Source organism: Ascidia mentula, chromosome 3 (assembly GCF_947561715.1).
Source record: "Ascidia mentula chromosome 3, kaAscMent1.1, whole genome shotgun sequence".
Lineage (NCBI taxonomy): Eukaryota > Metazoa > Chordata > Ascidiacea > Phlebobranchia > Ascidiidae > Ascidia > Ascidia mentula.
This window is the reverse complement of record NC_138568.1, coordinates 21,926,331-21,995,785: the sequence shown is the minus strand read 5'-3', so window position 1 is coordinate 21,995,785 and position 69,455 is coordinate 21,926,331. Positions and strand designations below refer to the sequence as shown.

Sequence of the window (69,455 nt, the reverse complement as noted above, 5' to 3'; positions counted from 1 at the left end):
GCATTTGGTTCGCAAAGTATACTCTGGAACAATGCCCTTTTTTCCACTCTTACCCATGTAGTAGTAACACTTAATATTACAAATTAAATCCTAAATAGTCTGCGCGATCTATACCAAAGACAAAAATGTACGCATTGTACTCCCTTCTTTCAAACTTGAAACAAATCAGAAATGAGTTAAATAATTGGAAAAACTGACTCTCTGGCATCACCATGTGGGTAGATGCAGTTATATAAAAGTCCCATGTGTGGTTTGCCTGCGGGGTTTAGAGCTTAGGATATATTCGACCTGCTTTGCGAAAGCATTGGCATACAAGTTTCAGTTGGGAAATAGCCAATACAAACATTTTGCCTAACTTTAGCTAAATGCGATTTATTTCTAAGTAACTCATGCAATGTTAATGTATTCATATATTCGTTATAAATAGTGTTATAATAAACAAAAAAGTCTCAAGCTGATATGCTGTTAAGCATTACGTGCAGAAATCTCGTTTGTTTCATCAGTGTGTTATATAAATGAGCTTGTGACCAAGAGACCAGAGGAAAAAACAAATGTTTTTTGGTGACAATACTTCGTAGAGAGGCAAGGTTGCAACATGTCCAAAAAATAACAACATATTAAAACCTTGATTTTTAGACAAACGTCATTGGTGGAAAAACATGTGGAAACCTACTCACATGTCACGTGATGTTCAACCCCTACGCGTTGTTTTTATGTTTTGTGAATTATGTCATAATTTTCTAACGATAAATATCAAAGTGATTACTTAAAATAATGTTTGATTATGCTCCTATGAAGTGCAACGACTCTTTTCTTTCTTTCTTAATGTTATTGGAGATTTTCCGTCACGCGTGTTTTCCAGAAGGTTAAATGCGACAATTTACATGCAGAGAGACAGAAAACTCTCAAATAATTAAAAGTTTTTAAATTGTGTAGAGTAGAATTTCGAAACAAAAGTATTATATATCGTAAAGTTGATTATTGTTTTACAAAATCCTCATAATTTACTTGGTTAGTTCTGTGCGAAGTTTTAACTGTTTACAATGAATTATTGTGCACAATAAACCGAATTTTGAGCACTATATGTTCCGCTGCGGAATAATCAAAGTTAGTTGCAAAACATACGGTTGCTGGTGGTTTGGTTACCGAAACTTTCTGTTCTGTCATCGCAGAAATTCAAATCGTACGAAGACAAAATGTTTCAGAGGTTGTGCTTTCTGTTCGAGTGACTCACGAACCATTACTGGTTCGCTCCTCTGTGATGGTTTGGATCAAGGGAGCCCAAACTTGTTTTGGCTTTACGTCAGTCATGACATCATAACTTAAAAAGTAAAAAGTAACAGCAAAACAATCAATGCAAAAACCCTTCTATGGTTTTAAAATTTATTGCGGCGTAAACACCAGAAATATGTTTGAATGCGGTTTATTTTCCTGGCTTTAATGCAAGTGTTCGACAGAAACGAGCATCATAAGACAAGCGTTTCGAGCAAAGCGCTCGCGGGACCCATGCGGCCCTTCGGCTGTTTCCTGAGTGGTGGAATTAGTTTGGGTCAAGAACATTTCCAAAAATACACCAAATATTTTGTTATACGCCAATTATCTACAAACTTGAAGCCAAACGCTTGAAAATATACCATTGAAATATAATACATAGAAGTTAATATTATTCCGTGGTGCATATAGTGATCGATTAAAACCTTATTTTGTTAATTTTTACTTCACAAATTAGTTTTTTTTGAAACCCTGTGTACGGTATTTTCAAAAAAAAAACTAAAAACGATTATGTGGAACATAAGATGAAAATGTGAATTTAATATCACGTTGCCAAGAGCGCGTGCTTTGCTACTCTGGAAAATAAGGTCGAGTGTCGTGTAATCAGGATTTAAAATTGTACAAAAAAACAGTTGGTTTAGTGTTCACGTGATGTTTTGTTCCACAAATCGCCTTTGAAACTTTTGGCGTTGCTGAGTAACACGGTTTGGTAACATAGTAAAAATGTGTGTCTGTTCAGTCTGAGAGATTGGGTTACAGCAGCATTTTATACATTTGATATCATAATTAGTAACTGTTTTAATTTCTTTTCATGTGTCAATTGTTGGAACAGTTATTACAAAGCTGAGGAAGGCGGTAAAGAGTCAGCGAAGACGAAGGAACAAAGTAGGGAAAAACTGCAAAAGAAGATGAAGCATCTCTTCAATCCTTTTTATGAAGAGGAGCAAAGTTCCAGAGAGGAAAGTAAAGGGCACGAAGACATTCCTCAAAATTTTCGTCCTAACCAAAGTATAGATTCGAAGCAGTCAGCAAGTATCGGTCAAAGCCTAAAATCAACCCTACGGAAAATCTTCCCAACCACACGAAACGTCAATAATCTTAACAACAAAATGCAGCTTGTCAGCAAAAGTTGCGATACTAAAGCGACGAGCAGCAAAACACAAAAATTAGGCGACACAAATTCTCCGAAAACACGTGATGTGTTTTACTAAAGTAAATGTCCAGAATGACTACAGAAATCAGCCTGTGCACCCTCTCAAGCAATGCCTGGGTTTAAACGAAATTTATCTTTTTATCGTTTTGTTGTCGTTGAACATGTACACGAGTAGTTGACTCGTATCCGAGTTTTTAGTCTTTGTAAATCCTGTAAATTACAATATTTCAGCTTGTATATATTTTTAGTGCAGAGAAAAATAACGACCACTGTTTCAAAAACTTTTGGTTGTGGTAAAATCTCGCTAAATTCTAAAGACAAGAAATGATTTTTGAAACACGGAAAGGTGTCGCTTTAATTTCAAGACCGTAATTTGCCTGCAGCATTGGCATCGTCTCCCATGAGTTGCTGAGGAAAGTTTGCTGTCGAACCACTATCCAAAATAGCATGAAGTTTTAGTCGTGTAAGCATGCAAGAAATCGGTTGATTATTTCTTTAGTTTTCGGTTGTTTTTTTGCGTTCTTGGACCCAGTACTTTTCACAAACTAAAGACTAAAATGTAACTACTTTATTTTCGTGTTTCGTGTTTTATTTCAAATTTGAGAAATTGTTTGTCGTTTTTTTCTGTGTTAAATTATTTCTTGAGTTTTTGAATTATTTAATAAATTTTTGACGGCACATCCACGTTAATTTTTTTTGGTCGTGGTGTTGCTGATTTTCTCTTTTAGAATTTAGGCAACTATGGATTGTTACGTTAATATTACCACCTAAAAAACACAGGCCCCAGGGTGCGCTACGGAGCTATAAAAATCTGATCTTGCCAACACCTCTTTATTAGCTCCAAGTTGCAATAGATGGCCTGTTACGGCAAACTGCAACTGGATAGACTTCATTTTTAGATGTTGACAAGATTTACAGGCTTGTTGACGGCGTTAGTGCTATCAAATTGTATTTGGTTTTAATGTTGTAATTATAAAGTTAAGGGTGCGTTAACACAGGGGTTGGCAGATACAATTGCATTAATCTTCAGTATAAAAGTTTTTTCGGACAGTACTAATGTACGCTGAGCCCTAAGAGGGTTTTTATTTTGCGTTGTACATTTGGTGATATTTTACTTGATCACATTGCATAATAAACAATAATGAGTTCCAATACATTATAGCACCTGTATGTGGCAGCAATTAACGCAGTATTCAACAAAAAAAGAACATAAAATAACATAAGTACTGTTTCCCAATAATTACTGGTCTGTTGCCAGAAACAGTGAAACAAAGGCAAGTTTGAGCTTGCAGCAGAATATTACATTGATATTTCATCCTGGGGCTGAGCCGTTGAGTCTTCGTAAATATTAACCTATGGTTTAAATAACAGGGCTTGTTCTTTACCAAAGTCGGCGAGTTGGGACTGGCACAGACGCGCCTGTTCGCCTCAAACAAATCCCGATAATCAAAAAATGAACGAGTATATTTGAATTGTTTTAACTTCTGTTTGAGTGATTCTCACATCATAGTAGTTTGAGTGACTGCACGATGTTGAAGTAAATTTACTCAGAGGCATCAAATGTCAGAGTGGGCGCAGTGGTAACGCAAATATCAAGGTTTGTACCTTGAACTACGCCTGTGTTGGCTTGAAAGTGAGGGTAATGGCATGTATTCGCGATGGATTGATTAATTGAACTTGATAGCTCTGTGCAAACTTCAGACAGGCATTTGTAGAAAAACATGCCGCTGTTTAACGCGATTTTGGGTGGAGGAGTAATAACGTTGGTTGAATTGCATAATCGTCTGGTTGAAACACTTACGAGAGAAGAAGACGGAGAAAAAGAAGAAGAGAAAGAGGAAGAGGGAAATAAAAGGAGAGGGGAGGAGCTGATGGGTCAGAAAAAGATAAAAGAAAACGAAGAAGAAAAGAAAAAGCAAGATGGTACCAGTGGGAAAGGGAAAAAGAAAGATGATAAAGATGACGAGGAAGAGGAAACAGGAGAAAAAGAAGAGGAAGAAGAAAACGATGACCTCATGAAAAAGCTCCAAAAAATATTGGAGAATTACCTTAGAGATATGGGCATCCAGTGTCTTCCACAATGGCTTATGGGAAGTTTCAGAGCGTGGAAAGGCCAGGATTTACTAAAAAATTTCATTGAAATTGTCCTCAACAGAGAAAAGTTTCAAACAGGAAATTACTTCTTCTTTCGCTGCGGATCTAATGCTGGGGATCGAGGTATCATTTTGCTTGCCAACCCAACTCATGATCAGCCTGGAAACGGAATAATCATTACCTCAGCTCTTACAAACCAACCCAACAGTTACAGATACTTTCTTGGCAATTATGCCTACAGATTGCGTGGGTTCTGTAATTACTTTAAGAAGTTTATGACAGAATCAGTGGATACCCCTGACTGCAGAAGCAACGAGGGTCGTTATTTCGAGTTGTCAGTTCTTTTGTTATTCGAGATTGCCAGACGACTTGCCGGTGGTGATGTCTACCAGTCTATTCCTGTGTCATCCTGCATTGCCGCTTGTATTTTGAGCGCGGCACAGGAACTCCTACGGAGTGAGGAAGAATTGATAAAAGAAAAAATGCTGCAAACAGAATGTTGAATAGGTACAATTGCTTTCTTTATCGTTGTTTTTAATTTCCTTAACTAAGTTACAATTCATGTGTTGATATGTAACATTAAGTGTTGGAATTAGGGACTTGATTAACGCAAAACTAAACGCATTTCATTGATAATCTTGATTGATTACAATAGTCACCTGGAAACCGGAGGAGGTGAAAATGAAGCGCTGAAACAAAAGAAGAAAGATCTTTTCAACAGGGATGAAGAAGAGGAACTAGATGATAGTTGGGGGAGCGAAATTGATGAACTCTCCAAAGATTTCGACAAGAAAATGTAAAACATGCTAAGATTTTGAGTGCTGGCATTTGGAAAATCTGAGAATTTATTATTTTATATCACAAACGCAATCAGCCTAATTGCAAATTTCTGGTTAGCATTGTGTTGCTTAGCTACCGAATACTACGCCCGGAGTTAAATTGTTGTATATTTCTGTTGGTTTACAAGTGTGTTAGTTTGGTTTGCTATTATAATTTGAGTTTTGAGTTGCTTTGGAAGAAAACGCTTTCAAATCAATTACTTTTTCTCAAATTTTGCGTTGTATTCATTGAGTTGCAGACAGCAGTACACAATTTTTCCATCTGCAGTTGCAATTTAACATCTAGTCCACACCTATACGGTCACCACCCGCACTGATGAAATCTTTAAGGCTGGCGTACTGCTTTAATGTCTGCAGCGCAATGATTGCATTGTGGTATTTTTGCTTCCATATAATTATAAATGTTGTCAAACGTTCTTTACGTCTTATTAAACACTCTGGGCTTTAACCCTGAAAATAATGTGCTTTGACGTGCTTTGATTTTGCTTGGTTAAGACTGTGTGTCAAATTACAAACTGCATTGTCGCTAATGTTTGAGTCGAGCGTTCGCAAATATTAGCCTGGTATTCCTGGTTAGGTTTTCTGTTTACAGACCTGGGCTTGCAGAGACTGGCACGACAAACGTGACGACTGCGGCTACAGGGGGCGGAACCAATACCAACGTTAGCTGTAGATTAACCGTACGAAGGTTTGGGAAGGTTAAAGGGGTGTAAATTTGCCCAAAACCAACTCAGATAAACAACATCATATACTGGGTCGTCATTAGTTTGTTTTGGTTTGTGGGTTGTTTGCTTACAAACTCGAATCACGTGGTTAAATCACTTGACAATATTCGGGGGGTACCATCAGGACGGTCCAGAGAAGTTAACGCAAATAATTCTGGCCACAAGCTCGTGATCACCGTTATGAGAATTTCGTTGCACTTTGATCAAGTTTACGTGTTTTGCGGAGAGTTTAATCCTTGGCCTACCACCAATATTAAGCCTACTTGTTTGCATTGCATTATGGTTGGCGTTTTCTATTACATTCCATAATAAATCGAATTAGAGCCCGAAGCTCGTGCTAGAAAAAAACAAAGCTACTTTTTTCCGACAAGCCAGTGCAAGATTTTGTACTTGTTGCTGCACAAAAATATCATTACGTTATTTTGTTGCAAGTTTTAGTTGAAGTCATGGTTAACATGCGCACGGATTAAGCCTGACCGAATATTATTGCGTTAGGAAACTGGCATTGGTGCCTTAATATGTTGAATGTTGGTGCATCTTGTAAGTAATGAATTTACAAAAAGTTGTGACGCCAGAATTCCCAGAAGGTGATCAACGACAAATGAAAAGCATAAGCCTGATCAAGAATATTTATATGGCATTAATGTACAGTGTTTTCCTATGAGAAAATCAAAACATCACAGAATCCGAAGCTCGTTAAAACAAGGAGTTATTTTGGGTAGAAACATAAGAATGAGTAAATTGGAACTGATTTTCCCAAAATTGAGATTCTGTTGGCTGTGTACTAGTTTTCCCTATAGTAGGTTTTTGTATGGTTTTTGTATGGTTAGAGTATGTGTATTGTTAGCAATGTATGTTCTCCAGTAGACTTAATTGTTCACGTGGTTATTCCTTGTGCTTTACGCCATTGCAGCAGCTATTCTCCTTTCCAGCGCCATTACCCCTATCACATACTCCTTCGCTTTGGATAAATCGCGCAAGAATGTGGTGCATTACGTCAGATCCACGTTGTCCAGGTAACGGAGGACACAAATTATGGATTTTCATCAGTTAGTTCGTTAGTTGGTTGTTTATTTTTGACATGCAACACGACTGTTTTCATTTTGCTATATGTGACATCACCTCTAAAACCGGTCGCACAATTTGTCTAAATGAAATCCGGTGTTAAACATTTGAATGAATAAAATTATCACAAACTTTAGCAGAGGGATCGCAATCGTAAAAGTACAATGGCATAAAAATCACTGATATTAATACCAAAGGGAGAAGACCTGAGAATGCAGAGTTAACAGGAAGTTAACCAAGGCGGAAGCAACTCAACAATAGATTGATGGGCAGTGATTACCATATAATGGCGTGCAATGGAGGCATAAGGCTGAAGCATATGAAAATATTTACAGTCCGCTCAGGTCAGTGGTATAGAAACGTTGTCGCATATATATGAGCAAATGGAGCTAATGATATGATTTCTGTGAGCTGCATACAGATGGCCACTGCTTCGACCTATAAGCTCTTTGTTTTGGTGACAATAGGCGACAACACTATCGGTTTTCAAGCGGTTACTTGCCCATTGTGTGCTCTGTGGTTCGTTCCCGGTATGTCGTACCTGTAGTTTGGTTCCTAACGACGGCGAATGTAAATTCACCACAGTGGAATAGCTTCTGTCTAGTTAGTTAGTCGGCATGACCAACTTCATTCACCAGCTGCACTGATGAGACCTGGCAGGTCGAAACTCCGTTTAATGTCAGCAGCTCAATGAATGTTGTTCCAAACGTTAAAATTAAAACGTTGATCTACGACAGTTTGCGAATATGTCATGGCCTGAAAATTGGCGCATCTACCTGATGTTAATATCGATGGGAATATAAGTGTTTTCTCACTAAAAAAGCAAAATTTTCACGTGAAGTAAAGACCACATGTTCAAATTTCGAACTCCTATTAATATGCATGATGTAGTAGTGGTGTAATATGGAGCGCCTGCTAGTTCGTGGTGAACAATTTACCAAATTTTATGAGAATACTAGTGTTGATATTTGAGTTTACAAACTCCTGTGAAGGAGTAAGTAGTTTCCTGGTGTTTACATTAGCGGGTTTTTGTTTAAACTTCTGTGGCTTCGTTGAGGTAACGTGGTTGTTGTTTGTCACAACAAAACACAATGATTTTATTGTAGCAGCAACCGGGCAAGTTCGGACAACAGGGTCGATAGGACAAGTTTGTGTGTTTTCCACAATATATATTGCAAGCGAAAGATAAGATAACACAAAATATCGGTAAAGAGTTCTTAAACTGAACTACAAGATTGAGAGACAAATGTACGCACTGTTTCTACCTGAAAGGTCTCATCAGTGCAGCTGGTGACTGTGGCACTGGGCTGGCTGGTAGACGACCGATCGGTTGGGTTCCCAACTGGGTAGACTTGGTACGAAATATTAACTTTATTTTAACCACAGAATTTTTTTAGCCCAAAGATTTGTTGCTAGTTGGTTAAAAGGAATTGGATGGCCAGAGTAATTAAATGTTACGGCGTTTTGGAGTCTTGTAAAATATGGAGTGGACAAGTCTCGTGGAAACGAAACATTTGGATCAAGACAGAAAGTTATGATGAGTTTAGAAAGTACGACAAAATATTTCGAAGCAATTTTCCACAAGTTGTCATGCCAACCAACCATCACCTCTTGACAAATTTGGAAAAATATTGCGATGAAAAGAAGATCCTGGTTCCCGGTAAACGAGTGGCAAGTTACAACTTTGAGGTGGTCAGGGGTCAAAAGTTGCTGTACAAGTTCATTGATATTGTTCAACACAGAGAAATGTATGAAGCAGGAAATTACTTCTTCTTCCGTTGTGGACCCGGTGAGAATCGAGATATTATCTTGCTCGCAAACCCAACTTCCAATCAACCTGGGAATGGTTTAATAATGACCTCTTCCCTCACAAACCAACCAAACACATTTAAATACTTGCTTCAACCGCCAAAAACATACGAGTTTCAAGGTTTTCCGCATTACTTTGAAAAGTTTATGACAAAATCAGTTTACATCAAAAACCAAAGAAATTTTAGTGGCAGATTTTTCGAGATCTCTGTTTTCTTGTTGTTTGAGCTAGATGAGCTAGATGTATTTAGGCAGCTGGAAAAAGTGTTTCAAGGGGATTTGGATATGAGGAAAAATGCCGCAAGAAACATCCTGAAGAGGTTGGTTTTGTCCGGAAACTCGAAAGGGGGTGATAGACGATAAGCGCCAATATAAGGTCTTTATTTTTAATAGAAATAACGATTGTGCCTATTGGCATTCCCGGTTTCTGTCTAAAGGAATAGCAAAAAAAATAAAAATTGCAACAAAACTCAACAGTAAGAACACTTACTCCCTTTCGAGTTTCCGGCAAATAGTGATGCGAAAAAAGACAAATCCGTCGGTCAATCAGATTGCTTCCTGTAGTCATTCGTGACATGTTTTCTAAGGTTGGTGTAAAAAATATTTTTGCCTGTGCAAATGGTCGTGTGGAAGGGATCATATATCTCCTGAAAAACTGAAACTAACTCCTATTTATCAGAGCGCATATAGAAAATAAAATGCTGGACCCCAATTACCTTGAAGTTTCTTCTGCAGATCCCTAAATCGTTTTACACAAGTAAAAGCAAAGAACGTCACAAGTAAAAATGTTTTCAGGATTTGCTTTCAAATCGATCGTTTCTACAAAATGCACATCGTAGTGTAACTGAGTCTACGCTGCCCATTATAATTTGAGACATTGGACTGGATATACAAATATATTTAAAACGCGTTATATTTATAACTTTTTGGTTGGGTTAAAATAGGTTTTACGAGGAAGGAGGTACGAAGGAAGAAAAAGTAAAACTAATGAAACGACTCTTCAATCCAGCTGCCTGCAACCGATATTAAACAATTATGTACATAACTGAACAACAAAACAGTTTGTAAATGTCCACAAACCATTTGTTAACATAAGTTTAAACCTTGGCAAATGAATGAATGATACTTATTTACTTTCATCGCATACTGTTATTTCAATGTGCAATATGTTATTTTTTCTAATTTTACAATCCGTAAATGTCCATGTGTTAGCTTTTTCGATGTAAACTGTGTTTCGTTTTGCACCAAGTTCAATGCATTAATAAAGGGCACTTAGATACTTGTACTTTATAATTGCGCTTTTAACAGTGTCGATTTTCACTGTGATTTCTTGTTGTTTCACGCAGGTATTATACAAAGAATTATTGTGTACTAATTGCACAATAAGCACCGCGTTTCTGTTTGTTTTCTTTGCGTCAAAAACTGGCGCAAGATGGAGGTATAGAGCCACAAAACATACTACGTACAGTGGAGAATTGTCCCTTCCAGCTGCAAATGACACTGGGACAGGTCACGACAAAACGGAACCGAACAGACGTTTTCAGAAAGTCGACAGGACTTTGTTTTCCTGGAAAACTTTTGTGTTGCGATCGTGCATAGAACTTTGTTTAAAAGTTTTCCGTTTTAATGTGAGAAATCTATGGATTAATTTCTCCAGCCGTGCTAGCAAACATGCATTTATCTTCGTTAGGTAAAAAAAGGCAACAAAAGTAAGACAGGCTTTGTTTGTTTCTGCAAAGGTTTGCGTTGACCATTTGCAATATACCGCGAAATGTACAACTAGCAATCATTTAAAAAAATTCACACTTGCCTCAACAATTCGTTTTATGGTTTTGCACCTTACACAATAGGCCACATTTATCCACACTAAAGTGCAGTTAGGGTACAAAATAAATTACGTTTGGCAGCAGTGAAAGCTGCAGTAGGTCATAGAGATAGTGTAAGGGATTACAAAAACAAGTGTAGTTGTGCCTGCTGGACATAGGTCAACATGTAAGGGCATGTGATAGTTCATCGAAATACAGTTTTTCAGCTATAATAAATTATTAACCAGTAAACATGTGAAGCAAATACAAATGTTTTTTCCGCTTGTATACATATTGCATAGTTGTATGAGCATTGTTACATGACAGGTCGCCCGGGGTTTTACTTTTTAATAAAAAAAAATAGTGTTTACTTAAAAATGCAATTTCCTTAGTTGCTTTTGGTTTAAGCATTATGCCTTTTTTAGACAATTGTTCTGACTCGGTCTGTTGGTAACCGAACATGGTTGGTTGAGACTGCTGTATGTGACCAAACAAATGCAGTTGATTCAACCTATCGTTTGTAGCCTGGTTTGCTCTTTACCGGTGCCGAGTAATTTCGACTGGTATACACGTGGCACTACCTGTCTCGGGGAAAGTAGTCATTTTTCTGCGTTATAAGGGACGAATTTGCTCTTAAAAATCCCGTTAAACAATGAAAAGTGTTCCAACTCCGCTTTGGTTCGTAGGTTATTCTCACGATGTGACGAAATGAATTTACAAATTCGATGGCATTACTGGCGGGAATTGGCGGTCTCGATACGCAATGTTTATTGCTCCATAATACGTATCATTGAGTATGTCTTGCAGGCAATGCAAACATAACATCTGTTGAGAGACTAACTTTGCTGTCACTCGGTGGCAATTTTGTGTAGGTTTGAACAGTCGGAGTTTGTGTGACGCAATAGAAGAACATGCCGTTTCTTAACGTGCGTTATGTAGTACTTATAAGATTGGTTCAAATGATTAATCGTATCACAAATGAAATCAATGAAGTGAAAGATCTTGTGAAGACGCTTACAACATACCAACTGGCGTATCCTGGAAACAGAGCAAATCAGTGCGTTCCACGACAACTTGTGAAGATATATAATTGTGAAGGGCTGAAAGGGAAAGAATTACTCAAAATCTTCTTTGATATTGTCAAAAACATAACCTCAGAACGTTTCAAAAGTGGAAACTACTTCTTCTTTTGCTGCGGATCCGATGGGAAACGAAATGTTATTTTGCTTGCCAATCCATCTGTAGACCAACCTGGTAATGGTGTAATCATTACGTCCGCTCTTACAGACCAACCCAACAGTTACGGCTACTTTCTTCATAAAGATCATAGAGTGAAATTGCCTGGATTTTGTGAATATTTTGAGAAGTTTATGACAAAATCAATAAATACCAGAAGTGACAACGAGGATCGGTTTTTCGAGTTTTCAGTTCTTTTGTTGTTCGAGATTGCCAGACGACTACCTGATAATGATATCTACCGAACCATCCCTGTTCCATCCTGCATCACCGCTTGTATTTTGAGAGTAAACACAAATAAGAAAACCAAAGAACAGAAACAAAACGAAGAAGATATCATAGAAGACCTCATTAAAGTGTTTCGTGGGAAGAGTTTTAATGAAAGAGAAAAAGCAGCGAAGGAAATGTTAAAAAGGTAAAATTTAATAATCACTTCCCACGCTAAGTCCTTGAACTTAACTATATTTCTTGAAAAAAAATAATTTGTGTATTTTAATCGTGTAAATTAAAACTAGTTACACAGTCTGTGAGCTGCAGACAGCTGCTCACTGTTTAAAAGACTTTGTAGTGAATATATAGCCAAGGCCATCCGTTTAGCACCAAACTAGGTGCATCCTTACAGAGAAAATAGGGGGAAACCGAGCAAAGGCAAAATCTATAGTGCAATAATTTTGTTGAACATACTTGAAACTAATTTTTTTAATAAAAGTTTTTTGTAGTTCAGTTTTCCTAATTATTAATTGGTCGTCGTTTTCATGCATTTCATCCAAGAATGATTGCACAAACAACCTTTTTTCCACGATTTCGTTTTGTTACAACAGTTACCTGGAACCTGATGGAGGTGAAAATAAAGCGCTGAAAAAAAAGAAGAAAGAACTCTTCCATGAAATCGAAAGTCCAGACTGAAGCGAGGACGAGGAAGTTAGACAACTCTCTCCGGACTTCTCTGGAAAACTTTAAAACCAGAACAAGATCTGAACCAAACACACTATTGTCTCCATACTTATATCTAGTAATGCTCCATTGAATGGATCGTATATCCATTGTTTTATTGCCTTTTGTAAACGCAATTTGCTCGTATATCCATTATTTTATTGCCTACTGTAAACGCAAAAAATAGAGTTGTGTTGCTTTACAATCGATCCTTAGGCTTGGTGTAAAACTGTTATGTGTAGCTAACTGTTTGTTTAAAGCGCAGAAGAACTAACACTGAGTACATAGTTAGTATAGTTCGATGTGGTATATTTTGTTTGTAGATATTTGTGAATGAAACTAATTTAAATCAAATCATTTTACAAATGTTCATGTTTCGAAAGATTACTAAGAGGTGGAATCTCTATAAAACTGGGTAGTAAAAGCTCACTGCTGGCAAATGAATAACTTCATCTTTCCTCTTTAGTGCTGCTGTTAGGCCGTAAATAACATTCCTTTGTTCATAGCGTGGCCAGGTGAATGAAGAACTGGGCGTGTAAACTGATGCCTCCGAGGTACGGGCACAATCAGAACTTGTTGTTGGTTATCATGTCACAGTTGTTATGTAGAAATATTATCTCTCTGTTCGCTTAAGGATTCCAAACTGTTGTTCGCACTTCACTTTTGATATTACGAGGCGATAAAGACAAAAAATCAAATTTACCGATCCTCAACAAAGAATTTTTGTCTTCGTGCAACTTTTTCAAATGTGTTGGAGGTCTGAAAAACCATGGTGGTTTTTATAGGGGTTGCTGCCAACACTTTTTGATAAAGCCTAGATATCGCCTTAACTAACAAGAGTGTAAATGTCGACGATTAAATTTCCTCTTTCGAAGAAAGCAAAAACTTATATGTGGACCTAGTCTTTACGATAAAAATCCCTTACTTTTGAGAAAAACAATGGTGTTCGTGGCACCCAGGGATCTGAAAACATCACGTGATGTTCCGCCTCGTCGCGCAAGGGTGTTCACGTAAAATGCTTCAACAATTTAAAATCTGGTGACCATTTACCCGGCGACAAGAATGTACCCAACTTCAAAATTAAAATTAAAATTGGTATCTTTGCGCAATATGTATTGGAGTGCAAAACACCATGACTGTTGGCACACCCAGGAAATTGGAGACGGAGACTCGAACGCTGGATGAAGTTCCGGACAGGAACAAAGAAAACTATTTAAAGTACTCTGTATTTCACAAAACAATAAACACATGAGGTTAACTCAGGTTTCTGCATTTTATCGACCTCCACAAGCGAGAAGGAGTTTTCGCCGCAAACCATAAACAACTCGTACGTTGAAACCGAGTACGTTTGTGAAATCACGTGATGTTATTCACTCATTTCAAAACACCATGAGATGTTTCGCCTCAACTAACAACAGTGGAAATTTCAACGGGTTGCTTAGCTCAAAGTTCATTGACAACAATTGGTGCTTTACAACATTGGTGACGTTTCCGAATGCATCGAGAGCCCTTGTTTAAACATTGCAAACAGAAGCTGTTATTATCTTGTGCCGTGAACAGCGAAAGAGTAAACAGAACAAACACCTAAAATTAATTTCATATCAGAGAAAATTGTGCCCTATACCATCAGACAAATTGTTGTGATCGTTGTAGTTGCCAGTGAATGTCAAATATTGCTGTTTGATATCAAGTAGTTCGGAAGTCTCGTAAAGCTATAACGGTTTGGTTCACATCAACGTACGGTGAAGTTCATTGTAAACATTTCTTTTTAACGTTGTAAGTGAATTACATTTGCCAGTAAAAAGCAATTAAATCCGATGTTGCGTCGTGAGTTAGCTCTGGCATTTAAACCACAGACCGATGTAAGGCGAATGTTTTGGAAAAACAGGAAATTTCTGTCATAGACATTTCCGCGTACTTCAAAACGGGGGGGGGGCGCAAACCGTTGCCATGAAACTGAGTAGTTCTGAGGTCACGTGATGTTTTGCACAAGAATTTTAGAACATCGCGCGATGATTCGCCTCGGAAATTTCAACGGTTGGTTTAACTTTAATGATCGATTAAGTTCAAATATGCATCGTTGTGACGTAACCGTTTCCTTGACAACAGCAAATATTAATATAGCAATGAAAAGAATTAAACCTGATTTTGTGCGGGCGTGTGATTAGATTAGCTCGACATTTAATTGCCAAATCCGAAGCTTGCTGAATATTATCCATCTCAACTCAACAGATTTCATTCAAACACGAACTTTACAAGCATATCTTGTGAGTAAATAACTTGGATGACAGATGATGTTTTTTTTTTCAAACTTGGTGAAAATCTATGGTCGGATAAACACCTGCTTTTCCAAACACCTTTAACTGCGCAATGTGGCCCAAATGACATGAAACACGTTTGCGTGGCCATTGGCACCATCGGTCATGCACCCCGATACCCCAAGTATAAAATGTGGCTTGGATGCACTTTGTATCCAGTTTTGGTAAAATTATAATGTGTAACCGCGGTCCAAACTTGCTATCGGGGTAGAAAACATGATATTAAGCAACTTTGAGGAACACAAAACTTTTTTCGTTTTTTCGGTTGCTGAAAACCAAAATTTCAAATGTTCAGTGCATTTTTAGTTTATAAGTAATCAGAACATGACAACACAAGTTGTAATCTATCGGCGCTTCGACATTGACTGCCACTTTCTATTGCATGTGCTCAGCTATTTTCACATTAGTGAGCAAAACTTTTGGCTGTGGTGGTGACATCAATACTAAAAAAAAATATGCAGGCGCTAGATGGCGGTATACAGCTAGTTATGATTGTCTCTTTATCAGTTGTAAGTGACACCAGTGGGTATGTCAGAAAACAGAGAACCGAGTGAACTTGAATAGTGTACAGAGTTGACAGGGTTTAACAGGCTTGTGGAAGCCTTTTGTGTTGTGATCGTGTATTTACAGCTTCATATTTTTATTTTAAAGATGCATTAATCATTTGAAGCTAAACTAGAAATTACAACTTATTATTCCAAGGTTCTGTTGCTTTTGTAGTGTGGGCTAAGCATACCTTTTCCGATGTCTTGTATTTTAAATAGCATGGTTTGCGTGGTATGCATGGAAATATATGCTATCTGATTAATCCTATAATTGAGAAACAATTTTTCAGCAATAAATATAAACCAGAGGAAACGTTTATTTCAGCTTTTCTTAAATTGGTCGTTTTTTTTTCACAATAAGAAATCACAATATACGCACTAGGACAAATATTTGACAGTAAATAATTTTTGCACATGGTATTATTTAGGGTTTTGCCAAGGTACAGTTTTTGGCATATCACAGACATGTATCAGCTTAATTGAAATTTGAATACTGCAAAACACTGCCAGTGAACACGGCAAATTGTTTGCATATGACAGGTAATGTTTACTTAAATCGAATAATCTCCGCAGTTTTTCCCCTGCTGGCATATGTGTTGCTGGGAAGTTGAGTTTACGTAAATATTAGCCTGTTATTGGTTTACTGATTACCGAAATGGATAAGCTGAGGCTGGTACGGCCGCTCCGGTTTCTGCTTCGTCGTAGGCAGCCAATCCAATGCTTGATGTTTAGTAACAAGTCGCAGATTTTATTAAGGTTAAAAGGGTCGGGAATTTTCTCATACAGATCCCGATAAACAATGGAAAGTACTTAGTTACGAAGTTAAACACAATTGTGTCTAACACGCTTCCATAATATTTCCAGCATCTTAGCATAAAGTTTTTATTATTTTGAAAGTTAAATACATGTTCGTCTCAAGAGTGTCCTCCACGTTTTAATTTGTTTATATCGAACATCAACTTTAACATTACACGTTGCTAAAATGGATTCCCCACACTAGAGGGACATCGACTCTCGGAATTGACGCAGCAGTAACTCAAACATCAGAGATTCTCGTGATTGATCAAACATTAATACGGGTTTTGCGTGTGCTTTGACGTAGTGTCAAGTGTTTAAACCTTACAACAATTCCATTTCCTTTTAAATTATTATCACGATGTTACAACCTTGCGATTGGGGATCATATTTGTTTTTTACACCGTGTCATATAGCACTCAACCGCGATATTGTTGACTTAATTTGTCAACACGGTTGCGCCACGCAACCTACAGGCTGTCCCATCTGTTTAACGAGAACAAAACAGATGGGGGCAGCCGGCAGGTTAAGGTTTTGGTCGTGAACCGAAAGGGAGTTGATATGAATTAGGGATTATTATGAATGGATGTAGTTAACAGATAGATGTATGTTCTGTAAATGTTCTTTAGGCATGTATTTCCAGTATTTAGAGGGCATTATGTTATTTCAAGTGTAGTGTAAACAATATTGGACCACTTTTTACTCGCATGGACCAAAATTTTTGACCCTAAGCCGAATACTGATGATAACATGTAAAAAAGCTATTTTACTTGTCGAAAATTAGCAACGATCCGAATCAATTATTGCGGTCCTTCCAAAGTTTTTTGTAGAGAAAGATTTTACCAAAGAATTTTACTCTCATGTGACAGAATGATGCTGTTACCTGTATCCATTGTACCTCTTCAAAATAACGCACGTTTGGCAGCAAAATACTGCATTAGATCATGAGATAGAATAATGAATCATAAACAAATATAGCTGTGATTATCGGACATAGGACATTTAGAGGGTGCAATGTGACGTTGTATCAAGACAAATACAACAACATATTAACAATAATAACAATATTAACATAAATATAATGTATTGATAATAAGCATTGTTATATGACAGGTCGCCAGGGCTTTTACTTTTATGTTCACTTCACCTGGTTTATGCTTGGCAATTGAAACTTGTGTGCGGTACGCGGCCAATCCAGTTCCCGTAGTTGAATAAACGTATAATTTCTAACTGGACTTTCTCTTTACCGGTACGGGACAAGTTAGGACTGGTCCGGGGGTGACATTTCCTGTTTCGGGTACACGGTCTTTTGTCGACTTTAAAAGGGCCGACAATTGATTACCGCATGGGAGGAGTGAGTAATTGCAAATTTCTAGTTAGCATTCTGTTGCTTAGGTAGCGAATATTTCGCGCGGTATTAAATTGTTGTATATTTCTGTTTGTTTGCGAGTGTGTTAGTTTAGTTTGCTATTGTAGTTTTAGTTTTTAGTTACTGGAATAAAATAAAATCGATGTCAAATTTTACCTTGTATTCATTGATTCTGTACCTCTTAAACACTTTGGAAATTAAAACTTTCCTGAAAACAGTGTGTTTTGTCGTGCTTTGATTTTGCGTGGTGAAGGTTAAGAGCAAAGTACAAATGTTGCTATAGTTTGATTCGAGCGTTCGCAAATATTAGCCTGGTATTCTTGGTTAGGTTTACTGTTTACAGACCTGGGCTTGCATGGTACGACAAACGTGACGACTGCGGCTACAGGGGGCGGAACCAATACCAATGTTAGCTGTGCGAAACCGTACGAAGGTTTGGGAAGGTTAAAGGGGCGGGCAATTGTCCGACACCAACTCAGATAAACAGCATCGTATACTGAGTCGTTGAGGTAACGTGGTTTGTGTCTGTCACAACAAAACACAATGATGATATTGTAGCAGCAACAGGGCAAGTTCAGACAACAGGCTCGATACCAGGACAAGTTTGTGTGTTTTCCACAATATATTGCCAGCAGAAACGAGGTTTAACAAAATAATGACAAAAACGTAAAAAAATCGTTGTATCAATAAAGTAACAAGCTTTGGTTCAATGTCAGCTGATGTATTATTAATTGCAAAATCGATAACCCTACTATTAGCATTACCAGTTTCCGCAAATAAAAAACACGCGTATTATAGAGGTAATATAATGTCGCTGAGATAAGATTATGCCTTAGCGAAGTACGGGTTCTTCACAGGTTTATTGAGATAATCTAATTAGAAGATTAAATATTATGTGAAAGGCGTGCAGTTCATCTGATGACTCTCAATTCATAACTTAGTACGAAAGTATAACCTTTATTTTTAACACAGAAATTCTTACACACCGAAGATTTGTTGCTAGTTGGTTAAATAGAATTGGATGGCCAGAGTAATTAAATGTTACGGCATTTTGGGGTCTCGTAATCTATGGAGTGGACAAGTCTCGTGGAAACGAAACATTGGGACCAAGACAGAAAGTTATGATGAGTTTAGAAAGTACGACAAAATATTTAGAAGCAATTTTCCACAAGTTGTCATACCAACCAACCATCACCTCTTGACAAATTTGAAAAAATATTGCAAAAAAAAGAAGATCCGGGCTCCCGACAAACGAGTGGCAAGTTACAACTATAAGGAGGTCAAGGGTCAAAAGTTGCTCTACACTCTCATTGATATTGTTCAACACAGAGAAATGTATGAAGAAGAAAATTACTTCTTCTTCCATTGTGGACCCGGTGAGAATCGAGATATTATCTTGCTCGCAAACCCAACTAAAGATCAACCTGGGAATGGTTTAATGATGACCTCTTCCCTCACAAAACAACCAAACACATTTGAATACTTGCTTCCACCACCAAAAATACACGAGTTTCAAGGTTTTCCGCAATACTTTGAGATGTTTATGACAAAATCAGTCAGCACCAAAGGCGACAGCACGGGAGACGAGGGTCGGTTTTTCGAGATCTCTGTTTTCTTGTTGTTCGAGATTGCCAGACGACTTGTTGATGGTGATGTCCACCAATCCATCCCTGTGTCATCCTGCATCTCCGTTTCTATGTTGAGAGTTTCCATGTCAGAGAGAAATGAAAATGAGTTAGATGTATTGAGCCAGCTGAAAATAGTTTTTCAAGGGGATTTGGATATGAGGGAAGATAAGGCAAGAAAAATCCTGAAGAGGTTAGTATTGTCCGGAAACTCGAAAGGGGGTGATAGACGATAAGCGCCAATGTAGGGTCTTTGTTTTTAAAAGAAATAATAATTGTGCCTATTGGCATTCCCGGTTTCTGTCTAAAAGAAAAGAGCAAAAAAAACAAAAATCACAACAAAACTTAACAGCAAGAGCACTTACTCCTTTTCGAGTTTCCGGCAAATGATGCGAAAAAAGACAAATCCGTCGGTCACACAGACTGCTTCCTGTAGTCATTCGTGACATGTTCTCTATGGTTGGTGTACAAAAGATTTTCGCCTGTGCACATGGGCCTGCGGAATGGGGTCATATATCTCCTGAAAAACTGAAACTAACTCTTATTTATCAGAGCGCATATAGAAAATAAAATGCTGGCCCCCAATTACCTTGAAGTTTTTTCTACAGATCCCTAAATCGTTTTCCACAAGTAAAAGCAAAGAACGTTACAAGTAAAAATGTTTTCAGGATTTGCTTTCGAATCGCTCGTTTCTACAAAATGCACATCGTAGTGTAACTGAGTCTACGCTGCCCATTATAATTTGAGACATTGGACTGGATATACAAATATATTTAAAACGCGTTATATTTATAACTTTTTGGTTGGGTTAAAATAGGTTTTACGAGGAAGGAGGTACGAAGGAAGAAAAAGAAAAACTAATGAAACGACTTTTCAATCCAGCTGCCTGCAACCGATATTAAACAATGATGTACATAACTGAACAACAAAACAGTTTGTGAATATCCACAAACCATCTGTTGACATATGTTCAAACTTTCGCGATTGCAAGGATAATACTTATTTACATTTATCGCATAATGTTATTTGAATGTGCAATACGTTGTCTGCAATTTCACAATCCGTAAATGTGCATGTGTTAGCTTTTGCGATGTAAACTGTGTTTCGTTTTGCACCAAGTTCAATGTATTAATAAAGAGCACTTAGCTACTTGTACTTTATAATAGCGCTTTTAACTGCGTCGATTTTCATTGTGATTTCTTGTTGTTTTGCGCATGTATTACACAAAGAATTATTCCGTACTAATTTCACAATAAACACCGCGTTTCTGCTTATTTTTTTGTGTGTTTGCATTTTTGTGCTTTATTTAAGGCGTCATAAAAACTGGCGCAAGATGGAGGTATAGAGCAACAAAAAATTTCACGGGACATATCACGACCAAAAACGGAACCGAATAGACGTTTTCAGAAAGTCGACAGGATTTTGTTGGTTCTTTGAAAACTTTTGTGTTGCGATCGTGCATAGAACTTTGTTTAAAAGTTTTCCGTTTTATTGTGAGAAATCTATGGATTAATTTCTCCGGCCATTGTAGCAAACATGCATTTATTGTCGTTAGGTAAAAAAGGCAAAAAATGTAAGGCAGGCTTTGTTTTTCTGGGATTCGGTTGTGTGTCTGGTGCAGTCTTAAAGTACTTTTCCGTCGCATTGTTTCTACAAAGTGTGAGGCTTGCGTTGACTATTTGAAATATACTTTACGGCGAAATGTACAACTAGTAATCATTTAAAATAAGTCATATTTGCCTCAACAATTCGTTTTATATGGCTTTGCACCTTACACAATAGGTCAAATGTATCCACACTAAAGTGCAGTTAGAGTACAAAATAACCTACGTTTGGCAGCAAAGCAAGCTGCATCAGGTCATAGAGATAGAGCAGAGTTAACAGGAAGTTAACCGGGGGAAGGCGGAAGCAACGTAACAATAGATTGATAGGCAGTTTTAACCATTCAATGGCGTGCAATGGAGGCATAAGGGCGGACGTTGAAGCCTATGAATATTTACAGTCTGCTTAGGTCAGTGGTAAAGAAACGCTTTAGCACTTTGAAAGCATGTAATAAGGTTAGTTTGAGGTTGATGTTAAATTTAGCATACCGCCAATCGTAGCTCAACCTACCTACTTGCACGCTAAACGCAGGCCGACCAAGCCATTGGTGACGTCACACTTTTCACGTATGAATGCATTTGGGTTCTTCGAAGGTCGCACTTGGAGCTTAAAAATGGTTTGTTTTCCTCAATAGCAAAGGAATTTATGGTGACGTGTGGAGATTCCGTGATATTGAACGTAGTTTTGTGTGGCGCAAGTTTACAACACAAACTACTACAATTGCAGTGATGGGCAAAATGTTAACGGAAATGGGTTTGTTTGGTGATGATGGGCTGGAGAATACGGTAGAATTGTGATGTAGTAAACAGTTACAGACAAACGATTTTGTTAAGAGCAAAGCTGTGATAGGTTTCTGCGTTGGACGAACTTGCTAAGCCATGTGTGACCAGCCCATGAACATGAACCCTCACCTAATATGAGGTTGTTGTTTGTCTGCTGGGGTTTTATACAGGGATTTAATGCGTTGTGATGTTTTTACAGTCTTGGCAAATATTTTATACTTTATGGTGTCCAGGTGTTTACACAGAGAGACAAACATTTACAAAACATTTTAGTTATTTATTGTGGCTTAGCCGTCAGGGAGTCATGTTTCTAAGCAACTCCGGATACGGCGTTCAAGTGTATGAAAACAGGACGGCGAGCGTTCGACCTATGAAAAAATTCCAGAACATCGCGAGAAGTTGCTACTTATAGAATCACTGTTAGAGTTTTGAAATGCTTTGTTTCCTTTCAATAGAGACACCGTGGTATTTAAAGTGTTGCTCGACACCGAATAAGTTTCCGCGCAAAATCACACAAATGTCGTCATATTGCTGCGACTTGCGTTTCTTTGTGATGTTATCTGTTAATTTCAACACAGTTTTAATATTAGGTCAGGAAATTCTAGAACATCACGTGAGGTTCTACTTTAATGAATCATCGTTGGAGCTTTATGCGGTTTGTTTCCCTCAATAGCAAACGACTCTACGGTGACGTTCGGTGATTCAGACATTGAACGTAGTTACGGTAAATAATCTTTGGTGTTCGTCGGAATACAGCGCGGGAACATAATGTTAAGCCTCGAGGAAGTTCAAATGTTATACGCCATAGCAGATTATAACTGCAGGTACAATCGTAATATGCAGCTTTGATTTTTAAAGATTGCTTTTGGGGAAATTTTTGGTTTGTGAAATCGAATGTGGTTCGACTGAAACGAGGCCATATAGTGACGTAACAAGGGGGTGTTTGTGAGTGAAGTATCAGAAATCGCTCACCTTAGAACACGATACGAGTTACTTCTTTATTGAGTCCTGTAAGCGAGGGATTTGATTGTTTGGTTTGTTTTTCCTAATCAAATATAAGATGCTGATATGTTTCCCCTTTTCGTCGTGGAAACGAAACATTGGGACCAAGACAGAAAGTTATGATGAGTTTAGAAAGTACGACAAAATATTTAGAAGCAATTTTCCACAAGTTGTCATGCCAACCAACCATCACCTCTTGACAAATTTGGAAAAGTATTGCATAGAAAAGAAGATCCTGGCTCCCGGCAAACGAGTGGCAAGTTACAACTTTGAGGTGGTCAAGGGTTAAAAGTTGCTGTACAAGTTCATTGATATTGTTCAACACAGAGAAATGTATGAAGCAAGAAATTACTTCTTCTTCCGTTGCGGACCTGGTGAGAATCGAGATATTATCTTGCTCGCAAACCCAACTTTCAATCAACCTGGGAATGGTTTAATGATGACTTCTTCCCTCACAAGCCAACCGAACACATTTAAATACTTTCTTCAACCGCCAAAAACATACGAGATTCAAGGATTTCCGCATTACTTTGAAAAGTTTATGACAAAATCAGTTTGCATCAAAAACCAGAGAAATTTTAGTGGTAGATTTTTCGAGATCTCTGTTTTCTTGTTGTTCGAGATTGCCAGACGACTTGCTGATGGTGATGTCCACCAATCCATCCCTGTGTCATCCTGCATCTCCGTTTCTATGTTGAGAGTTTCCATGTCAGAGAGAAAGGAAAATGAGTTAGATGTATTTAGGCAGCTGGAAAAAGTTTTTCAAGGGGATTTGGATATGAGGAAAAATACAGCAAGAACCATCCTGAAGAAGTTGGTGCTGTCCGGAAACTCGAGAGGTGGTGATAGACGATAAGCGCCAATGTAAGATCTTTATTTTAAACAGATATATTAATTGTGCCTATTAGCATTCCCGGTTTCTATCTAAAAGAATAGCAAAAAGTGATTTTATAACAAAATAAAATCACAACAAAACTCAACAGTAAGCCCACTTACTTTCGAGTTTCCGACTAATATTGATACGTAAAAAGACAAATCCGTCGATCACACAGACTGCTTCCTGTCATTCGTGACTCGTCATTCGTGACATGTTCTCTAAGGTTGGCGTAGAAAACAACGTTTCCAGTAAAAATGTTTTTCAGGTTTTGATTTCCAATCGCTCGTTTCTACAAAATGCATATGGTAGTGTAACTGAGTCTATGCTGCCCGTCAAAAATTTCAGGCATTGAACTGGATACAAAAATATATTTAAAGCACGTTATATTTGTAACCTCATGGTTGGGTTAAAATAGGTTTTACGTGGAAGGAGGTACGAAGGAAGGAAAAGAAAAACTAATGAAACGACTCTTCAATCCAGCTGCAACCGATATTAAACAATGATGAACATAACTGAACGACAAAACAGTTTGTGAATATCCACAAACCATCTGTTAACATAAGTTTAAACCTTCGCGATTGAAAGGATAATACTTATTTACATTTATCGCATACTGTTATTTCAATGTGCAATATGTTTTTTTTTCTAATTTTACAATCCGTAAATGTGCATGTGTTAGCTTTTGCGATGTAAACTGTGTTTCGTTTTGCACCAAGTTCAATGTATTAATAAAGAGCACTTAGCTACTTGTACTTTATAATAGCGCTTTTAACTGCGTCGATTTTCATTGTGATTTCTTGTTGTTTTGCGCATGTATTACACAAAGAATTATTCCGTACTAATTTCACAATAAACACCGCGTTTCTGCTTATTTTTTTGTGTGTTTGCATTTTTGTGCTTTATTTAAGGCGTCATAAAAACTGGCGCAAGATGGAGGTATAGAGCAACAAAAAATTTCACGGGACATGTCACGACCAAAAACGGAACCGAATAGACGTTTTCAGAAAGTCGACAGGATTTTGTTGGTTCTTTGAAAACTTTTGTGTTGCGATCGTGCATAGAACTTTGTTTAAAAGTTTTCCGTTTTATTGTGAGAAATCTATGGATTAATTTCTCCGGCCATTGTAGCAAACATGCATTTATTGTCGTTAGGTAAAAAAGGCAAAAAATGTAAGGCAGGCTTTGTTTTTCTGGGATTCGGTTGTGTGTCTGGTGCAGTCTTAAAGTACTTTTCCGTCGCATTGTTTCTACAAAGTGTGAGGCTTGCGTTGACTATTTGAAATATACTTTACGGCGAAATGTACAACTAGTAATCATTTAAAATAAGTCATATTTGCCTCAACAATTCGTTTTATATGGCTTTGCACCTTACACAATAGGTCAAATGTATCCACACTAAAGTGCAGTTAGAGTACAAAATAACCTACGTTTGGCAGCAAAGCAAGCTGCATCAGGTCATAGAGATAGAGCAGAGTTAACAGGAAGTTAACCGGGGGAAGGCGGAAGCAACGTAACAATAGATTGATAGGCAGTTTTAACCATTCAATGGCGTGCAATGGAGGCATAAGGGCGGACGTTGAAGCCTATGAATATTTACAGTCTGCTTAGGTCAGTGGTAAAGAAACGCTTTAGCACTTTGAAAGCATGTAATAAGGTTAGTTTGAGGTTGATGTTAAATTTAGCATACCGCCAATCGTAGCTCAACCTACCTACTTGCACGCTAAACGCAGGCCGACCAAGCCATTGGTGACGTCACACTTTTCACGTATGAATGCATTTGGGTTCTTCGAAGGTCGCACTTGGAGCTTAAAAATGGTTTGTTTTCCTCAATAGCAAAGGAATTTATGGTGACGTGTGGAGATTCCGTGATATTGAACGTAGTTTTGTGTGGCGCAAGTTTACAACACAAACTACTACAATTGCAGTGATGGGCAAAATGTTAACGGAAATGGGTTTGTTTGGTGATGATGGGCTGGAGAATACGGTAGAATTGTGATGTAGTAAACAGTTACAGACAAACGATTTTGTTAAGAGCAAAGCTGTGATAGGTTTCTGCGTTGGACGAACTTGCTAAGCCATGTGTGACCAGCCCATGAACATGAACCCTCACCTAATATGAGGTTGTTGTTTGTCTGCTGGGGTTTTATACAGGGATTTAATGCGTTGTGATGTTTTTACAGTCTTGGCAAATATTTTATACTTTATGGTGTCCAGGTGTTTACACAGAGAGACAAACATTTACAAAACATTTTAGTTATTTATTGTGGCTTAGCCGTCAGGGAGTCATGTTTCTAAGCAACTCCGGATACGGCGTTCAAGTGTATGAAAACAGGACGGCGAGCGTTCGACCTATGAAAAAATTCCAGAACATCGCGAGAAGTTGCTACTTATAGAATCACTGTTAGAGTTTTGAAATGCTTTGTTTCCTTTCAATAGAGACACCGTGGTATTTAAAGTGTTGCTCGACACCGAATAAGTTTCCGCGCAAAATCACACAAATGTCGTCATATTGCTGCGACTTGCGTTTCTTTGTGATGTTATCTGTTAATTTCAACACAGTTTTAATATTAGGTCAGGAAATTCTAGAACATCACGTGAGGTTCTACTTTAATGAATCATCGTTGGAGCTTTATGCGGTTTGTTTCCCTCAATAGCAAACGACTCTACGGTGACGTTCGGTGATTCAGACATTGAACGTAGTTACGGTAAATAATCTTTGGTGTTCGTCGGAATACAGCGCGGGAACATAATGTTAAGCCTCGAGGAAGTTCAAATGTTATACGCCATAGCAGATTATAACTGCAGGTACAATCGTAATATGCAGCTTTGATTTTTAAAGATTGCTTTTGGGGAAATTTTTGGTTTGTGAAATCGAATGTGGTTCGACTGAAACGAGGCCATATAGTGACGTAACAAGGGGGTGTTTGTGAGTGAAGTATCAGAAATCGCTCACCTTAGAACACGATACGAGTTACTTCTTTATTGAGTCCTGTAAGCGAGGGATTTGATTGTTTGGTTTGTTTTTCCTAATCAAATATAAGATGCTGATATGTTTCCCCTTTTCGTCGTGGAAACGAAACATTGGGACCAAGACAGAAAGTTATGATGAGTTTAGAAAGTACGACAAAATATTTAGAAGCAATTTTCCACAAGTTGTCATGCCAACCAACCATCACCTCTTGACAAATTTGGAAAAGTATTGCATAGAAAAGAAGATCCTGGCTCCCGGCAAACGAGTGGCAAGTTACAACTTTGAGGTGGTCAAGGGTTAAAAGTTGCTGTACAAGTTCATTGATATTGTTCAACACAGAGAAATGTATGAAGCAAGAAATTACTTCTTCTTCCGTTGCGGACCTGGTGAGAATCGAGATATTATCTTGCTCGCAAACCCAACTTTCAATCAACCTGGGAATGGTTTAATGATGACTTCTTCCCTCACAAGCCAACCGAACACATTTAAATACTTTCTTCAACCGCCAAAAACATACGAGATTCAAGGATTTCCGCATTACTTTGAAAAGTTTATGACAAAATCAGTTTGCATCAAAAACCAGAGAAATTTTAGTGGTAGATTTTTCGAGATCTCTGTTTTCTTGTTGTTCGAGATTGCCAGACGACTTGCTGATGGTGATGTCCACCAATCCATCCCTGTGTCATCCTGCATCTCCGTTTCTATGTTGAGAGTTTCCATGTCAGAGAGAAAGGAAAATGAGTTAGATGTATTTAGGCAGCTGGAAAAAGTTTTTCAAGGGGATTTGGATATGAGGAAAAATACAGCAAGAACCATCCTGAAGAAGTTGGTGCTGTCCGGAAACTCGAGAGGTGGTGATAGACGATAAGCGCCAATGTAAGATCTTTATTTTAAACAGATATATTAATTGTGCCTATTAGCATTCCCGGTTTCTATCTAAAAGAATAGCAAAAAGTGATTTTATAACAAAATAAAATCACAACAAAACTCAACAGTAAGCCCACTTACTTTCGAGTTTCCGACTAATATTGATACGTAAAAAGACAAATCCGTCGATCACACAGACTGCTTCCTGTCATTCGTGACTCGTCATTCGTGACATGTTCTCTAAGGTTGGCGTAGAAAACAACGTTTCCAGTAAAAATGTTTTTCAGGTTTTGATTTCCAATCGCTCGTTTCTACAAAATGCATATGGTAGTGTAACTGAGTCTATGCTGCCCGTCAAAAATTTCAGGCATTGAACTGGATACAAAAATATATTTAAAGCACGTTATATTTGTAACCTCATGGTTGGGTTAAAATAGGTTTTACGTGGAAGGAGGTACGAAGGAAGGAAAAGAAAAACTAATGAAACGACTCTTCAATCCAGCTGCAACCGATATTAAACAATGATGAACATAACTGAACGACAAAACAGTTTGTGAATATCCACAAACCATCTGTTAACATAAGTTTAAACCTTCGCGATTGAAAGGATAATACTTATTTACATTTATCGCATACTGTTATTTCAATGTGCAATATGTTTTTTTTTCTAATTTTACAATCCGTAAATGTGCATGTGTTAGCTTTTGCGATGTAAACTGTGTTTCGTTTTGCACCAAGTTCAATGTATTAATAAAGAGCACTTAGCTACTTGTACTTTATAATAGCGCTTTTAACTGTGTCGATTTTCATTGTGATTTCTTGTTGTTTTGTGCATGTATTACACAAAGAATTATTCCGTACTAATTTCACAATAAACACCGCGTTTCTGCTTATTTTTTTGTGTGTTTGCATTTTTGTGCTTTATTTAAGGCGTCATAAAAACTGGCGCAAGATGGAGGTATAGAGCAACAAAAAATTTCACGGGACATGTCACGACCAAAAACGGAACCGAATAGACGTTTTCAGAAAGTCGACAGGATTTTGTTGGTTCTTTGAAAACTTTTGTGTTGCGATCGTGCATAGAACTTTGTTTAAAAGTTTTCCGTTTTATTGTGAGAAATCTATGGATTAATTTCTCCGGCCATTGTAGCAAACATGCATTTATTGTCGTTAGGTAAAAAAGGCAAAAAATGTAAGGCAGGCTTTGTTTTTCTGGGATTCGGTTGTGTGTCTGGTGCAGTCTTAAAGTACTTTTCCGTCGCATTGTTTCTACAAAGTGTGAGGCTTGCGTTGACTATTTGAAATATACTTTACGGCGAAATATACAACTAGTAATCATTAGTCATATTTGCCTCAACAATTCGTTTTATATGGCTTAGCACCTTACACAATAGGTCAAATGTATCCACACTAAAGTGCAGTTAGAGTACAAAATAACCTACGTTTGGCAGCAAAGCAAGCTGCATCAGGTCATAGAGATAGAGCAGAGTTAACAGGAAGTTAACCGGGGGAAGGCGGAAGCAACGTAACATTTGATTGATCGGCAGTTTTTACCATTCGATGGCGTGCAATGGAGGCACAAGGGCGGACGTTGAAGCCTATGAATATTTACAGTCTGCTCAGGTCGGTGGTATAGAAACGTTTTAGCACTCTGAAAGCATTGTATTGCTTAGCTACCGAATATTACGCGCGATATTAAATTGTTGTATATTTCTGTTTGTTTGCAAGTGTGTTAGTTTGGGTTTGTTGTTATAGTTTGAATTTTTAGTTACTTTGCAAGAAAACGCTTTCAAATCAATTATTTTTGCAATGCACAATGTTTCGATCTGCAGTTGCAATTTTACATCTAGTCCAACACAGATAAATCTTGCAGGATGGAGTACTGCTGTACTGTCTGCAGCGCAATGATTCTATTGTGGCTTATTTGCTTCAATATAATTATAAATGTTGTTAAACGTTCTGCACGGCTCATTAAACTCTCCTTCAAAACTTTCCTGAAAATAATGTGTTTTGACGTGCATGGATTTTGCTTGGTTAAGACTGTATGTCTAATTACAAACTGCATTGTCGCTATAATTTGAGTCGAGCGTTCGGAAATATTAGTCTGGTATTCTTGGTTGGGTTTTGCTGTTGACAGACCTGGCCTTCAGAGACTGGCACGACAAACGTGACGACTGTGGGTACAGAGGAAGGAACCAATACCAATATTAGCTGTTGATTAACCGTGCGAAGGTTTGGGAAGGTTGAAAGGGTGGGAAATTGCCAGATACCAACTCAGATAAACAACAACATATACTGGTGACGTTTAGAGATTACGTGACATTGAACGTGAGTTTGTAAGACGCTCGGTTTGTAGTTGAGATGACGTCACTCCCGTTGCGTTTAAAATGCATTATGGGGTGTTTTTTTGAATCTCCCGTCTTTTCTGAACATATCGGTAATAAATCAACATAAAATCGTGTCTGTTCATGAAAGAAAATTAGATTGTGAAGATAACAGACGTACTTGCATTTAACATACAGTTGACACCATAATAGTAACAGCTACAAATTACTTACATCGAAATATTTAACGAAATTATGTATTCTAATAATTTAGCTTTGGTTCAGCATAAAGTATCTGGTGAAACTTAAACTGTCGCCATGTCCGCTGATTATGATATGTTTAAGAAGTTTGACGAAGATTTCCGCGGCCAACTTCCCACGAAAGGAATCAAACCCGATCCATCAATACCACTTCCAAAGAATGTGCCTCCCAAAAATGTAGTGTCTAGATACAAGCTCAAAGGATGCAAGGGACAGGACTTACTTTACACGTTCATTGAAGTTGTTCAAAACAAAGAGTATGAAGATGAAAATTACTTTTTCATCCGCTGCGGATCTGATAAAGGGGATCGAGATATTATTTTGAAGGCCGTCCCAACTGGTAATCAACCTGGGAATGGATATATCATAACATCCGCTCTTCCAGATAAACCCAAAACACACATCGACTTTCTAAAGGATTATGCCGACAAATTGCGTGGGTTTTGTGATTATTTTGAAAGGTTTATGACAGAATCAGTCAACACCGAAGCCACCATGGGTAACAAGGATTGGTTATTCAAGTTCGCCGTTCTCTTGGTGTTCGAGATTGCCAGACGGCTTGCCGACGGTGATGTCTACCAGTCCATTCCTGTGTCATCCTGCATTGCCGCTTGTCTATTGAGAGCATCAGAAAACAATGGAGATGAGGTGGAAACAATAAAAAAGTTAATAGAAGTTTTTTGTCGGAAAGGGTTGACTGAAAGAGAAAATGCAGCAAAAGAAATGCTAAAAAGGTGCAGCGGAATTTCTTAACGTTGTTAGGCTAAACAACCCTCACCTAATTTTGTTCTGGGACAAACTGTGTTATTGAAATAATTTAACAGCTAGCGTATTTCACATTTACGATTTTACTTAACACACAACAGCAGGGTTTTGTTTGGTGAAAAATCGTGATAGTTATATTGGAGACCCTGCGAAATAAACACTCCTTGTTTTCAGTGCATTTTGAAACAAAATTAATATTTAAACTTAGCTGTCAACACGTCGTTTAATAATTAATAGCAAAACATTGTGTTAAAATGCACTGAAAAATGTTTTTTGCACCTTAATTTAATTTATTTCTTAACTCATGTTTAAAAAATGGTGTATGTCCAGTATTGATAATCGTTTCGTTACAACAGTGACACACAAGACCTCAAAGAAACAATCAGGCAAAGGATGAAAGATCTCTTCAATCCAGACTTTGATGTTGATGAACTTACTGCAGGCATGAGGGAAGTCGGCATAGGCAGTTCTGGTGAAACTTCAGGAGCAAACAGAAGCTCTTCTAAAGCGACCAGCAGCCAATCTAGAAAAACAAGAACCTAAAGAAATGATCAGCGAAACAAAAAATTAAACCGACATGAAAACCATAAAACACGTAATGTTTAGCATTTTAGCACCTGTATAATAACTTGGGTACCATCGACTTATTTCGAATAATCTCATTTCCTTATGCTTTTGTCTTTTGTACTCCCTCACCCGATTTTTTAATTAGTTTCAACACAAAATTTAATTTTTCTAATGTGGATTTGTTCATTTGCAAAATTCTGTAAAAACATGTATTGGCCCAACCAGAATTGTTGTTTAAACATTGCGTTGTTGGATGACAATTTTACTTGTTGTTACTTTTGTGTAAGTAGCTAAGTTCGCCTTTTAATTTGTGTTTGATGTGTTTACAAACAGAAGCAATGGCATTTAAATCTGATTGCATATTTTGCGTTGATATTAGTGGCATAATTTTGTTTCATTTTAAGCATTAAATAGTTATATACGTTGTAAAGATTTTCACAAGTTTTCAAATGAAAGTGTCTTTTATCGTAATTTACCATCGTTTATCGTTTTATCGTCATGCAGCGCATATTTTTGCATGTACTATACCTAGTGTAGATCAATTATACCCAGTTTGCTGTTCGCTGATTCTGCAAATAAACTGTAAACAAGCTTGATAAAAGTTTTGTGAATAGTTTTGAATGAAGCTGTTAGGATCTAGTCGTCTTAACCTTTCTACAGAATCCACGTTTTCCAGTTAAGCGAAATACTGAACTGAATGAGCTGAACAAAGATATTGGACCGCGGACAGAAATGGAAAACCCCTGATAACTCTTCTTTCAATCCGGTTGAGTGAAGAAGGCGTTAAAAACCGGTGAAGCGTTGAATCAGTCGGTTGTTATGCTGCAAATCAAAATGGTCATGTAACAACATATTAGGTAGCGTCGCTCGCCTGTAATGTACGGTCTATTTACTGGCGTATGGCATCACACCTGGTCTGTAATTGAGTTTAACGAAATGCTTGATTGCTGGTTTTTGCAACGGAGGAAACTTGGAGTCAGTCATGCGTGGCGAAATTCTTACCCACATTAACCTTGTAACAATGGACAGACTTTAAACAAAAACAACCAAACCAAAAATTTAAAGATTTTTAAAAGGTTTGTAACAAATAATGATATTTTTATAAAAACACAGCAGTTTTTGGTAATTACTGATTCTTTCCGCACCAAAGCAACAATAGTGAATCTCGCTTAAGATGAAAGGCGCATTTGGTTCGCAAAGTACTCTGGAACAATGCCCTTACGATCCACTCTTACTCATGTAGTAGTAACCAGGTAATATTACAAATTAATCCTTTGTACTTTGCGCAAAGCTCTACTACGCAAAAGAACAAAGCAATCAAGTAATTACAACAATAAGTTGAGTTCCAAAAGCCAACATTCCTGCCTTTGTTGTAATTGGAAACGGTTGTCGCGAACGTTTCGGAAATAATTTCCCGCGTGACTGAGTAAGCGTCAACTATTTTTAACCAACCCGGAATGTTCAGGTTGAGGTTTGACAAATTTCCACAACAACTGATTCGCACTGACGTAGGATCCGAATGATTGAAGGATTTAAAAAAATTAAAAGATTTTTATCGAGCAAATGCGCTTGTGACATGCCAATATAAACTAAAAAAAACAGACTGCGGTAAATATGGAATTTATGGTAAATATTTAGAAGCTTTACCAAATACAAAAGGTACGCATTATATTTCCTTTCTATTAAACTTTGAACAAATCAGAAATGCGTTGTAGAATTGGGAAAACTGGCTCTCTGGCATCACCATGTGGATAGATACAGTTATAAAGTTACACGTGTGGTTTCGCTGCTGGGTGTAGAGCTAAGGATATATTCAACCTGGTTTTTTTTGCATTGGCATAAAAATTTCAGTTACGAAAATAGCCAACACAAACATTTTGCTGAACTTCAGCGAAAAGCGATTTATTTCTAAGAAACTTATACAATGGTGGGTGAAATTGAAGTCTCAGACTAATATGGTGCGATATGTGCAGACGCCCCGTGTATTTTATCAGTGCGTTTTAGGAATGAGCTTGTGACCAAGAGAGCGTATAAAATCTTCTGGAGTCTCTCTCGGATTCAAGGACATTTAAAATGTCACCTTCCCGAAGAGATCCTTTTACATTGCGGATATTTGATCGGGTGAACCATTTAGAACCTCCACGCAAACTTGGGTACATTGTCCTTCTTACACCTGTTCTTCTGCTTAACAGAATAATAGCTTTGTTGTGGCTCATTACTATTTCGCACAGATGATAAACGCAGTTGAGTTCGAAACGTCTGCTGTTCAGTATGCTTAACAGCATAATAGCTTTGAACTTCTTTTTTAAAATAGTTAAAATAGTTAAGTTTTTTGCACCCAAAAATAGTGTTATAAATGCACCAACTCAAAAGGAAGGTTGCAGTTAACTGCAAAAAAATACTAAACGAGGTTTATCAATTTTTGTTTACCATCGAATAACGTTGTTTGGCAAAGGATAAAACACGGTATCAAGTAACTCTGGAGGATGAGGTCGAGTTTCGGATAATTAGGTTTGGAATTTTGTCCAGAGGTGAATGAATCTGGCAGCCAGCGACACAGTCAAACCAACCTTTCTCGCAGAAATGTATTTTAGTGTCGAGACTTAGTAGGGCTGTAAGGTAGCAACAGTGTCAAAAAGTGCAACGTTCACAAATCTTGATTTCAAGATTTACTGCTGTAAATTGTTCACATGACACGTGATGTTTCGCTTTAACGCGTCACAGCGACAACTTTTACCTTTTCATAATCTTTGACCAGGAAGAAATGGTGAAAGGTTGTTTTCTAGCTGGATCACTGTGTGTAGAATTTTGCTGTAGATTGTATGGGCAGTCAGTGTACAAGGTTACAAACACGTGTTAAAGAGATCTTTTGCGTTTAAATTTATGTCTAGCTTAATCAAACACAGAATTGTTTAGTGCTACGGAACGAATGGGGGTGGGCAAAATTGTTCGCTTTAAAACGGTTTCTTTCCGTAAAGGCTGGGTTCTAAAACGTCATGTGATCTTCAACATGAAAAAATGCACAAAGAACCTGGCTAACCGACATTGAATGGTAACCGGTCACATTTGGTGACGTAAGGAACTGACCTGTTTCAGTTCCGGTTTTCACAATTTGTGTTTATTCGATTCGAATTCGTAAAATTTGATTCGAATACCTCATGATTCAAGTTCCACTAAATCGTTTGCTTGTGCAAGTTGTTACTCTATCGTGATGACATAAACAAATTGTTCAACTGTTTACGCTAAAGCAGCCAAAGACTCTTTTGTTCGCAACAAAAGTTTTGATTCAAGCCCCCTGATTTAACTATTTCTGGTTCGGGAATTATAATTTACCGGTTTGGTTCGGTCCCAGTTGGAATAAACAAGCCGCTGAGACTGTGCAATTTTACTTTGGTTTGTTATTGCCTCAGTAAACGCATTTAAGGTTTTAGTTGTTTATTCAACTTAAACATTTGCTTTCAGAATTAAAACTATTTAGAATGACAAACCTAAATCGCTTTGAAGAAAAAGAATACGCGAAACTTAAGGACAATGACAACGAATTCCGGGACCAACTGCTTTCGTGTCTACAAATCAATGAAAACTTGCTGAATAACCTCAAACAGCATCTTAGTTCTCCTCCCAAAAAATTTAAATTAGCGGCTAGTTTCCATTTTGACGAAAGTAATGGACAAAACCTGCTTTACACAATGATTGAAATTGTACAAAACCGTAGTTTCAGAACAGGAAATTACTTCTTCTTTCGTTGTGGATCCGATGAGAATCGAGATGTTATCTTGCTCGCAAAACCAACCGAAGCTGAACCTGGAAACGGAGTAATCATAACCTCTGCTTTAAACGACAAACCGAACAGTTTTGACAGCTTCATCGACGAACATGGCGATAATTTAATTGGATTTTTGCACTACTTTCAAAGATATATGACCGAGTCAGTCAACACGAAAGGTCCCAGGGATTATGAAGGTCTTTTCTTCGAGCTCTCTGTTCACTTCGTCTTCGAGCTTGCCAGACGATTATTTGATGACGATGCATACGAGTCCATTCCTGTGTCATCCTGCATCGCCGCTTGTGTATTAAAAGATGAAATGCGAAAGAGAAATATTGAGGGTACGAAAGATGAAATGGCTAAAATATTGGAACAGCCATATACCAGCAAAAAAGATGAAATTAAACTGATGCAAAGGTGAATTTCAATACCTTTCATACTAAGTACTTTGTAAATAGCAAAGTAATTTGCAAAGGTTTTGAAAACGTTTTCAATGTATTTTTTTGGAAACGTTTTCAATGTATTTTATTAGTTATAAATAATATTTTTTTCAATAATGTTCACAACCTTTCGTTTTATTTAGCGTTAGTTCTTTAAGAAGAAGCCTGCTGGATTTAATGGCGCAGAATTTAATGGAACAGTTGATTAACATTTTTCGAGGGGATTTCGATGAAAGAGAATATGCAGCACAAGCATTGTTAATAAGGTATTGTAGCAATTTATCTTTAATTGATTGGAAATTAACCTATGTTACCTAACATATTGTTAAAATGTTGAAAAATCAGCAATTCGGTTGCAAAGCTTTCAACATTCGTTCACGGAATTACAAACAATACGTTTGTGTTGATTGTACCAAAGTATTGGATCATTCTCACAACAACAGCATTGCCCTTTGTATTAATTAAATGAACTTCTACTGCCTACATTTTTAAGATGTACAAAGACATCGTTTGTCCAGCATTGCTATGTATTATTGTTAGATTAACCCAGATGAGTGACTTTTTAACGCACATTGGATTTTGCTGTAAAAGTTGACATTCCCTAAAAAAGTTTTTTTTTTACCCGTGTCAATTGTTGGAACAGTTATTACAAAGCTGAGGACGATGGTAAAGAGTCAGCGAAGACGAAGGAACAAAGTAGGGAAAAACTGCAAAAGAAGATGAAGCATCTCTTCAATCCTTTTTATGAAGAAGAGCAAAGTTCCAGCAAGGAAAGTAAAGGGAACGAAGACATTCCTCAAAATTTTCGTCCTAACCAAAGTAAAGATTCGAAGCAGTCAGCAAGTATCGGTCAAAGCCTAAAATTAACCCCACGGAAAATCTTCCCAACCACACGAAACGTCAATAATCTTAACAACAAAATGCAGCTTGTCAGCAAAAGTTGCGATTCTAAAGCGACGAGCAGCAAAACACAAAATTTAGGCGACACAAATTCTCCGAAAACACGTGATGTGTTTTACTAAAGTAAATGTCCAGAATGACTACAGAAATCAGCCTGTGCACCCTCTCAAGCAATGCCTGGATTTAAACGAAATTTATCTTTTTATCGTTTTGTTGTCGTTGATCATGTACACGAGTAGTTGACTCGTGTCCGAGATTTTAGTCTTTGTGAATCCTGTAAATTACAATGTTTCAGCTTGAATAAAAATATATCAGGTATATTTTTAGTGCAGAGAAAAATAAGGACCACTGTTTTAAAACTTTTGGTTGTGGTAAAATCTCGCTAAATTCTAAAGACAAGAAATGATTTTTGAAACACGGAAAGGTGTCGCTTTAATTTCAAGACCGTAATTTGCCTGCAGCATTGGCATCGTCTTCCATGAGTTGTTGAAGAAAGTTTGCTGCCGAACCACTATCCAAAATAGCATGAAGTTTTAGTCGTTTAAATTTTTGACGGACCTCCGCGTCGATTTCTGTGGTCGTGGGGTTGCTGATTTTCTCTTTTAGAATTTAGGGAGTTGCAACTGTGGATTGTTACGTTAATATTACCACCTAAAAAACACAGGCCCTAGGGTGCGCTACGGAGCTATAAAAACCTGACTTTGCAACACCTCTTTATTAGCTCCAAGTTGCAATAGATGGTCTGTTACGGCAAACTGGAACCAGAAAGGCTTCATGTTTAGATGTTGACAGGATTTTCAGGCTTGTTGACGGCGTTAGTGCTATCAAAGTGTATTTGGTTTTATTGTTGTAATCATAAAGTAAAGGGGACTTTAACACAGGGGTTGGCAGATACAATTGCATAAACCTTCAGTAGGAAAGTTTTTAGGGCAACACCAATGTACGCTTTTTATTTTGTGTTGAACATTTGGCGATGTTTTACTTGATATCATTGCATAATAAACAATCGGCAATTACTTGATCCGCTCAAATTTCTTGGCTAAATGCATTCGATTTACTTCAATTTGTGCATATTCTAATAAGGCAAAGTTCCAATACATTATAGCACCTGTTTTTGGCAGCAATTAACGCAGTATTTAACAAAAAAAATAACCTAAAATAACATGAGTACTGCTTCCCAATAATTACTGGTCTGTTGCCAGAAACAGTGAAACAAAGGCAAGTTTGAGCTTGCAGCAGAATATTGCATTGATATTTCATCCTGGGGCTGAGCCGTTGAGTCTTCGTAAATATTAACCTATGGTTTAAATAACAGGGCTTGTTCTTTACCGAACTTGGCGAGCTGGGACTGGCACAGACGCGCCTGTTCGCCGCATAATGTCGGTCAATAACAATGCCCGCTGTTGATTTACTAACCACATAATTGCCTTCTTAAAACATGACAGCCTCAAACAAATCCCGATAATCAAAAAATTAACGAGTATATTTGAATTGTTTTAACTTCTGCGTGAGTGATTCTCACATCATAGTAGTTTGAGTGACTGCACGATGTTGAAGTAAATTTACTCAGAGGCATCAAATGTCAGAGTGGGCGCAGTGGTAACGCAAATATCAAGGTTTGTACCTTGAACTAAGCCTGTGTTGGCTTGAAAGTGAGGGTAATGGCATGTATTCGCGATGGATTGATTAATTGAACTTGATAGTTCTGTGCAAACTTCAGACAGGCATTTGTAGGAAAACATGCCGCTGTTTAACGCGATTTTGGGTGGAGGAGTAATAACGTTGGTTGAATTGCATAATCGTCTGGTTGAAACACTTACGAGAGAAGAAGACGGAGAAAAAGAAGAAAAGAAAGAGGAAGAGGGAAATAAAAGGAGAGGGGAGGAGGGTCAGAAAAAGATAAAAGAAAACGAAGAAGAAAAGAAAAAGCAAGGGGGTACCAGTGGGCAAGGGAAAAAGAAAGATGATAAAGATGACGAGGAAGAGGAAACAGGAGAAGAAAAAGAGGAAGAAGAAGAGGATGAGCTCATGAAAAAGCTCCAAAAAATATTGGAGAATTACCTTAGAGATATGGGCATCCAGTGTCTTCCACAATGGCTTATGGAAAGTTTCAGAGCGTGGAAAGGCCAGGATTTACTAAAAATTTTCATTGAAATTGTCCTAAACAGGGAAAAGTTTCAAACAGGAAATTACTTCTTCTTTCGCTGCGGATCTAATGCTGGAGATCGAGGTATCATTTTGCTCGCCAACCCAACTCATGATCAACCTGGAAACGGAATAATCATTACCTCAGCTCTTACAAACCAACCCAACAGTTACAGCTACTTTCTTGGAAATTATGCCTACCGATTGCGTGGGTTCTGCAAGTACTTTGAGAAGTTTATGACAGAATCAGTCGACACCCCTGACTGCAGAAGCAACGAGGGTCGTTATTTCGAGTTGTCAGTTCTTTTGTTATTCGAGATTGCCAGACGACTTGCCGACGGTGATGGCTACCAGTCCATTCCTGTGTCATCCTGCATTGCCGCTTGTATTTTGAGCGCGGCACAGGAACTCCTACGGAGTGAGGAAGAATTGATAAAAGAGTTGGTGAAAGTTTTTCGAGGAAGTCTTAATGAAAGAAAAAATGCTGCAAACAGAATGTTGAATAGGTACAATTGCTTTCTTTATCGTTGTTTTTAATTTCCTTAACTAAGTTACAATTCATGTATTGATATGTAGCATTGAGTGTTGGAATTAGGAACTTATTGATTAAGGCAGACACTAAACGCATTTCATTGATAATCTTGATTGATTACAATAGTCACCTGGAAACCGGAGGAGGTGAAAATGAAGCGCTGAAACAAAAGAAGAAAGATCTTTTCAACAGGGATGAAGAAGAGGAACTAGATGATAGTTGGGGGAGCGAAATTGATGAACTCTCCAAAGATTTCGACAAGAAAATGTAAAACATGCTAAGATTTTGAGTGCTGGCATTTGGAAAATCTGAGAATTTATTATTTTATATCACAAACGCAATCGGCCTAATTGCAAATTTCTGGTTAGCATTGTGTTGCTTAGCTACCGAATACTACGCCCGGAGTTAAATTGTTGTATATTTCTGTTGGTTTACAAGTGTGTTAGTTTGGTTTGCTATTATAATTTGAGTTTTGAGTTACTTTGGAAGAAAACGCTTTCAAATCAATTACTTTTTCTCAAATTTTGCGTTGTATTCATTGAGTTGCAGAGAGCAGTACACAATGTTTCCATCTGCAGTTGCAATTTAACATCTAGTCCACACCTATACGGTCACCACCCGCACTGATGAAATCTTTAAGGCTGGCGTACTGCTTTAATGTCTGCAGCGCAATGATTGCATTGTGGTATTTTTGCTTCCATATAATTATAAATGTTGTCAAACGTTCTTTACGTCTTATTAAACACTCTGGGCTTTAACCCTGAAAATAATGTGCTTTGACGTGCTTTGATTTTGCTTGGTTAAGACTGTGTGTCAAATTACAAACTGCATTGTCGCTAATGTTTGAGTCGAGCGTTCGCAAATATTAGCCTGGTATTCCTGGTTAGGTTTTCTGTTTACAGACCTGGGCTTGCAGAGACTGGCACGACAAACGTGACGACTGCGGCTACAGGGGGCGGAACCAATACCAACGTTAGCTGTAGATTAACCGTACGAAGCTTTGGGAAGGTTAAAGAGGTGGGAATTTGCCCAAAACCAACTCAGATAAACAACATCATATACTGGGTCGTCATTTGTTTGTTTTGGTTCGTGGGTTGTTTGCTTACAAACTCGAATCACGTGGTTAAATCACTTGACAATATTCGGGGGGTATCATCAGGACGGTCCATAGAAGTTAACGCAAATAATTCTGGCCACAAGCTCGTGACCACCGTTATGAGAATTTTGTTGCACTTTGATCAAGTTTACGTGTTTTGCGGAGAGTTTAATCCTTGGCCTACCACCAATATTAAGCCTACTTGTTTGCATTGCATTATGGTTGGCGTTTTCTATTACATTCCATAATAAATCGAATTAGAGCCCGAAGCTCGTGCTAGAAAAAAACAAAGCTACTTTTTTCCGACAAGCCAGTGCAAGATTTTGTACTTGTTGCTGCACAAAAATATCATTACGTCATTTTGTTGCAAGTTTTAGTTGAAGTCATGGTTAACATGCGCACGGATTATCCCTGACCGAATATTATTGCGTTAGGAAACTGGCATTGGTGCCCTAATATGTTCAATGTTGGTGCATCTTGTAAGTAATGAATTTACAAAAAGTTGTGAAGCCAGAATTCCCAGAAGATGATCAACGACACATGAACAGCATAAGCCCGATCAAGAATATTTATTTGGCATTAATGTACAGTGTTGTCCGATGAGAAAACCAAAACATCACAGAATCCGAAACTCATTAAAACAAGGAGTTATTTTGGGTAGAAACATAAGAATGAGTAAATTGGAACTGATTTGCCCAAAATTGAGATTCTGTTGGCTGTGTACTAAATTTTCCCGATAGTAGGTTTTTGTATGGTTAGAGTATGTGTGTATTGTTAGCAATGTATGTTCTCCAGTACACTTAATTGTTCACGTGGTTTATTCCTTGTGTCTTACATCTTTTCAGCAGCTGTTCTCCTTTCCAGCGCCATTGCCCTATCACATACTCCTTCGCTTTGGATAAATTGCGCAAGAATGTGGTGCATTACGTCAGATCCACGTTGTCCAGGTAACGGAGGACACAAATTAAGGATTTTCATCAGTTAGTTCGTTAGTTGGTTGTTTATTTTTGACATGCAACACGACTGTTTTCTTTTTGCTATATGTGACATCACCTCTAAAACCGGTCGCTCAATTTGTCTGAATGAAATCCGGTGTTAAACATTTGAATGAATAAAATTATCACAAACTTTAGCAGAGGGATCGCAATCGCAAAAGTACAATGGCACAAAAATCACTGATATTAATACCAAAGGGAGAAGACCTGAGAATGCAGAGTTAACAGGAAGTTAACCAAGGCGAAAGCAACTTAACAATAGATTGATGGGCAGTGATTACCATACAATGGCGTGCAACGGAGGCATAACGCTGAAGCATATGAAAATATTTACAGTCAGCTCAGGTCAGTGGTATAGAAACGTTGTCGCATATATATGAGCAAATGGAGCTAATGATATGATTTCTGTGAGCTGCATACAGATGGCCACTGTTTCGACCTATAAGCTCTTTGTTTTGGTGACAATAGCCGACAACACTATCGGTTTTCAAGCGGTTGCTTGCCCATTGTCTGCTCTGTGGTTCGTTCCCGGTATGTCGTACCTGTAGATTGGTTCCTAACGACGTCGAATATAAATTCACCACAGCGGAATAGTATCCGTCTAGTTAGTTAGTCGGCATGACCAACTCCATTCACCAGCTGCACTGATGAGACCTGGAAGGTCGAAACTGGCCAGGTCTCATCAGTGCTCGAAAGGGGGTGATAGACGATAAGCGCAAATATAAGGTCTTTATTTTTAATAGAAATAATAATTGTGCCTATTGGCATTCCCGGTTTCTGTCTAAAGGAATAGCAAAAAACATAAAAATTGCAACAAAACTCAACAGTAAGAACACTTACTCCCTTTCGAGTTTCCGGCAAATGTTGATGCGAAAAAAGACAAATCCGTCGGTCAAACAGATTGCTTCCTGTAGTCATTCGTGACATGTTCTCTAAGGTTGGTGTAAAAAATATTTTCGCCTGTGCAAATGGTCGTGTGGAAGGGGTCATATATCTCCTGAATAACTGAAACTAACTCCTATTTATCAGAGCGCAAATTGAAAATAAAATGTTGGCCCCCAATTACCTTGAAGTTTTTTCTGCAGATCCCTACATCGTTTTACACAAGTAAAAGCAAAGAACGTCACAAGTAAAAATGTTTTCAGGATTTGCTTTCGAATCGCTCGTTTCTACAATATGGACATCGTAGCGTAAGTGAGTTTTCGTTGCCCATTAAATTTGAGACATTGAACTGGATATACAAATATATTTAAAACGCGTTATATTCATAACTTTTTGGTTGGGTTAAAATAGGTTTTACGTGGAAGGAGGTACGAAGGAAGAAAAAGAAAAACTAATGAAACGACTCTTCAATCCAGGTGCAACCGATATTAAACAATGATGTACATAACTGAACGACAAAGCAGTTTGTGAACATCCACAAACCATCTGTTAACATAAGTTTAAACTTTCGCGATTGCAAGGATAATTCTTATTTACATTTATCGCATGTTATTTCAATGTGCACCATGTTGTTTGCAATTTCACAATTCGTAAATGTGCATGTGTTAGCTTTTGCGATGTAAACTGTGTTTCGTTTTACACTAAGTTCAATGTATTGAAGGGCACTTAGATACTTGTACTTTATAATTGCGCTTTTAACGGTGTCGGTTTTCATTGTGATTTCTTGTTGTTTCATGCAGATATTACACAAAGAATTATTCCGCACTAATTTCAAAATAAACACCGCGTTTCTGCTAATTTTGTTGTATGTTTGCAATTTTTCTGCTTTATTTAAGACGTCATAAAAACTGGCGCAAGATGGAGGTATAGAGCAACAAAAAATTTCACGTACAGCAGAGGATTGTCCCTTTTCTAGCTGCAAATGGCACTGGAACAGGTCACGACCAAAAGGAACCGAATAGATTTTTTCAGAAATTCGGCATTTGTGTTGTGATCGTGCATAGAAGTTTGTTCAAAAGTTTTCCATTTTAATGTGAGAAATCTATGGGTTAATTTCTCCGGCCGTTCTAGCAAACATGCATTTATTTTCGTTAGGTAAAAAAGGCCACAAAATTAGAGCAGGCTGCATTTGCCTGGGATACTGTTATGTGTCTGGTGCAGTTTTAAAGTACTTTTCCGTCGCATTGTTTCTACAAAGGGTGAGGTTTGCATTGACCATTTGCAATATACTTTACGGCGAAATGTACAACTAGAAATCATTTAAAATAAGTCATATTTGCCTCAACAATTCGTTTTACATGGCTTTGTACCTTGCACAGTAGGCCAAATTCATCCACACTAAAGTGCAGATAGAGTACCAAATAACTTACGTTTGGCAGCAATGAGAGCTGCATTAGGTCATAGAGATAGAGCAGAGTTAACAGGAAGTTAACCGGGGGAAGGCGGAAGCAACGTAACAATTGATTGATAGGCAGTTTTTACCATTCGATGGCGTGCAATGGAGGCATAAGGGCGGACGTTGAAGCCAGTCTGCTTAGGTCAGTGGTAAAGAAACGTTTTAGCACTTTGAAAGCATTGTGTTGCTTAGCTACCGAATATTACGCGCGATATTAAATTGTTGTATATTTCTGTTGTTTGCAAGTGTGTTAGTTTGGGTTTGTTTTTATAGTTTGAATTTTTAGTTTCTTTGCAAGAAAACGCTTTCAAATCAAAGCGTTGTATTCATTGAGTTGCAGACAGCAGTGCACAATGTTTCGATCTGCAGTTGCAATTTAACATCTAGTCCAACACAGATTAAATCTTGCAGCATGGAGTACTGCTCTACTGTCTGCAGCGCAATGATTCTATTGTGGTATTTTTGCTTCCATATAATTATGAATGTTGTTAAACGTTCTGTACGTCTTATTAAACTCTCTGGCCTTCAAAACTTTCCTGAAAATAATGTGTTTTGACGTGCACGGATTTTGCTTTGTTAAGACTGTATGTCTAATTACAAAATGCATTGTCGCTATAGTTTGAGTCGAGCGTTCGGAAATATTAGTCTGGTATTTTTGGTTAGGTTTTGCTGTTGACAGACCTGGCCTTCAGAGACTGGCACGACAAACGTGACGACTGCGGGTACAGAGAGAGGAACCAATACCAACGTTAGCTGTAGATTAACCGTACGAAGGTTTGAGAAGGTTAAAAGGGTGGGAAATTGCCAGATACCAACTCAGATAAACAACATCATATACTCGGTCGTCATTAGTTTGTTTTGGTTTGTGGGTTGTTTGCTTACAAACTCGAATCACGTGGTTAAACCTAGGCGGAAGCAACGTAAGTGATACTGTTTGGTAACAATATAAAAAGCGGTTGGTATCGCTTGGTGGTGGGGTAGAATTTCGGGTGAAATTTCGAGTAATCAGGTTTTAAATCGTGACCAAACCACAAAGGATTGGATATATATAGGGAGACACTATGGAGTGAGGAGACAGCTACACATAATCGTGTTTCCGTGGAGTTAGCAAGGCACCAGGTTAAATATGACAGGTCCCAAAACACAAACAAAACCATTTCGCTCATCACTGCACCTTAAAATTAACATCGTGTGATGATTTGGCATTTGAACTTATTCTCTTGCTTATGTGAAGAAGCGTGGAGCTGTTCCAAATAATTTCCACTTAAAGTTAAACAGCTCGAGGGGAATCGAAACCATGATTGCCGCAGACGGCTTAAATGATTCCTGAGGTCGTTACGTGATCGCAACTTTCGGAAACAATTCACTCGTAATTTAGACTAAACAGACCGTGTTTTGTGCACGTTACTTCTTGCATGATGTCATTGTGACGACATGCATACATGTTCGCACTTAGAAAGCAAACCACCATGCGATATGGAAACGTATGGCAATGTTTCTCGAACAAAAAAAGTACTTTGCAATTATTGAAGATGTGATTATGAAGAATTATTGAGTTGGAGAAGTGGTTCCTGGGTTTTCTGTAGGGAACTATTCAAACGTTTAACGGCTCCTATGGTTAAACGTGTGTCACATAAGGAGATACTGTGTAAGGAGCAAAGCGGAAAAGAGAATTACGGTTTTGCAACGTGAGAAGATAAGTTGGTTACGTTGCTAAGCGGGATTTTAACAGTGTACGTAGTCTCTACTGGTAAAGCCCGAACATGAGAACTGCTTTGGTTTCTGATACACATTTTGTGACGGATTAATTCTTAAACCACGTGTGATAGCACGACCTTTCGCTAGCTACTACGTTCACTTCGTCGGGTATGGTTTTTGTTGCACTAAAAACAATAGTACAGCTGATAACGATTAATATTTAACGAGATTATGTAAATAACGTGGAAATAATTTACTTGTCTGCCATAAACGTTGTTTGCATTTAGATTCGAACAACTTCTCATTTACGTAACAAAATACAAAAAGAACGCGTAAGCAAACTTGCATAAAGAAGTCAAATACATGAGTTATCTCATATAAAAATGCCATGATGAAGTTTTTTGCTTCTATGAAACACTCGTAGGTCCGTGATTCTGCCTTAAGAAAAAGTTAGGAAATTATGTTCCACATGACTGCTCGCAGTCTAAATATTCGTTTAATTACTTTTACAAACATATTCAAACAAACAGCAATAAAATATTTGAAAACCAACTTCTTTTTCGCAGGGTTTACTAACCTGTTTATTAGTGTTGGTACATATACGTAGACCTACAACCACAAAGGATATCAACAAGGCATACATGTATAATGGTATTCCCCACGGGGAATCACCACCCTTTCAAATTGAAAAACGTAAAAAACGGCGCCCGTGAACAGATTTGAAAACACCAAACTTATCAAAAGTGTATGTGGAAAGTGCACTAACAAACCTGCTTCTTTCTTGCTAGTTGTTTAGCTAAGTTTTATAAACTTCCCCATTGATCCGTAGATGGTTTGTAATCTCATCGTCAAGTTACTGTAGGAGAAAGTTTGTCGCTGAACAATGTACGTGGAACTGTGTTTGTTAAATTGCTTACGTTGCTAAGCGATATTGTTTCGTAACAAAGTAAAAGCGTGTTGATAACGCCATATGGACTCGTTTAGAAAAACGTGGCCAAAAGCAAAACGATCCATCGCCCTTGGTTTTGGTGATAAAGTAGTTTCTACAATCCCTTTCTCCACAATCAGTCTGAGCTAATTTCTCCGAGAAATTTAGTTTTTTGGTTTTTAGTAAATATTGCCTAAAATTATCTACATTTACAATAACCAGGGTTGCATTGATACTAAATCCCATCGCATGTAATATAGATAAACACAGAAGTACATCTCCATCAAAGGAGAAGCTGCTTCAAATGCTATAAAAGAAATAACATTGATTGTCGTGATTTAATTAACATTGTATTTATTGTTGTGTTGTGTTAACGGTGTAGAAGGACGCGCCATCCATACGTAATATGATCTTGAGAAAATATTTCTAACTGAACAACTCACATAGAATGTTCGTTGCATGGTGTTTGTTAATTATTTACGTTGCTAAGTGATATTGTTTCGTAACAATATAAAAAGCGAGTTGGTAACGCCACATGGGCTCGCTTAGAATTTCGGGTATTCAGGTTTCCAATCGTGGTCAAAAGCAAAACGATCCGACGCTTTGTCCACAACCAGACTTGTTTGTTGAATTATGGAAATAGCATTGATTGTTGTGATTTAATGAACATTGTGTTTATTGTTGTCTTGTGTTAACGGTGTGAAAGGACGCGCCATCCATACGTAATATGACCTTGGGAAAATACTTGTCGTTGAACAACAAACGACTCTATGGTGACGTTTAGAGATTACGTGACATTGAACGTGAGTTTGTGAGACGCTCGGTTTGTAGTTGAGATGACGTCACTCCCGTTGCGTTTAAAATGCATTATGGGGTGTTTTATTGAATCTCCCGTCTTTTCTGAACAGATCGGTAATAAATCAACATAAAATCGTGTCTGTTCATGAAAGAAAATTAGATTGTGAAGATAACAGACGTACTTGCATTTAACATACAGTTGACACCATAATAGTAACAGCTACAAATTACTTACATCGAAATATTTAACGAAATTATGTATTCTAATAATTTAGCATTGGTTTAGCATAAAGTATCTGGTGAAACTTAAACTGTTACCATGTACGATAATTATGATATGTTTAAGAAGTTTGACGAAGATTTCCGCGGCCAACTTCCCACGAAAGGAATCAAACCCGATCCATCAATACCACTTCCAAAGAATGTGCCTCCCAAAAAAGTGGTGTCTAGATACAAGCTCAAAGGATGCAAGGGACAGGATTTACTTTACACGTTCATTGAAGTTGTTCAAAACAAAGAGTATGAAGATGAAAATTACTTTTTCATCCGCTGCGGATCTGATAAAGGGGATCGAGATATTATTTTGAAGGCCGTCCCAACTGGTAATCAACCTGGGAATGGATATATCATAACATCCGCTCTTCCAGATAAACCCAAAACACACATCGACTTTCTAAAGGATTATGCCGACAAATTGCGTGGGTTTTGTGATTATTTTGAAAGGTTTATGACAGAATCAGTCAACACCGAAGCCACCATGGGTAACAAGGATTGGTTATTCAAGTTCGCCGTTCTCTTGGTGTTCGAGATTGCCAGACGGCTTGCCGACGGTGATGTCTACCAGTCCATTCCTGTGTCATCCTGCATTGCCGCTTGTCTATTGAGAGCATCAGAAAACAATGGAGATGAGGTGGAAACAATAAAAAAGTTAATAGAAGTTTTTTGTCGGAAAGGGTTGACTGAAAGAGAAAATGCAGCAAAAGAAATGCTAAAAAGGTGCAGCGGAATTTCTTAACGTTGTTAGGCTAAACAACCCTCACCTAATTTTGTTCTGGGACAAACTGTGTTATTGAAATAATTTAACAGCTAGCGTATTTCACATTTACGATTTTACTTAACACACAACAGCAGGGTTTTGTTTGGTGAAAAATCGTGATAGTTATATTGGAGACTCTGCGAAATGAACACTCCTTGTTTTCAGAGCATTTAAAAAAAACTTGAATATTATAACTTAGCTGTCAACACGTCGTTTAATAATTAATTGCAAAACATTGTGTTAAAATGCACTGAAAAAAGTTCTTTACACCTTACTTGAATTTTTTTTTAATTCATGTTTTAAAAAATGGTATATGTCCAGTATTGATAATCTTGTTTCGTTACAACAGTGACACACAAGAGCTCAAAGAAAATCTGAAGCAAAAGATGAAAATTCTCTTCAATCCAGACTTTGATGAACTTGATGCAATTACTGCAGGCATAAAGAAAGTCGAGTTCTGATCCAAGAGCAAACGGAAGCTCTTCTGAAGCAACCAGCAGCCAATCTAGACGAAAATAAAACAGCAGCAAAACTGGATCTAAAGCAGAAAATCACGAATCTGAAGAAACGAGCAACGAAACAGTAAATTAAACCGACATAAAAACCATAAACACGTATTATTTAGCATTTGAACTCCTGAATAATAACTTGGGTACCATCGACTTACTCACATGATCATTCATGTTTCGAATTTCCTTATGCTTTTGTCTTTTCCAATTTCTCAACGATTTTTTGATTAGTTTCAGCACAAAGTTTAATTTTTCTGATGTGGATTTGTTCGTTCCGTTAATTTGCAAAATTCCTGCAGAAACATGTATTGGCCCAACCAGAATTGTTGTTTAACATTGCGTTGCTTGGATGACAATTTTACTTGTTGTTACTTTTGTGTGAGTAGCTCAGTTCGCCTTTTAATTTGTATTTGATGTGTTTACAAACAGAAGCAATGGCATTTAAATCTGATTGCATATTTTGCGTTGATATTAGTGACATAATTTTGTTTGATTTTAAGCATTAAATAGTTATATACGATATTGTAGCGGCCTCTCTAACTACGTTTGCGCTCCTACAGCGAACCGGACAAATTGCCTTTTTTCTTTTACTCTCGTCCCTCGTGGTTTATTCGCCCATTGTGTCATTCCATTAGTTTTGTACCTCGAATAAACACCTCGCTACATTTGGTGACCCCGAGCGTGCAAAAACGTTTTTTTGCATTATGAATGAAACCGCAAACTCAGAGAACGCTGTAGCCATCAAGCTACCTTTGTTTTGGACAGCTCAGCCACGAGTTTGGTTTCGGCAAGCCGAGGCGCAGTTCGCTCTGAAAAACATTACAGGCGATCAGACGAAGTACTATTATGTCGTTTCGGCCTTAGATCAGGACACAGCAAAGCGTCTACTCAACCTGCTGGACAATCCGCCCAATGATGACAAGTACGAGTCAATTAAAGCACGATTGATTGACACCTTTGGTCTTACGCGTTCGCAGAGGGCCAGGCAGCTACTGCACATGCCCCCTTTGGGCGATAGAATGCCATCCGCTTTAATGGATGACATGCTGGCTTTGCTTGGTGATGAAAAGGAATGTTTTGTTTTTCAAGAACTGTTCTTGGAGCGCTTGCCAGAATATGTACGGACACGACTGATAGGAGAGGAGTTTCGTGATTCGCGACTCTTAGCACGTAAAGCTGATGCGATATGGACAGGAAGTCAGCCGTCTACGGATTTCGCACTTTCCAACGTGCGTCGCAGCAAACCTTCCAAGTCTTCATCAGGTTTGCCACAGATAATGTCCGATCCGAAGTCGCTTTGTTTTTATCATCGTCGTTTCGGCAAAGATGCGATAAAGTGCCGCTCCCCTTGTGCACTGCAGGGAAACGACGAGGCCGGCCATCATTAGTTGCTACGATGGCCGGCGCAGTTAGTAGTCTTTTCTTTGTGTGGGATAGCTCAGCGGGTCGTAATTTTCTTGTTGACACCGGCGCCGAGATAAGCGTCATACCTCCCACGGGACTAGAGCGCCGCACCAATCCTCCTGGAAAGGCTCTAGTCGCTGCTAATGGTACTCACATCCGGACGTACGGTTCACGTCTAGTCACCATGAATTTTCCTCCCGGCAAATTTCAATGGAAATTTGTTCTGGCCGAAGTTTCCCGGCCGTTACTCGGCGCTGATTTCCTGCGGGCAAATTCCCTTCTGGTTGACCTCAAGCACCGACGCCTAATCAACGCCGAAACCTTCTCCAGCAGTAAACTGGGCAAAGCAGCGCAATCGGCTCCCCACCTTAACGCCATTTCCGCAGGCACATCGGTCTATGCTCGAATGTTGGCTGAATTTCCAGGGATAGCTTCTCCCCATTTCTCGCAGTCGCTTCCTAAGCATGGAGTTCAGCATTTCATCCCCACCAGCGGACCACCCGTGCACTCTCGCGCTCGACGACTTCCTCCCGAAAAGCTCGCCCGCGCTAAGAAGGAATTTCACAACATGCTACAACTGGGAATTATTAGACGCTCATCCAGTCCATGGGCTTCGCCCCTGCACATGGTACCAAAGTCGTCCGGTGGGTGGCGCCCATGCGGCGATTACCGCCGTCTTAACGCTGCTACCCAGCCTGATCGTTACGCTATCCCCCACATCCAAGATTTTTCGGCTCGTTTGGCCGGATGTCGAGTTTTCTCCAAAATTGACCTTGTTCGCGGCTATCACCAAGTTCCTGTGGCACCGGATGATATTGCGAAAACGGCGGTTATCACGCCTTTTGGCCTTTTCGAATTTCTTCGCATGCCCTTTGGTTTGAAAAACGCGGCACAAGCCTTTCAGCGACTTATGGACACGGTATGTCAATCCTTGGATTTTGTGTTCGTCTACCTAGATGACATACTCGTCGCAAGCAAGTCCCTCTCCGAGCACTACGACCATTTAAAACGCCTTTTTCAGCAGCTTTCAGATCATGGCCTCGTCATTAACCTCGGCAAATGCCAGTTTGGAGTATCCAAAATTGATTTTCTGGGACATCGGGTTGACACCAACGGTGCACGACCTCTTCCCAACAAGGTTGAAGCCATTCAGAATTTCCCTCGCCCTACTACTATCAAAGGACTCCAAGAATTCGCAGGTATGGTAAACTTTTACCATCGTTTTATTCCTGGGGCTGCACGCATAATGTCACCAATCTACGAATCACTTTCGGGCAATCCTACAAAGTTGATTTGGAGTGACAAGCTAAATTCGGCTTTCTCAGAGGGAAAAGTCGCCCTAGCCCGTGCCACACTGTTGCACCACCCTTTACCCGATGCGCCGACCGCTGTAACTACCGATGAGTCACAGCATTCCATTGGAGCTGTCCTCCAACAATTTATTGACAATGCCTGGCGCCCACTGGCCTTTTTCAGCAAACGTTTACGACCACCCGAGCAGAAATACAGTGCCTTTGACAGAGAACTACTCGCCTTGCACCTTGCCATTCGTCACTTTCGATATTTTCTGGAAGGTCGCGTGTTTACCGCTTACACGGATCACAAACCTTTGACTTTTGCTTTTACTAAAGTGTCAGCTCCATGGTCATCGCGACAACAATGTCATTTAACCGCGATTTCAGAGTTTACCACAGACGTGCGACACATCGCAGGCAAGCAAAACCACGTTGCCGACGCTCTCTCGCGCGGTTCCATTGATGCTGTTCGACTACCTCTGGATTTGGATTATTCGTCATTGGCAGCCGCTCAGTCCTCTCCCGAAGTTCAAGCGTATCGCACGGCTGTCACTAACCTTAAACTAGAGGACATACAGCTCGATCAATCCGGGACCACAATCCTCTGTGACGTCTCGTCCGGCTCACCCCGTCCAGTTGTTCCTATGTAATGGTGGGAAACAAAATTGAAATTTTGTAAACGAATTTTGTGAACGAATTTTGTGAACAAAATTCTTGACGACGACTGGCCACATGATGGGGGTAGAGGGCCATACTTGAAATTAGAAGCGTTACGCAAACGTGCTGTAACATATTATGGAATAAAAATGCTAGGTTATACAGGTGTCAAATGAGCTATTTAAATCAACACTATCGGATAAATTGGACAATGTTGGTCCAAACGTGAGATAATGGGGCCGGGGTTAAGGATTGTTCCTAAATCAGAAATCTTCTTCAACTAATTTATCAAACTAATCTGTTGGAACATGTCATACGATTTAATCCAAAACAAACTAGATTTTCATCAACTATCACACGAAACAAACGCTGTGCGAAATATGTGTGAGTAGGGCATATGTTGAAGCAAAACGTTTCTTAATTTAAAGTTAAAACGCCTCAGTAAGTATAACTTACGTCTATATATACTGTGATAACTGATTTTATCTAATCAAAAATGCAAAAAGTTGCACAAAAACATCATGAACATAGCATGAATTAAAATTTGTTTTCGAAACAAAATTCGATTACAAATGCCTTTGATCCGTTAATCACTGTGTTGTACATAGTGGGAAACAAAATTTGTTTTTGAAACAAAATTCGATTACAAATGCCGTTGATCCATTAATCACTGTGTTGTAATACCATTAGTCCGACACAAATATGTTGTTCATAGTGGAAACAGAATCTGTAATTTGTGTGTGAAGTTCAAAGTCACTTGATTTAAAAATTTAAAAAAATTTTTCGACCACCATCGCAGGCGGTCTCTCAAAATCAATTATTTCCGCCGAACCTTAGCCACCATAGTCTCAAACATGCGTTTTCGTTCAGCAACAAAATTCTAAAAGACATAGGCCAATTTGGTTTTCACTGCTCGATTTGTACTGGCATCTAGTATTTGTGTGCAAAATTTCAAGTCGCTTGATATAAAAATGTTCAAATTGCAGGCGGGCAACTGTCAATTTGAGTTAATTTCGCCGATCCTTGGCCACCATAGTGTCAAACATGCGTTTTCGGTCGCGAATAAGAAACTAAAGGACATAGGCCAATTTGGTTTTTGTTGTTCGTTTTGCACTGGCATCTAGTATTTGTGTGCAAAATTTCAAGTCGCTTGATACAAAAATGTTCAAATTGCAAGCGGGCAACTGTCAATTTGAGTAAATTTCGACGAACCTTAGCCACCATGGTGTCAAACATGCGTTTTCGGTCGCGAATAAAAAACTAAAAGACATACGCCAATTTGGTTTTTATTGTTCGTTTTGCACTGGCATCTAGTATTTGTGTGCAAAATTTCAAGTCGCTTGATATAAAAATGTTCAAATTACAAGCGGGCAACTGTCAATTTGAGTTAAATTCGACGAACCTTAGCCACCATAGAGTCAAACATGCGTTTTCGGTCGCGAAAAAAAAGCTAAAGGACATAGGCCAATTTGGTTTTCACTGCTCGTTTTGCACTGGCATCTAGTATTTATGTGCAAAATTTCAAGTCGCTTGATATAAAAATGTTCAAATTGCAGGCGGGCAACTCTCAATTTGAGTTAATTTCGCCGATCCTTGGCAACCATAGTGCCAAACATGCGTTTTCGGTCGCGAATAAAAAACTAAAGGATATAGGCCAATTTGGTTTGCTCTGCTCGTTTTGCACTCGCATCTAGTATTTGTGTGCAAAATTTCAAGTCGCTTGATATAAAAATGTTCAAATTGCAAGCGGGCAACTGTCAATTTGAGTAAATTTCGCCGAACCTTAGCCACCATAGTGTCAAACATGCGTTTTCGGTCACGAATATTAAACTAAAAGACATAGGCCAATTTGGTTTTTCTTGTTCGTTTTGCACTGGCATCTAGTATTTGTGTGCAAAATTTCAAGTCGCTTGATATAAAAATGTTCAAATTGCAGGCAGGCAACTGTCAATTTGTGTTAATTTCGACGAACCTTAGCCACCATAGTGTCAAACATGCGTTTTCGGTAGCGAATAAAAAACTAAAAGACATAGGCCAATTTGGTTTGCTCTGCTCGTTTTGTACTGGCATCTAGTATTTGTGTGCAAAATTTCAAGTCGCTTGATATAAAAATGTTCAAATTGCAAGCGGGCAACTGTCAATTTGAGTTAATTTCGACGAACCTTAGCCACCATAGTGTCAAACATGCGTTTTCGGTCGCGAATAAAAAACTAAAGGACATAGGCCAATTTGGTTTTAACTGCTCGTTTTGTACTGGCATCTAGTATTTGTGTGCAAAATTTCAAGTCGCTTGATATAGAAATGTTCAAATTGCAGGCGGTCAACTGTCAATTTGAGTTAATTTCGCCGATCCTTAGCCACCATAGCGTCAAACATGCGTTTTCGGTCGCGAATATAAAACTAAAGGACATAGGCCAATTTGGTTTGCTCTGCTCGTTTTGCACTGGCATCTAGTATTTGTGTGCAAAATTTCAAGTCGCTTGATATAAAAATGTTCAAATTGCAAGCGGGCAACTGTCAATTTGAGTAAATTTCGCCGAACCTTAGCCACCATAGCGTCAAACATGCGTTTTCGGTCGCGAATATAAAACTAAAGGACATAGGCCAATTTGGTTTTCACTGCTCGTTTTGTACTGGCATGTAGTATTTGTGTGCATAATTTCAAGTCGCTTGATATAAAAATGTTCAAATTGCAAGCGGGCAACTGTCAATTTGAGTTAATTTCGACGAACCTTGGCAACCATAGTGCCAAACATGCGTTTTCGGTCGCGAATAAAAAACTAAAGGATATAGGCCAATTTGGTTTGCTCTGCTCGTTTTGCACTGGCATCTAGTATTTGTGTGCAAAATTTCAAGTCGCTTGATATAAAAATGTTCAAATTGCAGGCGGGCAACTCTCAATTTGAGTTAATTTCGCCGATCCTTGGCAACCATAGTGCCAAACATGCGTTTTCGGTCGCGAATAAAAAACTAAAGGATATAGGCCAATTTGGTTTGCTCTGCTCGTTTTGCACTGGCATCTAGTATTTGTGTGCAAAATTTCAAGTCGCTTGATATAAAAATGTTCAAATTGCAAGCGGGCAACTGTCAATTTGAGTAAAAATCGACGAACCTTAGCCACCATAGTGTCAAACATGCGTTTTCGGTCACGAATATAAAACTAAAAGACATAGGCCAATTTGGTTTTTCTTGTTCGTTTTGCACTGGCATCTAGTATTTGTGTGCAAAATTTCAAGTCGCTTGATATAAAAATGTTCAAATTGCAGGCAGGCAACTGTCAATTTGTGTTAATTTCGACGAACCTTAGCCACCATAGTGTCAAACATGCGTTTTCGGTCACGAATATAAAACTAAAAGACATAGGCCAATTTGGTTTTTCTTGTTCGTTTTGCACTGGCATCTAGTATTTGTGTGCAAAATTTCAAGTCGCTTGATATAAAAATGTTCAAATTGCAGGCAGGCAACTGTCAATTTGTGTTAATTTCGACGAACCTTAGCCACCATAGTGTCAAACATGCGTTTTCGGTAGCGAATAAAAAACTAAAAGACATAGGCCAATTTGGTTTGCTCTGCTCGTTTTGTACTGGCATCTAGTATTTGTGTGCAAAATTTCAAGTCGCTTGATATAAAAATGTTCAAATTGCAAGCGGGCAACTGTCAATTTGAGTTAATTTCGACGAACCTTAGCCACCATAGTGTCAAACATGCGTTTTCGGTCGCGAATAAAAAACTAAAGGACATAGGCCAATTTGGTTTTAACTGCTCGTTTTGTACTGGCATCTAGTATTTGTGTGCAAAATTTCAAGTCGCATGATATAGAAATGTTCAAATTGCAGGCGGTCAACTGTCAATTTGAGTTAATTTCGCCGATCCTTAGCCACCATAGCGTCAAACATGCGTTTTCGGTCGCGAATATAAAACTAAAGGACATAGGCCAATTTGGTTTGCTCTGCTCGTTTTGCACTGGCATCTAGTATTTGTGTGCAAAATTTCAAGTCGCTTGATATAAAAATGTTCAAATTGCAAGCGGGCAACTGTCAATTTGAGTAAATTTCGCCGAACCTTAGCCACCATAGCGTCAAACATGCGTTTTCGGTCGCGAATATAAAACTAAAGGACATAGGCCAATTTGGTTTTCACTGCTCGTTTTGTACTGGCATGTAGTATTTGTGTGCATAATTTCAAGTCGCTTGATATAAAAATGTTCAAATTGCAAGCGGGCAACTGTCAATTTGAGTTAATTTCGACGAACCTTGGCAACCATAGTGCCAAACATGCGTTTTCGGTCGCGAATAAAAAACTAAAGGATATAGGCCAATTTGGTTTGCTCTGCTCGTTTTGCACTGGCATCTAGTATTTGTGTGCAAAATTTCAAGTCGCTTGATATAAAAATGTTCAAATTGCAGGCGGGCAACTCTCAATTTGAGTTAATTTCGCCGATCCTTGGCAACCATAGTGCCAAACATGCGTTTTCGGTCGCGAATAAAAAACTAAAGGATATAGGCCAATTTGGTTTGCTCTGCTCGTTTTGCACTGGCATCTAGTATTTGTGTGCAAAATTTCAAGTCGCTTGATATAAAAATGTTCAAATTGCAAGCGGGCAACTGTCAATTTGAGTAAAAATCGACGAACCTTAGCCACCATAGTGTCAAACATGCGTTTTCGGTCACGAATATAAAACTAAAAGACATAGGCCAATTTGGTTTTTCTTGTTCGTTTTGCACTGGCATCTAGTATTTGTGTGCAAAATTTCAAGTCGCTTGATATAAAAATGTTCAAATTGCAGGCAGGCAACTGTCAATTTGTGTTAATTTCGACGAACCTTAGCCACCATAGTGTCAAACATGCGTTTTCGGTAGCGAATAAAAAACTAAAAGACATAGGCCAATTTGGTTTGCTCTGCTCGTTTTGTACTGGCATCTAGTATTTGTGTGCAAAATTTCAAGTCGCTTGATATAAAAATGTTCAAATTGCAAGCGGGCAACTGTCAATTTGAGTTAATTTCGACGAACCTTAGCCACCATAGTGTCAAACATGCGTTTTCGGTAGCGAATAAAAAACTAAAAGACATAGGCCAATTTGGTTTGCTCTGCTCGTTTTGTACTGGCATCTAGTATTTGTGTGCAAAATTTCAAGTCGCTTGATATAAAAATGTTCAAATTGCAAGCGGGCAACTGTCAATTTGAGTTAATTTCGACGAACCTTAGCCACCATAGTGTCAAACATGCGTTTTCGGTCGCGAATAAAAAACTAAAGGACATAGGCCAATTTGGTTTTCACTGCTCGTTTTGTACTGGCATCTAGTATTTGTGTGCAAAATTTCATGTCGCTTGATATAAAAATGTTCAAATTGCAAGCGGGCACCTGTCAATTTGAGTTAATTTCGACGAACCTTAGCCACCATAGTGTCAAACATGCGTTTTCGGTCGCGAATAAAAAACCAAAGGACATAGGCCAATTTGGTTTTCACTGCTCGTTTTGTACTGGCATCTAGTATTTGTGTGCAAAATTTCAAGTCGCTTGATATAAAAATGTTCAAATTGCAGGCAGGCAACTGTCAATTTGTGTTAATTTCGCCGATCCTTAGCCACCATAGTGTCAAACATGCGTTTTCGGTCGCGAATAAAAAACCAAAGGACATAGGCCAATTTGGTTTTCACTGCTCGTTTTGTACTGGCATCTAGTATTTGTGTGCAAAATTTCAAGTCGCTTGATAAAAAAATGTTCAAATTGCAGGCAGGCAACTGTCAATTTGTGTTAATTTCGCCGATCCTTAGCCACCATAGTGTCAAACATGCGTTTTCGGTCGCGAATAAAAAACCAAAGGACATAGGCCAATTTGGTTTTCACTGCTCGTTTTGTACTGGCATCTAGTATTTGTGTGCAAAATTTCAAGTCGCTTGATAAAAAAATGTTCAAATTGCAGGCAGGCAACTGTCAATTTGTGTTAATTTCGCCGATCCTTAGCCACCATAGTGTCAAACATGAGTTTTCGGTCGCGAAGAAAAAACTAAAAGACATAGGCCAATTTGGTTTTTGATTGTTCGTTTTGCACTGGCATCTAGTATTTGTGTGCAAAATTTCAAGTCGCTTGATATAAAAATGTTCAAATTACAAGCAGACAACTGTCAATTTGAGTTAAATTCGACGAACCTTAGCCACCATACAGTCAAACATGCGTTTTCGGTCACGAATAAAAAGCTAAAGGACATAGGCCAATTTGGTTTTCACTGCTCGTTTTGCACTGGCATCTAGTATTTATGTGCAAAATTTCAAGTCGCTTGATATAAAAATGTTCAAATTGCAGGCGGGCAACTCTCAATTTGAGTTAATTTCGCCGATCCTTGGCAACCATAGTGCCAAACATGCGTTTTCGGTCGCGAATGAAAAACTAAAGGATATAGGCCAATTTGGTTTGCTCTGCTCGTTTTGCACTGGCATCTAGTATTTGTGTGCAAAATTTCAAGTCGCTTGATATAAAAATGTTCAAATTGCAAGCGGGCAACTGTCAATTTGAGTTAATTTCGACGAACCTTAGCCACCATAGTGTCAAACATGCGTTTTCGGTCGCGAATAAAAAACTAAAGGACATAGGCCAATTTGGTTTTCACTGCTCGTTTTGTACTGGCATCTAGTATTTGTGTGCAAAATTTCAAGTCGCTTGATACAGAAATGTTCAAATTGCAGGCGGGCAACTGTCAATTTGAGTTAATTTCGCCGATCCTTAGCCACCATAGTGTCAAACATGCGTTTTCGGTCGCGAATAAAAAACTAAAGGACATAGGCCAATTTGGTTTTCACTGCTCGTTTTGTACTGGCATCTAGTATTTGTGTGCAAAATTTCAAGTCGCTTGATATAAAAATGTTCAAATTGCAAGCGGGCAACTGTCAATTTGAGTAAATTTCGCCGAACCTTAGCCACCATAGCGTCAAACATGCGTTTTCGGTCGCGAATATAAAACTAAAGGACATAGGCCAATTTGGTTTTCACTGCTCGTTTTGTACTGGCATGTAGTATTTGTGTGCATAATTTCAAGTCGCTTGATAAAAAAATGTTCAAATTGCAAGCGGGCAACTGTCAATTTGAGTTAATTTCGACGAACCTTAGCCACCATAGAGTCAAACATGCGTTTTGGGTCGCGAATAAAAAACTAAAGGACATAGACCAATTTGGTTTTCACTGCTCGTTTTGTACTGGCATGTAGTATTTGTGTGCATAATTTCAAGTCGCTTGATATAAAAATGTTCAAATTGCAAGCGGGCAACTGTCAATTTGAGTAAATTTCGCCGAACCTTAGCCACCATATATACAAATTTGGTTTCCCACTATGGTCACTATAGTGAGTAACGGATCAAAATCCTTTCCTGCTATGGGCAACATAGATAGTAACGATACAAAGGCATTTGTAAACGAATTTTGTTTCGAAAACGAATTTTTGTTTCCCGGTATAGACATCATGGTGAGTAACGAACCAAAGGCATTTGTGAACGAATTTTGTTTCGAAAACAAATTATGTTTCCCACTATGTACAACATGGTGAGTAACGAACCAAAGGCATTTGTAAACGAATTTTGTTTCGAAAACAAATTATGTTTCCCACTATGTACAACATGGTGAGTAACGGATCAAAGTCATTTGAAAACGAATTTTGTTTCGAAAACAAATTATGTTTCCTGCTATGGGCAACATAGATAGTAACGATCCAAAGGCATTTGTAAACGAATTTTGTTTCGAAAACGAATTTTGTTTCCCGCTATGGGCAACATAGATAGTAACGATCCAAAGGCATTTGTAAACGAATTTTGTTTCGAAAACGAATTTTGTTTCCCGCTATGGGCAACATAGATAGCAACGATCCAAAGGCATTTGTAAACGAATTTTGTTTCGAAAACGAATTTTGTTTCCCGCTATGGGCAACATAGATAGTAACGATCCAAAGGCATTTGTAAACGAATTTTGTTTCGAAAACGAATTTTGTTTCCCGCTATGGGCAACATTGATAGTAACGATCCAAAGGCATTTGTAAACGAATTTTGTTTCGAAAACGAATTTTGTTTCCCACTATGGGCAACATAGATAGTAACGATCCAAAAGCATTTGTAAACGAATTTTGTTTCGAAAACGAATTTTGTTTCCCGTTATGGGCAACATAGACAGCAACGATCCAAAGGCATATGTAAACGAATTTTGTTTCGAAAACAAATTATGTTTCCCACTATGTACAACATGGTGAGTAACGAACCAAAGCATTTGTAAACGAATTTTGTTTCCCGCTATGGGCAACATAGATAGTAACGATACAAAGGCATTTGTAAACGAATTTTGTTTGGAAAACGAATTTTGTTTCCCGCTATGGGCAACATAGATAGTAACGATCCAAAGGCATTTGTAAACGAATTTTGTTTCGAAAACGAATTTTGTTTCCCGCTATGGGCAACATAGATAGTAACGATCCAAAGGCATTTGTAAACGAATTTTGTTTCGAAAACGAATTTTGTTTCCCGCTATGGGCAACATAGATAGTAACGATCCAAAAGCATTTGTAAACGAATTTTGTTTCGAAAACGAATTTTGTTTCCAGCTATGGGCAACATAGATAGAGACGATCCAAAGGCATTTGTAAACGAATTTTGTTTCGAAAACGAATTTTGTTTCCCGCTATGGGCAACATAGATAGTAACGATCCAAAAGCATTTGTAAACAAATTTTGTTTCGAAAACGAATTTTATTTCCCGCTATGGGCAACATAGATAGTAACGATCCAAAGGCATTTGTAAACGAATTTTGTTTCGAAAACGAATTTTGTTTCCCGCTATGGGCAACATTGATAGTAACGATCCAAAGGCATTTGTAAACGAATTTTGTTTCGAAAACAAATTTTGTTTCCCGCTATGGGCAACATAGATAGTAACGATCCAAAAGCATTTGTAAACGAATTTTGTTTCGAAAACGAATTTTGTTTCCAGCTATGGGCAACATAGATAGCAACGATCCAAAGGCATTTGTAAACGAATTTTGTTTCGAAAACGAATTTTGTTTCCCGCTATGGGCAACATAGATAGTAACGATCCAAAGGCATTTGTAAACGAATTTTGTTTCGAAAACGAATTTTGTTTCCCGCTATGGGCAACATAGATAGAAACGATCCAAAGTCATTTGTAAACGAATTTTGTTTCGAAAACAAATTTTGTTTCCCGCTATGGGCAACATAGATAGCAACGATCCAAAGGCATTTGTAAACGAATTTTGTTTCCCGCTATGGGCAACATAGATAGCAACGATCCAAAGGCATTTGTAAACGAATTTTGTTTCGAAAACGAATTTTGTTTCCCGCTATGGGCAACATAGATAGTAACGATACAAAGCATTTGTAAACGAATTTTGTTTCGAAAACAAATTTTGTTTCCCGCTATGGGCAACATAGATAGTAACGATCCAAAGGCATTTGTAAACGAATTTTGTTTCGAAAACGAATTTTGTTTCCCGCTATGGGCAACATAGATAGTAACGATCCAAAGGCGTTTGTAAACGAATTTTGTTTCGAAAACGAATTTTTGTTTCCCGGTATAGACATCATGGTGAGTAACGAACCAAAGGCATTTGTAAACGAATTTTGTTCCGAAAACGAATTTTGTTTCCCGCTATGGGCAATATAGATAGTAACTATCCAAAGGCATTTGTAAACGAATTTTGTTTCGAAAACAAATTTTGTTTCCTGCTATGGGCAACATAGATAGTAACGATCCAAAGGCATTTGTAAACGAATTTTGTTTCGAAAACAAATTTTGTTTCCCGTTATGGGCAACATAGATAGTAACGATCCAAAAGCATTTGTAAACGAATTTTGTTTCGAAAACGAATTTTGTTTCCAGCTATGGGCAACATAGATAGCAACGATCCAAAGGCATTTGTAAACGAATTTTGTTTCGAAAACAAATTTTGTTTCCCGCTATGGGCAACATAGATAGTAACGATCCAAAAGCATTTGTAAACGAATTTTGTTTCGAAAACGAATTTTGTTTCCAGCTATGGGCAACATAGATAGCAACGATCCAAAGGCATTTGTAAACGAATTTTGTTTCGAAAACGAATTTTGTTTCCCGCTATGGGCAACATAGATAGTAACGATCCAAAGGCATTTGTAAACGAATTTTGTTTCGAAAACGAATTTTGTTTCCCGCTATGGGCAACATAGATAGTAACGATACAAAGGCATTTGTAAACGAATTTTGTTTCGAAAACGAATTTTGTTTCCCGCTATGGGCAACATAGATAGCAACGATCCAAAGGCATTTGTAAACGAATTTTGTTTCCCGCTATGGGCAACATAGATAGCAACGATCCAAAGGCATTTGTAAACGAATTTTGTTTCGAAAACGAATTTTGTTTCCCGCTATGGGCAACATAGATAGTAACGATACAAAGCATTTGTAAACGAATTTTGTTTCGAAAACAAATTTTGTTTCCCGCTATGGGCAACATAGATAGTAACGATCCAAAGGCATTTGTAAACGAATTTTGTTTCGAAAACGAATTTTGTTTCCTGCTATGGGCAACATAGATAGTAACGATCCAAAGGCGTTTGTAAACGAATTTTGTTTCGAAAACGAATTTTTGTTTCCCGGTATAGACATCATGGTGAGTAACGAACCAAAGGCATTTGTAAACGAATTTTGTTCCGAAAACGAATTTTGTTTCCCGCTATGGGCAATATAGATAGTAACTATCCAAAGGCATTTGTAAACGAATTTTGTTTCGAAAACAAATTTTGTTTCCTGCTATGGGCAACATAGATAGTAACGATCCAAAGGCATTTGTAAACGAATTTTGTTTCGAAAACAAATTTTGTTTCCGCTATGGGCAACATAGATAGTAACGATCCAAAGGCATTTGTAAACGCATTTTGTTTCGGAAACGAATTTTGTTTTCCGCTATGGGCAACATAGATACTAACGATCCAAAGGCATTGGTAAACGAATTTTGTTTCGAAAACATAATTTGTTTCCCACTGTTTACAACATAGCGAGTAACGTACTAAAGGCATTTGTAAACGAATTTTGTTTCGAAAACAAATTTGTTTTCACAGTTTCATTTTTGATACTTCAAAATTTGGACATTTCAAAACGGTCTTTGATTTCTTAACAAAATTTGTTTACAAAAATATGTTTTTGAATACTGACGTCATTATATTAAATATCAGCTCTTTGTTTCCATCAAGCGATATTCACTTTTTAAAAAAAGTTTTTCCAAAAAATTTGTTTCGAATTTCGTTTATGACCATAACCACCTTTTCTGAAATTCGTTTTGAACTCTGTTTCGAATTTTGCTTTTGGAAACAAAATTGATTATTTCAAAACAAATTTTGTTTCGGGAAAACGAAATTCGAAACGAATTTTTTTTTATTATGGAAAAATGTATAGGCCACCATATCCAACATCATGGCAACGCAAAATTTTTGACATAATACATGGTCTATCGCATCCGTCGATACGGTCTACACGCAAACTTGTCGCATCCAAGTTTGTTTGGCACGGCTTACGCCGCCAGGTCACCCTTTGGGCGAGACAGTGCATCCACTGTCAAAGGGCAAAAGTCCAGCGCCACACTCGTGCGCCTCTGGCGAACTACCCACCCTGTCGTGCACGTTTTCAACAGATCAACGTCGATATCGTCGGTCCTCTCGCACCTTCACAGGGAAACAGGTACCTTTTTACCATTGTTGACCGTTTTACCAGATGGCCGGAAGCAATTCCTATGCCAGATGCAACCACCCTGACGTGTGCACGGGCCTTCGCGTTCCATTGGGTTTCTCGTTTCGGGATTCCTTCCGACCTCACATCGGATCGCGGCCCCCAGTTTACCTCGGAGTTATGGACGGTTTTCACCCAACTTCTGGGAATCCAACTACACCGAACAACTGCGTTTCACCCTCAGGCTAATGGCCTTGCGGAGCGATTTCATCGGCATATGAAGAGCGCCCTAATGGCACGGCTAGCAGGCCCCAACTGGGTAGACCAGCTCCCGTGGGTTATGCTTGGCATCCGGACTGCTCCCAAAGAAGACCTGCAGGCATCATCGGCCGAACTTGTTTACGGTTCTACCATAACGGTACCCGGCGATTTCTTCCGTTTCGGCCAATCCTTTCCTACCCCTCAAGATGTCATTCCATCGTTGAGGGACACAGTGCGTCAACTGGTGCCGACATCGATGTCACGCCATGGTTCCGTTCGCACAATGCTCCCACAAGCGTTAAGCACGACCCCGTACGTTTTTGTACGCAAAGATGGACACCGACCCCCGCTTACGCCGCCATACGATGGCCCATATCGCGTCCTTGATCGCAATAGCAAGACTTTTACGCTTGCCATTGGTGGACACAATCAGGTCGTTTCCATCGACCGTGTGAAGCCTGCACATGTCGACCTCACTCAACCGGTACAGGTGGCTGTGCCTCCTCGCCGCGGTCGACCCCCGACATCAACGCACCACCCACCGCCATCCGACCCGGGGCTGTCCGAGCCGGTTTCGCACACTTCGACTCCGCCTTTTCTGGTTCCACCTGAACCCTCGCATACATCACTGGGCCCACCGGAGCACCAGCCCAACTTTTCACATTCAGGCAGACACACGCGCACGCGTGGCAACATTCGTATTCCACTTCGTTTTCAGTGTTGATATATGTCCGTTTCTGGAGGGGGGTCATGTAGCGGCCTCTCTAACTACGTTTGCGCTCCTACAGCGAACCGGACAAATTGCCTTTTTTCTTTTACTCTCGTCCCTCGTGGTTTATTCGCCCATTGTGTCATTCCATTAGTTTTGTACCTCGAATAAACACCTCGCTACAATATAAAGATTTTCACAAGTTTTCAAATGAAAGTATCTTTTATCGTAATTTACCATCGTTTATCGTTTTATCGTCATGCAGCGCATATTTTTGCATGTACTTTAACTAGTGTAGTTCAATTATACCCAGTTTGATGTTCGCTGATTCTGCAAATAAACTGTAAACAAGCTTGATAAAAAGTTTTGTGAAAAGTTTTTAATGAAGCTGTTAGGATGTAGTCGTCTTAACCTTTCTACAGAATCCACGTTTTCCAGTTAAGCGAAATACTGAACTGAATGAGCTGAACAAAGATATTGGACCGCGGACCGAAATGGAAAACCCCTGATAACTCTTCTCTCAATCCGGTTGAGTGAAGAAGGCGTTAAAAACCGGTGAAGCGTTGAATCAGTCGGTTGTTATGCTGCAAATCACAATGGTCATGTAACAACATATTAGGTAGCGTCGCTCGCCAGTAATATACAGTCTATTTACTGGCGTATGGCATCACACCTGGCTTGTAATTGAGTTTAACGAAATGCTTGACTGCTGGTTTTTGCAACGGAGGAAACTTGGAGTCAGTCATGCGTGGCGAAATTCTTACCCACACTAACCTTGTAACAATGAACTGACTTTAAACAAAAACAACCAAACCAAAAATTTAAAGATTTTTGAAACGTTTGTCACAAATAATGATATTTTTATAAAAACACAGCAGTTTTTAGTAATTACTGATTCTTTCCGCACAAAAGCAACAATAGTGAATCTCGCTTAAGATGAAAGGCGCATTTGGTTCGCAAAGTACTCTGGAACAATGCCCTTACGATCCACTCTTACTCATGTAGTAGTAACCAGGTAATATTACAAATTAATCCTTTGTACTTTGCGCAAAGCTCTACTACGCAAAAGAACAAAGCAATCAAGTAATTACAACAGAACAATAAGTTGAGTTCCAAAAGCCAACATTCCTGCCTTTGTTGTAATTGGAAACGGTTGTCGCGAACGTTTCGGAAATAATTTCCCGCGTGACTGAGTAAGCGTCAACTATTTTTAACCAACCCGGAATGTTCAGGTTGAGGTTTGACAAATTTCCACAACAACTGATTCGCACTGACGTAGGATCCGAATGATTGAAGGATTTAAAAAAATTAAAAGATTTTTATCGAGCAAATGCGCTTGTGACATGCCAATATAAACTAAAAAAAACAGACTGCGGTAAATATGGAATTTATGGTAAATATTTAGAAGCTTTACCAAATACAAAAGGTACGCATTATATTTCCTTTCTATTAAACTTTGAACAAATCAGAAATGCGTTGTAGAATTGGGAAAACTGGCTCTCTGGCATCACCATGTGGATAGATACAGTTATAAAGTTACACGTGTGGTTTCGCTGCTGGGTGTAGAGCTAAGGATATATTCAACCTGTTTTTTTTTGCATTGGCATAAAAATTTCAGTTACGAAAATAGCCAACACAAACATTTTGCTGAACTTCAGCGAAAAGCGATTTATTTCTAAGAAACTTATACAATGGTGGGTGAAATTGAAGTCTCAGACTAATATGGTGCGATATGTGCAGACGCCCCGTGTATTTTATCAGTGCGTTTTAGGAATGAGCTTGTGACCAAGAGAGCGTATAAAATCTTCTGGAGTCTCTCTCGGATTCAAGGACATTTAAAATGTCACCTTCCCGAAGAGATCCTTTTACATTGCGGATATTTGATCGGGTGAACCATTTAGAACCTCCACGCAAACTTGGGTACATTGTCCTTCTTACACCTGTTCTTCTGCTTAACAGAATAATAGCTTTGTTGTGGCTCATTACTATTTCGCACAGATGATAAACGCAGTTGAGTTCGAAACGTCTGCTGTTCAGTATGCTTAACAGCATAATAGCTTTGAACTTCTTTTTTAAAATAGTTAAAATAGTTAAGTTTTTTGCACCCAAAAATAGTGTTATAAATGCACCAACTCAAAAGGAAGGTTGCAGTTAACTGCAAAAAAATACTAAACGAGGTTTATCAATTTTTGTTTACCATCGAATAACGTTGTTTGGCAAAGGATAAAACACGGTATCAAGTAACTCTGGAGGATGAGGTCGAGTTTCGGATAATTAGGTTTGGAATTTTGTCCAGAGGTGAATGAATCTGGCAGCCAGCGACACAGTCAAACCAACCTTTCTCGCAGAAATGTATTTTAGTGTCGAGACTTAGTAGGGCTGTAAGGTAGCAACAGTGTCAAAAAGTGCAACGTTCACAAATCTTGATTTCAAGATTTACTGCTGTAAATTGTTCACATGACACGTGATGTTTCGCTTTAACGCGTCACAGCGACAACTTTTACCTTTTCATAATCTTTGACCAGGAAGAAATGGTGAAAGGTTGTTTTCTAGCTGGATCACTGTGTGTAGAATTTTGCTGTAGATTGTATGGGCAGTCAGTGTACAAGGTTACAAACACGTGTTAAAGTGATCTTTTGCGTTTAAATTTATGTCTAGCTTAATCAAACACAGAATTGTTTAGTGCTACGGAACGAATGGGGGTGGGCAAAATTGTTCGCTTTAAAACGGTTTCTTTCCGTAAAGGCTGGGTTCTAAAACGTCATGTGATCTTCAATAAAAAAAAATGCACAAAGAACCTGGCTAACCGACATTGAATGGTAACCGGTCACATTTGGTGACGTAAGGAACTGACCTGTTTCAGTTCCGGTTTTCACAATTTGTGTTTATTCGATTCGAATTCGTAAAATTTGATTCGAATACCTCATGATTCAAGTTCCACTAAATCGTTTGCTTGTGCAAGTTGTTACTCTATCGTGATGACATAAACAAATTGTTCAACTGTTTACGCTAAAGCAGCCAAAGACTCTTTTGTTCGCAGCAAAAGTTTTGATTCAAGCCCCCTGATTTAACTATTTCTGGTTCGGGAATTATAATTTACCGGTTTGGTTCGGTCCCAGTTGGAATAAACAAGCCGCTGAGACTGTGCAATTTTACTTTGGTTTGTTATTGCCTCAGTAAACGCATTTAAGGTTTTAGTTGTTTATTCAACTTAAACATTTGCTTTCAGAATTAAAACTATTTAGAATGACAAACCTAAATCGCTTTGAAGAAAAAGAATACGCGAAACTTAAGGACAATGACAACGAATTCCGGGACCAACTGCTTTCGTGTCTACAAATCAATGAAAACTTGCTGAATAACCTCAAACAGCATCTTAGTTCTCCTCCCAAAAAATTTAAATTAGCGGCTAGTTTCCATTTTGACGAAAGTAATGGACAAAACCTGCTTTACACAATGATTGAAATTGTACAAAACCGTAGTTTCAGAACAGGAAATTACTTCTTCTTTCGTTGTGGATCCGATGAGAATCGAGATGTTATCTTGCTCGCAAAACCAACCGAAGCTGAACCTGGAAACGGAGTAATCATAACCTCTGCTTTAAACGACAAACCGAACAGTTTTGACAGCTTCATCGACGAACATGGCGATAATTTAATTGGATTTTTGCACTACTTTCAAAGATATATGACCGAGTCAGTCAACACGAAAGGTCCCAGGGATTGTGAAGGTCTTTTCTTCGAGCTCTCTGTTCACTTCGTCTTCGAGCTTGCCAGACGATTATTTGATGACGATGCATACGAGTCCATTCCTGTGTCATCCTGCATCGCCGCTTGTGTATTAAAAGATGAAATGCGAAAGAGAAATATTGAGGGTACGAAAGATGAAATGGCTAAAATATTGGAACAGCCATATACCAGCAAAAAAGATGAAATTAAACTGATGCAAAGGTGAATTTCAATACCTTTCATACTAAGTACTTTGTAAATAGCAAAGTAATTTGCAAGGGTTTTGAAAACGTTTTCAATGTATTTTTTTGGAAACGTTTTCAATGTATTTTATTAGTTATAAATAATATTTTTTTCAATAATGTTCACAACCTTTCGTTTTATTTAGCGTTAGTTCTTTAAGAAGAAGCCTGCTGGATTTAATGGCGCAGAATTTAATGGAACAGTTGATTAACATTTTTCGAGGGGATTTCGATGAAAGAGAATATGCAGCACAAGCATTGTTAATAAGGTATTGTAGCAATTTATCTTTAATTGATTGGAAATTAACCTATGTTACCTAACATATTGTTAAAATGTTGAAAAATCAGCAATTCGGTTGCAAAGCTTTCAACATTCGTTCACGGAATTACAAACAATACGTTTGTGTTGATTGTACCAAAGTATTGGATCATTCTCACAACAACAGCATTGCCCTTTGTATTAATTAAATGAACTTCTACTGCCTACATTTTTAAGATGTACAAAGACATCGTTTGTCCAGCATTGCTATGTATTATTGTTAGATTAACCCAGATGAGTGACTTTTTAACGCACATTGGATTTTGCTGTAAAAGTTGACATTCCCTAAAAAAGTTTTTTTTTTACCCGTGTCAATTGTTGGAACAGTTATTACAAAGCTGAGGACGATGGTAAAGAGTCAGCGAAG

At 38.3% G+C, this 69,455-nt stretch overlaps 4 protein-coding genes across 4 annotated transcripts; all 4 read left to right on the top strand.

The window, feature by feature from the left end:
• The first annotated feature begins 11,638 nt into the window (after positions 1 to 11,638).
• On the top strand, positions 11,639 to 13,707 carry LOC145894055 (uncharacterized). Its single transcript, XM_082982494.1, has 2 exons — positions 11,639 to 12,413; positions 12,820 to 13,707. Exons 1-2 carry the CDS (start codon positions 11,674 to 11,676, stop codon positions 12,902 to 12,904), a joined length of 825 nt encoding a protein of 274 aa, XP_082838620.1. The 5' UTR covers positions 11,639 to 11,673; the 3' UTR covers positions 12,905 to 13,707.
• A 16,590-nt stretch (positions 13,708 to 30,297) lies between these two features.
• On the top strand, positions 30,298 to 32,147 carry LOC145894051 (uncharacterized). The gene is made up of 2 exons (XM_082982490.1): positions 30,298 to 31,003; positions 31,391 to 32,147. The coding sequence occupies exons 1-2, from the start codon at positions 30,327 to 30,329 to the stop codon at positions 31,575 to 31,577; spliced, it is 864 nt and encodes a 287-aa protein (XP_082838616.1). The 5' UTR covers positions 30,298 to 30,326; the 3' UTR covers positions 31,578 to 32,147.
• A 15,381-nt stretch (positions 32,148 to 47,528) lies between these two features.
• LOC145894056 (uncharacterized) lies at positions 47,529 to 49,450 on the top strand. Its single transcript, XM_082982495.1, has 2 exons — positions 47,529 to 48,233; positions 48,623 to 49,450. The coding sequence occupies exons 1-2, from the start codon at positions 47,557 to 47,559 to the stop codon at positions 48,732 to 48,734; spliced, it is 789 nt and encodes a 262-aa protein (XP_082838621.1). The 5' UTR covers positions 47,529 to 47,556; the 3' UTR covers positions 48,735 to 49,450.
• Positions 49,451 to 49,480: 30 nt separating this feature from the next.
• On the top strand, positions 49,481 to 50,170 carry LOC145895960 (uncharacterized). The gene has a single exon (XM_082984728.1). It carries the CDS (start codon positions 49,487 to 49,489, stop codon positions 50,168 to 50,170), a length of 684 nt encoding a protein of 227 aa, XP_082840854.1. The 5' UTR covers positions 49,481 to 49,486.
• The last annotated feature ends 19,285 nt before the right edge of the window (positions 50,171 to 69,455 follow it).

Excerpts from the sequence above, each read along its gene's own strand:
- LOC145894055 (XM_082982494.1), top strand. The coding sequence starts at position 11,674 with ATGCCGTTTCTTAACGTGCGTTATGTAGTACTTATAAGATTGGTTCAA. Across the intron at positions 12,414-12,819 it reads GCGAAGGAAATGTTAAAAAG|TTACCTGGAACCTGATGGAG; the intron begins GTAAAATTTAAT and ends TTGTTACAACAG.
- LOC145894051 (XM_082982490.1), top strand. The coding sequence starts at position 30,327 with ATGTCCGCTGATTATGATATGTTTAAGAAGTTTGACGAAGATTTCCGC. Across the intron at positions 31,004-31,390 it reads GCAAAAGAAATGCTAAAAAG|TGACACACAAGACCTCAAAG; the intron begins GTGCAGCGGAAT and ends TCGTTACAACAG.
- LOC145894056 (XM_082982495.1), top strand. The coding sequence starts at position 47,557 with ATGTACGATAATTATGATATGTTTAAGAAGTTTGACGAAGATTTCCGC. Across the intron at positions 48,234-48,622 it reads GCAAAAGAAATGCTAAAAAG|TGACACACAAGAGCTCAAAG; the intron begins GTGCAGCGGAAT and ends TCGTTACAACAG.
- LOC145895960 (XM_082984728.1), top strand. The coding sequence starts at position 49,487 with ATGAATGAAACCGCAAACTCAGAGAACGCTGTAGCCATCAAGCTACCT.